Here is a 72,089-nt window from a genome sequence, read left to right as displayed (position 1 = left end):
TTACTTACTGAGTATTGTCCTGTTCTTTTACTATTTATTTATTATTAAATGTATTTAAACTTATCTTTGTGGCTGATATCTGTGAGACATATTTAAGCTCTTAGCGTACTTGCATATCTATTTTGTGACACTGTATAGGCCACACCTAAATAGCCTTGCCCTTGGTCAGACTACCATTTGGATTATTAGTAACATTACACAGTAGGATTGGGCACCCTTTGTTAAGGGCCTTAGAGTAGATGATAAAGAGTTGGCTGGTGGCAGCTGGTACTACTATATATGCTGGGCAGAATGGGGCATAACTAGTAAACCTGTGCCAGCCTTTCCCAGGTGTGTGTGTATTTGTGTGTGTGTGTGTGTGTGTGTGTGTGTGTGTGTGTGTGTGTGTGTGTGTGTGTGTGTGTGTGTGTGTGTGTCAGCTATTTGGCCAGGGACATGGTACACTTTTTGGACACAAAGGGTGCTGGAGGTTTTGACTTGGCTACTCAGCTGAGATCTCAACACTATAGCTGTGACAGTGGGGAGTCTTACTGTGGATCTGGAGAAAGAAGGGAGAAACTAGCCCCAGACTGGCCGTGACCTCTGTGTGCTCTTAAGGGAAATTGCAGTTTACTGTATGTGTACTTGTCATCCTCCCAGTGTGTACTTTCCCCTCTGTTGCCAGTGGTGAGAACTGAGGCTCCTTGATTACTGGGCCAGTGCAGGGGTATCACATATTAATTGGTTGGCAGTGGTGGGATATCCACATCACACATTAATTGGTTGGCAGTGGTGGTATAGTAGCATCACTTATTAATTGGCTTGTAGTGGTGTGGATATTGAAATCCTGTAGTCACTGAAGGTGTTTATACTCTCAATCATCCACACAGTGAACATCAAAGATTCATATCAGAATTGTTTATTTTTTATTTTTGCTAACTTAGTTAGTCAGGGAGAGCAGGCAAGCATGTCAGCAGAGGTGTATGACAAGCTGACAAGGAGCCAGTTGGCTGAGACGTGCAGGCTAAAGGACTGGTGCATGCCAACCTGACTAAGGTAGAAATGATTGTACCCTTGGGCACAGCTGCATTGCAGACCAGCAATTAGGAGGACAACCATGCTGGCCTTGGAGATGTACCAAGAGACTTGAACGGGAGGCCAAGTGTTAGGAAATAGAAGCAGCAGAGAAACTACGACATCTGGAAGATGAGGAGAATGATAGGTAGAGGCAACATGAAAAGGAGATGCTGACTCTTCACCAGGGTCATGGCGGTATTGGGGAACAGAGTAACTGAACCCCAGAAGCAATAAACTTCAGTAAATTTCTTCCACAATTTATAGAGGGGGATAATTTTCATAGTTTCATTCATATGTTTGAATTTGTATGTAAACAGTATAATACTGACCAAGGGCTCTGGGTATGGTTCCTGACCTCCTTACTCTATGTAAAAGCTGTAACTGCTATTTCTAAATAGTCTGATACTGATTGCTTAAATTATAATACTGTTTAGAATTGTCTTTTAGAATGTTTTAAGTTAACACCTGAAGCTTATAGGAAAAAGTTTCATCAGCATAGACGCAAGGCAGATGAAAGTGTGTGTGAATATGTTGCTGAACACAGCACTTATTTGCATAGGTGAATGAGTGGATGTTAGGTCACCACTTTTGAAGGACTGGCAGAACTTTTGGTGAGGGAACAAGCCCTTAGCAGTTTGCCTGAGGAGATGAGAATCTGGTAAGCTGATAGGCAATGGAGTACCGCAGATGAGTTGGAAAAGAAGGGAGATGTATACCTAGAAAATAGAGCATCACTACACAGGAAAGGGACACCCAGTGCTGCTCATGGGTCTAAGGGAACATATGGTGGGGAGCCCAGACTGCCCTAACAGAGTCCTCCAGTATCAGGTGAAGCAACTAGTCCAGGTATACATCCAGGATCAAGGGTTAAATGTTTTAAATGCAACCAGTGGGACCATGTAGCATAGAGATATCCACAGAGGCAAGGTGGGGAAAAAAGGGGACAGAGCCAGTAAGTGGGAATGACAGAATTACAATAGTAAGTTGTCTCGAGACAACAAGGGTACCAAACTATCACAAGGGGTTATATCTTATCTTAGTAAATGGGAAACAGGCCACTGGTAAGAGAGATGCAGCCTCTGACATAACCATTGGGGGGCCTGCAATGGTTAAAAAGGAGCACTACTTGCTTGGACAGTCTACTCCAGTCAGACCTTTAGGAGGGACCCCATTCGAAATACTTTTGGCTGGGGTTCACGTTGACTGGGAGGGTGGAAAAGGACGCAAGCAAGTAGGTGTGTTTCAGGATATCCCTGCAGATGTCCTGATAGGGAATGATTTTGATAATGCAGTACCCTGTGTGCATGCAGTTACACACAGTCAGGCTTGGAGACAAGCATGTGGATATGGTAGCCTGAGAGAGATTGAGACAGACCACACACTTGCAGCCAGGAGTTACTTTAGGGAAGGAGCTACCCTATAGCACTGAGCCTGAAGGTGGGTACTGATGTTCCTTTGGACAAAATGACTGCAAGGGCGGAGGTGTGTAGTAGTACCCAGGATGACAGTGAGGCAACACTGTCAGGGGATACCAGAATTTCAGTGGAAGGGTAGCCGGGAAGGGTTACCAAGAGAGAGTTGAGACAGCTGAGCTGTCAGACTGTACATTACAAGACCTGAGGGAGGTAGCTAGTGAGGCACCTGATTGTCAAGGAAAAAGGGGAATCTGTATACTAGGACAAAGGGTTACTGTATAGAGAGTGGATCCCTGAGGGAGAGGTAGAGGGTGAGAGAATACAGCAGTTGGTAGTTCCTAGAGCCTACTCAATGGCACTTCTAGCCATAGCCCATGATATTCCCTTTGCAGGTCATATCGGCATAAAATGTACAAAGAGATGTATTATGCAAAACTTTTATTGGCCTGGGATTTCCAGAGGTAACAGGGTACTGCAGAAACTGTGAGCAATGCCAAAAGATAGGCTAGGCAGGAGACAAGGTGAAAGCTCCATTAAGGCCTGTGATTGAGGAGCCATTTCAGAGGGTAGCTATGGATATTGTGGGGCCTCTGAGTACCCCAAGTTCCACATGGAAAAAGTATATCCTAGGGGTAGCAGATTATGTTACAAGATATCTTAAGACAATGGCTCTGTCCTCCACTGAGGCAGAAAATGTGGAAAATGCTTTGTTAGATATTTTCAGCAGCTTAGATTTTCCAGAAAAAATACTGACTGATAGAGGTGCCAATTCCATGTCAGGCCTGCTGTCTTGTATGTGGAAGCACTGTGGGGTGAAGCACCTAACGACCAGCCCCTACCATTCCCAGACTAATGGTCTTGTTGAGAGGTTAAACTCTACACTCAAGATGATGCTACAGGCATTTGAGGACCAGTTTAAGAGGGAGTGGGACAAATATTTGCCCCGTATGTTTGCTTGCAGAGAGGTTCCCCAAGGATGCACCGATTTTTCACCCATTGAGTTGCTGCATGTGCATAGTGTGAGGGGATCTCTAGATCTGATTTGTGATGAGTGTGAATCCCACAAGGAGTCTGATGTGGCATACATTCTAAACCTCAGGACAAGGCTTAGGAAAGTCATAGGCTTGGACCAGGAGAACCTGGAAGAAGCCCAACAGCAGAAAAAGGTTTGGTATGATAGGAATGCTCAAGCTAGATAGTATGCTTTAGGGCAGCAGGTTATGGTTCTCATTCCTGTCAGACACAACAAGCTGCAGGCAGCTTGGGAGGGACCCTTCAGGGTGGTAGCAAAGGTCAGTGATGTTAACTACATGGTAGAACTGCTAGGCAGGAGGCAGGGACATAAATTTAACCATGTTAACATGATGAAACCTTACCATGACAGGGAAGTATTTGCAGTGGATAGCAAGGGGATGCTGAGGGGGATCTGGTGACTGATCTCCTCAGTAATGCTTGGACTGACACCTCAGTGGAAGGGGTAGCAATGTCCCAGCAGCTATCCCCTACACAGGTTTGAGAAATCTGAGCAGTGTTACAGGAGTTTGGGGCAACTAGATTGCAGCCACCTGGTGTAACACCATCTGGATACAGGACCCCAAAGTACTATTAAGAAGACCCCTTATAGGGTGCCTGAGAGGGTCAAACAGGCTCTTAGGGAGGAGATACAGGAAATGTTGGAACTAGGGGTAATTCTGTAGTCCACCAGTTCCTGGGCCTCCCCAGGGGTGCTAATACTAGCATAATAATGGCAGCACCAGGTTCTGTGTGGACTACAGGAAATTAAATGGTCACACAGGGTCAGATGCCTACCTTTTGCCTTGGATGGATGAAGCCCTAGAGCAGCTGGGTGGGGCTAAGTATCTTACCACTATTGATCTTACCAAGGGTTACTGGCAGGTGCTCTTGACTCCCAGCACTAGAGAGAGGTCAACCTTTGTGACTCCTTTTGGCTTGTATGAGTTCACAAAGATGCCCTTTCAAATGAAAAATGCACCAGCAACTTTCCAGAGGCTGGTAGATCATATCCTAGCAGGAGCAGGAGATTTTGCCCTTGCTTACCTGGATGATATTGCCATCTACAGTCATTCCTGGCAAGAGTACCTTCAGCATGTCAGGGAGGTGCTGGGCAGACTACAGAGGGCAGAGTTGATCATTAAGCCCAGTATCATGTGGGTATGGCAGAGGTCTCCTACCTGGGACATAGAGTGTAGAGTGGTAAGATCATGCCAGAACCTGTCAAGGTGGAAGCCATTCAGGTATGGCCTGCCCCTGTTTCCAAAAAGCAGGTGATGGCATGCTAAGGGACAGCAGGGTACTACAGAAAGGTTGTCCACAATTATAGTACCATAGCTGCTTCCCTCATAGACCTGACAAAGGAAAACAAGCCAGATAAAGTAGTGTGAACACCAGTAGGTGAACATGCATTCCAGAAGCTTAAAGGAGCTTTGGGAGGACTCCCTGTGTTAGCTAGTCCAGATTACAGCAGAGAATTTGTTGTGCACTTGAATGCTTCAAACCATGGGGTGGGACCTATAGTCAGCCAGCTTTCCTCAGATGGAAAAGAGCACCCTGTGGTATATCACAGCCGTAGGCTCCAACCCAGTGAGGAATGCTATGCAGCCATAGGAAAGGAATGTATAGCCATAGTGTGGGCACTGCAGAAACATCAGCCTTATCTGTGTGGAAGGAAATTCAATCCCTTAACATGGCTACATTGAGCCAGCCAGCAAAATGTCAAGTTACTATGTTGGAGCCTAGGGTTGCAGGCATATGATATGTCAGTGCAGCACAGCAGTGGTGTTAGCAATGCCAATGCAGATGGGCTCTCAAGACAGGGAATGGGGTAAGGTATTCCCAGATAAGACCAACCCTCTCAAGCAACATTTCTAAAGGGTTACTTGAAAAACTAGCTTGAGTTTTCAGGGGGGGGGAGAAGTGTGACATAGGGCAATACTGCTTGCCCAGCTGTCTGGAATTTCATAAATAAGCATATGTCATTTGCGAATATCAACATGATTTATATGCTTATCTTACAAATGCATTAGAACTATAATTTATGTGTGTATTAACCTACAGGTACAGAGGTGTGTGTTGCACAGGGTTTGTACTGTACTGAGCTTCAAGGATGTGTCCACAGTGTACCCAGCTGAAAAAAAAAAACAGAAATGTATATAAACTATATACCTATGCAAATGTGTATGTTTTAACAGTAGAAACTAGAACATACAGAGTTAATTCACAAAACTTCAAGAAAATAGTTGAAATTAAATTATTTTACCATTGTGCTATAAGTGTAATCTCTCAGTTTCAGTGCACTAGCAGACACAATGTCTAGAGCTAGAAGATTTTTGTATTGCCTTGAAAGAGAAGTAATTACTAGGTTTGAGATGTAGAAGTGTTTTATTGTTTTATGACTTCCAGGATCTGCAAAACATCTGAGACATATATACTTTTCACAAGATGATGTAAAATGCTACACTGGGGGTTTAGTTTGGGAATTAAAGTCAGGTGACAAAAAGTGATGTCATCCAAGCTAATATTTGATATTAATTTAAGAACTCTCTCAGAGAGAGATTGTGCATTGTGTATCTTTTCTTTCACATAGAAACATCCACTCATCACCACCTTCTGCACCTGCCTTGCTGTAAATAAATTTTTAGGGCATAGCAACTCTTTTAAATTTAGATAGGAATATAGTAATGCATAGTTTAGATGTTTTCTTTATTTAGTTGAGACTGTCCTGCAATGTTTTAAATATTTCCTATAATTTTGAACTTTAACATAACTGATTTCTTATCTAGTATTGTGTTGTTCTTTTACCATTTGTTTATTATTAAATATATTTAAACTTATCTTTGTGGCTGATATCTGTGAGACATATTTAAGCTCATAGAGTACTTGCATATCTATTTGGTGACACTGTACACCCCACTCATAAATAGCGTTGCTCTTCTGCAGACTACTATTTGGCTTATCAGTAACATTACACAGTAAGATAGGACACCCTTTGTTAAGGGCCTTAGAGTAGCTCATAAAGAGTTGGCTGGTGGCAGCAGGAACTACTATATAGTCTAGTCAGAATGGGGGCATAGCTAGTAGACCTGTGCCAGCCTTACCCAGGTGTGTGTGTATGTGTGTGCATGTGTGTGTGTGTGTGTGTGTGTGTGTGTGTGTGTGTGTGTGTGTGTGTGTGTGTGTGTGTGTGTTTGTGTCTGTGTCAGCTACTTGGGCGGATAGGAACATGAAGCACTGGTTCAACAGAGAGGGTGCTGGAAGTTTTGGCTTGGCTACTCAGCTGAGATCTCAACCCTATAGTTGTGCGAGTGGGGATTCTTTTTGGGGATCTGGAGAAACAGAGAGAAAACAGCCCCAGACTGAATGTGTTCTCTGTGTGTTCTTAAGGGAAATTGCACTTTACTATGTGTGTACTTTTCATCCTTCCAGTGTGTACATTCACCACTCTTGCCTGTGATGGGGATTGAGGTTCCTTGATTACTGGGCCAATGCAGGGGTGTCACAGATGGTATCACTTACACTGATCCTGTTGACTTAGCCAACCTTCTAGCAGATACTTTCAGTGCAAACTTCACCCCCCTGTACCGCCCCAAAGGCCCATTTGATATCCCTGATATTTGTCCCACACCTTACATTTCCATAGATCAAATGTTAAAGGCCCTATCTAAGGCAAAGATCTCAGCTTCCATGGGACCTGATAGTATCCCAGGTTGTATTCTGCACCATCTCCAAGAAGAACTAGCTTCACCATTGAGCACCCTATTCAACCACAGCCTAAGTATAGGCGGCATTACAGCAGAGTGGAGAGCTGCCATTGTCATCCCTTTGCACAAAGGTGGTGCCACTACTGACCCTGGAAACTATCACCCCATTACCTTGACAAGTCTGATCTGTAAAGCCATGGGGTGTATTATTATGGACCTCATAAACAAGGACATAGGCAATATCCAAGCACTTAGCCCCACCCAGTTTGTATTCATCAAGGGCAGATCTTGTCTGTTGAACCTGGTTGACTTCTTTGAGACTGTCACCAAGGCCCTGGATGAGGGACAATCAGTAAATACAGCTTACCTTGACTTGGCCAAGGCTTTTGCCACAATTTCTCACTCGGGCATCATCGAAAAGCTAACACAACTTGGCACAAATCTCTATCTCATCAGGTGGGTGGCCAACTAGCTCATCAATAGGACCCACAAGGTCAAAATAGGTTCCTCCACCTCTGGCAGCAGACCTGTCACTAGTGGTGTTCCCTAGGGATTTGTCCTGGGACCCCTACTGTTTGACATCTACTTCTCAGACGTCTAGACAAAGACAAAAGGCCTGTGGCTGACCAAGTTTGTGGATGACTGTAACTTGGGTGCTGTCATTGACTCCTTAAATGATGTTAACATACTGCAAGAGGGTCTCACAGCAACAAATGACTGGTGACAAAATAATGGCCTTAAGTTATACACAAAAAATGTATTATCATGCCATTTGGCAAAAACATGGCCCCTACTGATTACCACATTAACAGCAATCCCCTAAGCACACAGCTTGTGGTGAGAGACCTGGGTACTTAGGTTGACAACAATCTCACATTCAACCATCACATAGCGACAGTGATCAGAAAAGCCTTTTACTTGGTTCATCTCATAAGTAAAGGCATTGCATCTAGAAAAAAGAGGCCAATACATCTCTGTACTTCTCCCTCATTAGGCCAATAACTGAGTATAACATCCCGTTTGGTATGTACCTCTCCAAACACCTCCACCAACTGGAAAGGCCACAGAAATACCTCACAAAGAGAATACATGGCCTCCAACACCTGTTCTATGTGGACAGGCTCAAGTCACTATCGCTCTGCTTGGTATTGTGCAGATTGCTCAGAGGTGATCTGTGTCTTGCCTACAAGGCAATTTCGGATTGTGCCTACTAGAGATGCTCCATATCTATAAGTCTAACTCCTCATGCATTACCTGCTCAAAAAGCCTAAATCTAATATGCAACATTGACAAAACCTGCTGGAGAGCCTGGTTTGTCTCCCAGAGGCTGCCCCGTCTCTGGAATAGACTTACCATACATGTCAAATCGAGTACCTTGCTGACCCTATTCAAGCACAACCTTGATGAGTGGATGGGAAACCACCAATTTGTCCCAGGGGTTCCACCTGTGTCTGTCACTGGCAGTGGCAAATGGTGTTGACTGTTGTTGTCTTTTGGCTTTTCCTGGTTAGGGGTTGCCACAGTGAAACTCCGGTCCGCTAATGATTGGCAGTAGATTTTGATGAACATCGAGGTGCCAGCTCAATGTACAACCTTCAATGAAGGCACGCCCATTTACGTATGTCTTTTGAATGCCCACCCAACCGCGGGGGGGGGGGGCATGCAGACTCCACACAGAAGGCATTCCCCGCACTCCAGTCGAGAATCGAACGGGAGAACCTTTTGCTGTGAGGCAACAACACTACCACTGCACCACCATGGATGTATGGCAAATGATGTTGACTGAGGTTTCTTTTTTTGGGGATAAACTCTTGGCTAGGCTTGTAAAGGCCTCAGGGCCATTAGCTTAGTAACCTCCTATGATCCAGTGATATTAGACATGTCAGACTGATGGGTCTGTAGTTCTGGGGTTGGTTGATGGCCCACCCTTTTGAAAATGGATGACTGTTATGGCCCTTCATTCACCTGGCACATAACCTGTTTTGAGGCTATGGTCCTGATAGGATATGTTTTAGACTATTTAAGTGACAACTGGGGATATTGTCGGGGCCCATTGCAGCAATGTTTTTGGCCTTATTGAGCACCACTAGGAACTGCTCGCTGTGGATAGTTGGGGGGGGTATGCTACAAGGATTTTCACAGGGGTAATGGGGGGACTGGGGGTGAAGTTAGAGCTAACTTTATCAGCCAGTAGATTTGGTATGTCACCCTGGTCAGTGAAGGTTGTGCTATTTACTACCAGTTTTGTACACTGCTGACTGCTAACATTTAAGGTTCAAGACACAATAGAAGAAGTACTTAATAAGAGATTCAAAAAGATTTATAGGCCCATATTAGGGAGTGATAATAATGTTAATGTGATAACATGTAATTATTGCTAGTGTGATTAGCCAAGAGAAACATATGGGAAGGAGTTTCATTTCCACTTTTAATACTGATTCCCACAATATAGCTGCTGTTATCAAGACAAACTGGGAAATTTTATGCACAGATAAGGAAGCGAAAAAATTGGTACGGGAAAAACTCAGTTTTGTATACAGAAGGCCAGTTTTCTATACAGAAGGGACAAGTCTTTCAAGAAAATTTTGGAATTTTGTTCATATAATTATGTTGAGGGACAAAAAATTCTGGAAATTTTAAATGTGGTATGTGTACACAAAATCCACGCATATTGATGACTGGAAATAAGTTTTGTCTTAATGGTAAGAATATTTCCATTAAGGGGGATTTTAATTGTAGAAGTAAGAACGTGGTTTATGTGGAAAAATGTTTAGAGTGTGCAGCATTTAGACAATTAAAAGATAGAATATATGAACATCTTGCTGACATTAAAAATATGAGGTTGACCAATGCCCTGTATAGACACATTAATAAGTCTGGGTTTCTTGTAGTGGAACAAATAGTTAAAGACATTTTCTTACTACGTTGTTTGCAGCAGTATCTGGGCTTGATGTCTCTGATTATCTTTTGGTGATGTTAGACATTCAAACATTATTTATAGTCATCCCCAACCAAGCTGATGTGGACTCTATTAGATTGTTTTAGATGCATAATAGTGTGTATTCGCACAATATGGCCAGTTTTGTGTAATTTACTGGATTTAATATTAGACAATGACATCTTCTTGTTTGAAAGTCTGCAATATTTGCAAAGGTTGGGGGTAGCCATGGGCACGCCTTGCGCTAAAAGTTATGCCAACTTGGTGTTAGCGCAATGGGAGAATAAAGGTGTCAATGCTAACAACCCATTTGGTAAACTTAATAAATATTATGCATGATTTGTGGATGACGTCTGTCCTGTGGGAAGGCAGCATTAGTGAGCTTTTTGATTTTGTGAATTATCTTGAAAGTACGTCTGACCTTTCAAGCTTTACAGTTTGTCATTCATTAACATCTATTGATTTTTTAGATGTTACAATTTTTAAAAATGGTCTTTGGTCATTGGAAACTAAAATGTACAGAAAACCCTGCTGGTGGAATGGCGTTTTGCACAGATCCACCCCCCTCCCCCATATTTTTTCTAATATACTCAAAGGTCAGTCTATGAGGGTTTCAATATTATCTACTAATGATGATGTTTTTGAGAGTGCTCTTGATATGTTAAATGTTTTTTTACGTAGAGGCTATAATCATCATTCCATAGCCAGTACACATATGGCAACCATTAGTAGTAGAAAGGATATAGCTGCCCCCTAATTTTCATCTAGATCCACTGTCCATCAGACTAAACAGCCCAGAGGCATACTGGATGGTTCTAGTTTGTTTTTACATATTTCAGCAATGTTCAGCAATATTGCAATGTTATAAGAAAGGCCTGGTCTATCTTGCTAGCTAACTGCAATATTGGGCAGATAGTTGGGGCACACCCTTCTTTTGTTTTTAGGAACAGTATGTCCATTAAGAGGCTTTTGTGGTATGGGCCTAGAATTATTGAAGTAGAGACCACCTTTAAGAAAGGAACATTTCCATGCTATAATTGCAATGCTTGTTCTTCCATTTCTTCTGATGTTTGTTTAATTCATCCAGTTACAGGACGTCTTTTTCCCTAGATTTACAGCCACTTGCAGAAGCAGCAATCTGGTATACTTGGCTACCTGCAGCTTCTGCTCTGTATTTTCTGTTGGTAAGACAACTAGACAGCTAAGGGAGCATATACTTGAACATTTGGGCCATATTCGTAGGAATATATCAACCAATGCATTAGCTAATCATGCTATGTCCCATCTAGGGCATAATGTTTTTAGGTTTAGGGTGTTACAGTTGCTTAGACCTAGTGTCAGAAGGGGTGACTTTAACACTTACATTGAAATGTGTGCGTTAAAATGGATTATTTCCTTATAAGCCCATAGGTTACCTGATCTTAACGCTGGGGTTTCACTTCAACCTGCTCTGATTAGGAGGCAGTGATTTTGATTGGCTGTTTATAATTGGTTTAATTGATGTAGATTGATGATTGGTTAGTAACTGTATTAAATCAAATGTTCTTTTTTGTTCTGTATGGTCTGATGAAATGGCAACCCCACGAAAGCGCCAACCTTTTATTTTAATAAAAGTTTTATTTTATATCACTGTTTCTTTCTTTGGCTTGCACCGTGGTGGTTGACTCACATTTTTTTTTTTCTTTTTACTAACAAATAGAAGAAGGCTGAGAGCCAGTCCCAAACAGAACACTAGCCTACTAGAGGGTGTGTGGGTGCACACACAAGTTCACAAACTTACAGACAGACAGACAGACACAAACTCACAGAAACACACACACACACACACACACACACACACACACACACACACACACACACACACACACACACACACACACACACACACACACATAATAGCAATAGCAAGTTCAATAATTGCCAATTCGCATAATTAATCATCATGGGATACGGTTGCAAACTGGATTATCTGTCAAAAACACACATGGAATGAAGAAGGATATACAGGCTTGGCAAAGAAGGCCCCCTGCCATGAATTGAACCAGTGAACTAATAGCTGTAAAATAGCAATGCTAACTGCTGCGCCATAATACTACAACACAAGTATGAACACTGGTGTTCTGGGCATTCTACTTCCTCTGAGTTTAATTTACATTTGTCTTCTTCAATGGCTGTGAGTTTTCTGTATAGCTTTTAAACTATGCTGCATTGCAGGACCTGCTGCTCCATTTGACTGGGCTGCTTTCTGCTGCTTTACCTTGTTACAAACTTCAACTTCTGTCTGTCCAAAATCTGCTTTAGCAAATTATCTTTTGCTTCCACACATTTGACTAAACTGTTGCAGTCTGTTCTCTTTGACCTTCTCTGTAACAATGGCTACTTAGACTATTGATCTGTGACTATCTTAAGAAGGATAGCCTTGCATTCATTCCCATGGTATTTATACTATTTTGCAATATGAATCTGCAAAGATGGGCTGCACAATTGTATGTTGGTTACATACCTGTTTCCCTTGTCCATATGGGCTGTTGGAGACAAACTAGGTATGAATTTGGGGTTTTCCATCCATTCGTCCAATTTACATTTGAGTAGTTTAAGAGAAGTATTCTGCTTTATTTGGAGATGAAGCCATTTACATAAAAATGGTATTCACTTTGATACATACCTATCCCTCCAAAATGTTTTCTTAATCTTGCAAAGGAGATTGAGCTCTCTTGCATTGGCATTTCTGATACCAATGGACTTCCTTATGTGTAATAGGTCTAATAAGACAGGGTCTGTTGAGGTCAGCTCTCAGTAGCCTGTATGATACTGATAAGAGAACCAAGGCTTTACTATGGTCTGTATAGTTTTTATGATTTAGACCCTTGATTTTGTTAGTCAGGAAGTGTTGTGGTCATTCCAGCTGTGCTACATATTTGGACAGGTACATACCAAAAGGAGTATTATACTCAATGATTGGCCTAATGAGTGCTAACTACAAAGGAAAAATTATATCCATGGATCTGGATTCAATTCTCTTCAATGTAAGAAGTGTCATGAAAAAGAACTTTCTTACAATAGTGGATATGTGGTGGTCAAAGGACAGTTCATTTTCAGAGTAGGTTCCCAGATCCCTAACTATGGGACTATTTCAAGGGAGGTTTTGTTAATATGGTAATTAGCATTCATCTTCAGTCCATGGTTTTGACAGTAACTTTTTATTTGAGTCAGGCCCTCTTGTAGTCTTATGGTGTCTTTTGGAGAGTTTATGATGACTCCAAATTTGCAGTCAACTGCAGACTTGGTCAGGAACAATCCCTTAACATTAGCTTTGGCCTCCAAAAAACTAAATCCATAAGAGTAGTGGCCTGAGGACTGAACTCTGGGGAAGTCCACTAGCGACTGTTCTTTTGGAAGAGGTAGAACCACTTACTCTTACACTCTGAGTTTTGTAAGGGGTTAACATTTAGCTGTGAGATTTCATTTTTGATTCCTGAGTAAGGGATAGTGCTAAATATCTTTGTAATGTACAGATAGACAATGTGCTCTGATTTGCCTTTTTCCATTGCCTCAGGGACATTGTTAAAGAAGTCATCCAGATTTATTACACAGGGCCTGCCGTTGGTGACTCTGAACAGTGTTGGGGTGAGAGTTTGAAGGCTACCTATATTCCTAATTATTAGTTCTATAATCATCCTTTTCATAGGCTTGTAAGTGAGGTTTGTCAGGCTTATGGGTTTGTAATTATCCAGTTCTGTTGCAGTCCCACATTTAAACAAGGAAATGACTGTTGCTGTCCTCCATTCATCTTGTACAAAGGCTGTTTTCTGGGTAATGTTGAATAAACTCTGCAGAGGGTCTGATAATTTATGTTTCAGGCTAGCAAGAAGGCAGCCTGGTATGCTATCTGGTCCAGTAAATGTAGTATTCTTGGCAATAGATAATGCCTTGAGAACTTCATCTTGGGAGATTTGCAGGGGGGGGGTAGATGTGGGTATTTGATCTGAGAATATTGGAGGGGAGGGAGTAAACTCAGATCTGAATTTGTTCACTAGTACGTCAGCAATGTCCTCTGGATCTCAGTGTGGTATAATTTACTGTTAGCTCTGCACAGTCCTAGGCATTATTTGTGAGATTTCCAACATAATTAAAGAAGGCTCTGTAGTCATCTTTCACATGATTGGTCATTTTACCTCAAATCTGGCTTTGGTTAATTTGACCAGGATTCAGGTTCCTTGTTTAGTTTAGAAGAGCATTTTGGCTTCATGAAAGTTAGATTTATTTTTGCATACATTTATTTTTTTCTTTTGCAATAGAGTTTGTATATATTAGGGACCCACCACAGAGGTTTACTTTTGAACTTTGCATTGTATTTATGCATGATCGGGACAGATGTATCTGCAATTATTTACATGTGCATTGCACTTGGCAGTAATTGATTTTGCATAAGGAGTGGAATCATTAAGGTGGAAGGGGCGTTTGCATTTAATCATATCATCACTCAGTTTTAGTAGATTAGCTTTTGTATAGTCTCTGAATACTGTGGTACTGGAAGATACTTCTGGCTTTAGTCTTGAAGTGAATGTGACTGACTTATGGTCTGATTTCAACAGGGGAGGTTACAATAGTTGGGGAAAAAAGCTGTCTCATACTGGTAAAGATGAAGTCCAGCATTTTATCTCCCTGGGTTTGGGTGTGGACTAATTGGTCCAGGGAGTTTATTTTTATGAAGTCCAGAAATCATTGTGCATGCATATTTGAGGATGTATAAGTCTTCCTGTTGGGGGGGGGGAGTAGTTGAAGTCTCCTTGGAGAATGGTCTTTGGCTTAATGCATACGGTCTCCATACTAGTTAGGCTGGAGGAGTGGGCCACAGGTGACATAGAGAGAGTCCTGAAGTTAGCTATGAAATGATAAACCATTTTGTTTATAGTGAGCTGGACATGAAGGAGTTCTAAGTTGTCATCTTGTATAACTAGTCTTGAGATAAGGTTTTTTAAGAATATAGAGACACCTTTTCTTTTAGTGCAATGGGCCTGAATGAGAGATAGACATTGAAGCTCTCCACTGAAGGAATGCTTTTATAGGCTGTTGAGTTTTTGTTAAGGCTCCTAGCATTGAACAGCAATATTTTAATGTTGGCCTGATTCTGTTTAGTTATGCTGTAAGCTTTAGAAGACTGATTTTGTCTAAAAAAGGCACAGTGGGGGTGGACAAGAATTTAGCCGATGTACAGAAGTTATGGTGGTAGATGTGCAGGCCATCCTTGACACAGCAGTTTGGACTGTCTACCATCTTATCCCAGGTGGATACATATTGTACCCCCTTAGAATGACACCAGAATCAAAACCAATTGTTGAAGTCAATTATCTTTTGATTGCATTGTGGCATCATTCTTGATGTGGGTAGAATACTGCTCAAGATTAGGTTTATACCAGCTCAGATACATATACCAAGATCTGTATTATGTCTCTTCATATAGTCCAGTGAAGTATATCTCAAGTCAAGTCATTTATGCCCACATGTACAGTTACTGCATCATATGTGTACTTGTTGTCCAGGGACTTGCGTGCTTCTTTGATGCGGCAAATCCGGGTCCCTGATAAGCGACTGACCATAACACTCTCTTTGTACAGCATGGTGAGTGGTGCATTGGTATGTCTCAAAATGGAGTTACTTAATATGAGGATATTGGTATGTTTTGTGGTTTGCCTTCTGGGCCTTTAAACCTTGTTTGTGTGACATGTAGATTTTTGTTTCATGGTGGGTGCTGCCTGTGATGCATGCTTGTGAGGTAGCTGAAGGCACTTGTTTCTTAATTTACATTTAAGAAGCCTCTGTGATTTAGGTAGGTTACTTCTAAGAGCTTCTGCATATATAGGTCTATGTGTTTGGTCTGAGGTGTTTAAGATAGACATAATATGGTGATGTGTGGTGCTGACAACATGTCAATTGTAGTTGGCTTCATGTGAGAGCTTTGCCTCCAATAACATTATACAAATACATCACTTGCACATCATTGCAGATTGTGGAGCAGGTAGATGTCAGTGAGCATGAGAGAACTGCTTCTTTGTCTTGGGATGCCCTTCAATCAAAGTGGCTACAGAGACAGTTGGAAAGTGCAGATCTGTACATTTAGTCAATTGGGCTGGTGAGGGACTAGTGCCTAAAAGATTAGGAATGGCTAAATTGGTCTGTTATCTATCCAAGATGAACAATACATGTCTACACCTGAAGAAGAATGAGCCACTTCTCTCAGCTACTGACTGCTAAATACACTCAGAATGTGTGGATTATGTTATATAGAGGAGGCTAAAAATCTAAGTGCCTGCATCTATACAGTGCATGATTAAACTGCTAATGGAGGAACAACATCTTGCAACACAGACAACTTGTGATAGGAGAGAAATATATAAAAAAAAATACAAACAACCACTGGCCAATAGCAAAACAGTACAATTCAAAGGTCAGAGGTCAAGAAACAACAGTATAGAGCCCTTCTAGTTTGATTTACTGGTTCCCAGAGGTATAAAGAGATGAGATGAGACTGACAGGAGATTCCAGAGACAATGTATAGTAAAGGAAATTAACTGGCTCACTGATAGAACCCACTCAGTCAAAAAAGGGAAGCCACCTCTAGTGGTAGACCCACAATGAGCTGTGTACCCCAAGGATCAGTATTGGGGCCTCTACTGTTTGTGATATACTTTTCTGAGGTGCAAGCCAAAACCAGAGGTTTGTAGCTGACCAAGTTTGCAGATGACTGCAAGCTGGGTGCTGTCTTAAATTCCCCTAGTGATGTGAACATCCTTCAAGAGGGCCTTACACAAACTAATGACTGGTGCCTGAAGCATGGCCTCAAACTGAATGCCAAGAAATCCATAATTATCTCCTTTGGGGAAAATGGTGTTCCCACTAATAATCACATTAATAACAATGTACTAAGCACGCAATCAATCATGAGGGACTTGGGCACGCAGGTTGATAGCAACCTGACTTTTGACCACAATGTTGCCTCCGCTTTATACATGGCACACTTCATAAATAAGGGTATTTCATCCAGGAACAAGGAGGTCATAACATCCCTGTACTCCTCCCTTATCAGACCCATTATCAAGTACAATGCCCTCTTCGACATGTACCTTGCTAAGCACATGCAGCAGCTGGAGAGAACGCAGAGGTTTCTGACCAGGAAAATCCAGGGTATCAAACATCTGTCCTATATAGATAGACTAAAATCCCTATCCCTCTACCCAGTCTTGTGCAGACTGCTCAGAGGTCACCTGTGTTTGGCATAGAAGGCCATCTCAGACCCAGCCTTCATGGAGTTGCTGCATATCCATAAGTCAAACTCCACTTATGCAAACCACATGCAAGGCCTTAACCTGGTCTGTGAAATTAATAGATGGGAAACACAAAAATACACCCCTGGGATCCCACCTATGTCCCTGCTGAATTCTTGGCTAGGCTTATAAGGACCTCCATGCCAATGGCCTAGTATCATCCAATGAACCTATGAACCTAAGAACAATACTGGTTGGCTGGAACAGCTTTAAAATTGCAACAGTTAAAGAGTAGGAGGGTTGTAGGAAAAATTCAGAATCACTGTAACAATTCAGAGATGGAATTAGACTCTAGATTCTGACAGAATATTAGAATAAATCAAGTACAATGTAGTTGCTTACTTATCCATTGCAGAGATACTTGGTAGCTTTCTTCATCTGTCCCACAGTTTGCATTTTACTACCCACTTCAATCACTTCACAGTTGGATATTTCCCTCTTCCTTCATTATTAACTTCTCTGTGTTAACTGCCGCGCAATGCTGCTTACCGTGTTTGCAAAATGGAAAGCAAAAAATACAACAGTGTATCCTTTTCTACATTTCGAATGTCTGTGTCCTGTCTGGAGGTGTTCTGCTTGCTTCCTGTGTAGACCAGTAGTCCAGGTTTGTGTGATGGTAAGTGTCACGCAAATGAGTGAAGCAAATATAAACCTGTTTTAGCCCTGTGATCAGTGTTAACATGACATTTATTGTGTTTCTCCTTTTATCTTGTTTGCATTAAGCTGTCCAGCATGCAAATACTGGCCATAAAAAAGGGAAATTAGGAGGAAGGAAGCAAAGAAGTCTATTTATTTATTTATTTAGTTAGTTAACATTTGTTGACTGGGATAGTCTGAGTAAGCTTGTGCCCTTTTTCAGTGGAAGCCCAAGGAGAAAAGCTCCATAATACAAATTATACAAGTAAAAGAAAATTCACAGTACAAATTATGGAAGTGCAAAATTTACAGTACATATTATGCAAGTAAACACAATAAAAATTTATACAAAAAGGTTAAACAGATGTTAAATTACAGTACAAATGAGAGGTATTAGAAAATGAGGCATTTCAAATAAGTAGTAATTACTGAGTAGGTTGATAAGAGCAAAGTGATAAAAATGTGAAAAAAATTTAATTGTGGTCCAGTATGGGAATCAAAGCAGTTAGACATGCTACAGTGTGATGGGAAATAAGACAGAATGGTAGAAGAAAGAGAAGAACATAGTATCAGATTACAGGGGGCAGGAATTGGAGGGGTATGTAGAGCAGTAGTTGATTATCATTGTAATGCACAGGACGTTAGAACAGATAGTATTAGAAAGTAAGAAGAAGGTGGGAGAAGAATAAAGAGGGAAAGAGGGAAAGGAGGATTTTAAGTGGGATGATTGCAATGACATCTCCAGGTGCTGTATAGGTAATCTCTAAGAGTAGTCTTAAATTCATGAGCATGGGTAATATTTCTGAGAGCCATGGGAAGCTTATTCCATGATAGAGCAGGAAGGTAGCTGTAGAGGTTTTGTCCAAATGATTTTTAGGTTTATGAGTCTGTAAAGGACATTGGTCTGAGCTTATGAGGGAGCATGGTGGGTTATACAGGGAGGGAAGAGAAGATATGCTAGGGCAGGTGGAGGGCTTTTTCCTTCTTGCTGTAGATGAGAAATTGACTAAATAAAAGAGTTGGTTAGGGAACTCTAGCCAGCTGAGTCTTTGGATAGCAAGACAGTGGTGTGATTTTGGTGGCCGATTAGCTGCAAATCTGACTACTTTCTTGTATGTAGTTTTGAGTTTGGATAGCAGGGAGAACTGTAAGTTAGTAAGAATTTAAGAGCTGAAGTAGAGGTTAGGGAGAAAATAAGCTTGGGCAAGTGAGATTCTGGAGTTGGGGGTAAGAAACCTTTTGTTTCTATATAGTAGGCTGAGCTTTTGGTGAGTTTTTTATACAGTGGTGAACATGGAGGTCGAATTAAGCTGGTTGTTGATGATTACTCCAAGGAGTTTTGTGTGGGCTTCAGCTGAGATAGTGGTGGTGTTAACAGGAAGGGATGGCAAATGAGGATTTAAGATGGTAGAGAGATTTGTGCAGGGATTGGAGGAGTTTTGTCTTTTTAGGGTTTAGCATGAGTTGGTTGTTAGTAAGCCAAGTTTCAGTGAGGTTAAAAGAGGTTTGAGTCAGGGTGAGCAGGTCAGAGGGGTTGTCAGCAATGGTCATAACAGTGGAGTGATCTGTATATTGTATGAGGGAAGAATGAGGACAGGATGTGTGAAGTTGATTAGTCAAGGTAGAAGGGGCCAAGAATTGAGCCTTGTGGTACACCCATTTCTATGGGGAGAAAGGGAGATAGAGCAGAGAGCCATTTGACAGATTGCTATTAAATAAACAGCAATACAACATTTATGTTGGTACACATGAAATATTTTTACACAGGTCTGGATTTGAACTTTCACTCCAATGAACCTTCAAAGCACAGTAAGGGTGTATTAACCCTCTTTGCCACGTGAACAGCTTTGCAGCAGAGAATGAAAATCATTGTGCATACAAGCAACTGCAACATCATCCACAGTATTAACCAAACATATGGCAGTTGCACACTTCTGAATTGTTTGTACATGTATTAATTTCAGATGTAGTGCAATGAGTGATCACACAACCATTTATGACTATTGCATGAAGAAATGCAGCTTCTGTCTTATCTCTGTATATTGTTCAATCATCTCTTATTTGAGCAGTAATCTGAGACATGCAGTCTGTAAGGCATTTTGCATCATTGTATTTAAAATGTCAGAGAATATTAAATGACAATAATAATAATACAGTTTTCCACCAATGCAGGGAAGGATAGATGTTACTGAACAGAAATTGTGAAATATGTACAGCTTATTTACTTTTAAAACATTAATACAATTACTTCTACACTTTATAATATAAGTCTAATGCCCACTAGGGGTAAGGGAGTTTGAATTGCTGTTGTGTTTTCCTTCTCCCTACCAGTGATCATCAACAGTTGCAATTCTTTAGCAGCAAACACTGAGTGAGTGCCTGCACTATATTTACATGTGCGACATGGAGCCAAAGATTGGGATTCATCAATTCTAACGGGTTTACACCTCATTTACATCTTCACTATGCTCACAACCCTGAATCTACACTACTAAAAGTAACCGTGTAGCTATGGAATCTGAAGGTGAGGAGACCTGTTTATGTGAATAACACAATTGAAGATTGCTATTACTTACTGGATATACTCACATGTCACTAAGAAAATTTTATATATATATATATATATATATATATATATATATATATATATATATATATAGATAGATAGATATTTTATCTGTATGCACTTCTTAGAATTGTGATTCTTTGTGATTATTTTTGTTTCTTGTCGAATTAAAGTGTTTGGTTTGCTCTAAGCCATCTTGCTTGAACAATCATTTTTCACATTTAACAGCAAATTACTTCAGCAGTTCAAATGGAACTTTGCAAGTTTTGTTAAGACGGTTCAGTTTTCTTGTTGGAGTTCTCAGGTTTTGGACCCGAAAGGTTTCTCGTTTTACTTGGTTTTTGGTTTTGGTCTTCTAGTACTTCTTAGAAGTGTGCTGATGTTATAGGCAGTTTTGTCAGGGCATTTTACTTTTAAAATGCACAGCCTTATTAACTTTCATCACAGGTGCTAATGGTACAACTGTTTTTTCTTTTTATACTCTTCTATTGTTATTTCAGTGTCATGTAAAAGTCCTATATTGTCAATGACACAGGGGTGCTTTCTAGGATGGGACATAGACACATCTAGGGGAGGGCTGGCCACAGATAGAGGTGACTGGCAATTGCATAAAATTGAATGTTCTGTGGTAAATGTGTACACATGTTTCGGGGACAGTTTATTTGATAGTACTTTTAGCAGTTCACTAATGTTTTATTCCTTTTGATTTGTTAGCAAAATGTGTCATTTGCCTGTTTGTTTTGGGGGTGGGGGAGCCAAGTTCCATTTTTGTGTTGGCACAAACAAAATTGTTTGCACAGAGTTTGATTTGCTATTGTTACTATCCTTATTCTGGATCCAGTCTTGCTTTGTTTGTGATTATAGTATGTTACAACCGGATTCCATACATTTGGTTGAATTACACTTAGTCGAAAATGATACCAGGCATTGCACTTCACTGAAAGCTCACTTGACTGAAAGCACACTTGGTCAAAGTTCATTTGGTTGAAAATGGAATATAGCCCCTGCTCCACTGCAGTGAAACAGTGGATTGAGAATATTAAATAAGGAGGGGTGGGGGTGGGGGGTGTAGCCCCTCACATAATTTTAATGTATGCACTATTATAAGAAGGTATATCCATTAGAAATTCATTTTTATATATATATATATATATATATATATATATATATATATATATATATATATATCTTTAGTAGAAACTATTGGTATAATGTAGGTGGCTACACACCCCTCCCTTATGTTTTTTGTTTCTCCAGTGGGTAATATTAAAAAACTACCTTTTATGTGTTATATCTAAGCAGGACTTTTATTTATGTGATACTTATGTGTATTATCCTTCTTGTGTTTTATGTCACCTAGGACTACTACATTCAGGTGTCCCATTCCCTGCAAACCCCCTTCAGTGAAAATAAAGTAATTGTCGAAGCATATAGGTGACATGGTGCCTTTCTGCTTGTGAGAGGATGTGGTGATATGTCTGGAAGAATGAAAATGTGGCAGCAGATAGTGAATTATGTAAATGATGTTGGTGGCTAGAGCAGGACATATGATCAGGTGCATCCTAGGGCCACTGATATGTTTTCATTGGTCCAGAGGAAAGCAGCTGCAGTGGCACATGGACAGATGGCTATGGGGGGGGGGGGGCTACTACAGAGCCAACACTGGCACCAAATGAAGACTTCCTGTCCACTGTCTGGGATCCATATATCTCAGTGGAAATTGCACAACGGCATGTGATTCATGTCAGTACTGCTGTTTTATAGAGGACAGGTATGTCCCAGGAGCAGCATCCAGGTAGGCTTTCCTATCTCAATTGTTAAATATTTCTTGTATGCTAAAATATTGACTGCAGTACTTAAGCTCTGTTTAATATAATGTTATTTTGGGGAATAGTTGTAAATTGATACAGTTAACAACACATGCTGGTTAATTACACATGTGCTTGGGGTGGATGTGTCATCCAAGATTAAGTTCAAAGTCTTAACCCCCTGTATTACTATCAATTGTCATTGTGATAATGGTGTCCTTACCTTTTGCTTAACTTCTTCCAGGACCATCCTCCATAAGAACTCTGGAATCATCTGCACTTGGTAAAGCAAATATTTTTATGTCAGTACTGATGAGCAGTTTGAAGAAATATTTATTTTATCCATATGTGTGATGTGGGTGTTACGACTGTTGTGTGTATTGCTGTACTATCTGTAATAGTGACACCACTGTTCATTTGTTTGGATATATTGAACTATAGTAGTTTAAGAATTAATTTATTTCCTATGTTTTCTACTTATTATTACAGTTGATCCTGACAGTGGAAGTGTATGACTCTTACCACCTGATGTCAGAGGATCAGCAGACTCTGATGATGATGGTGGCCAAACACAGGCACAATCAGGGGATGCAGAGGTTGAATCTGACACTGAGGTTAACATTCAAGCATCCCCTGAAATTCCATTAAACACAGCCAGTAGGCCTACGCCAACCCATTTCAGTAAGCCCCCAGATATTGGACAGGTGGAGGGTGAGACACTGAATCAGGTTTTTGTGGTTACTGCTGTTTCAATGCCTGTTGACTCTGGCCATAGCCAAAGTGTGGGCAAGGTGATATGCAGGAAGGTTGTTAGGGGTGCTCAGAGGAGGCCTGCTGTCCATCCTCCACTTGATTCAGTTGTGTCTTCCCGTGCCACTCAACATATGTTTAGGGCCATCATGGAGGTGCAGCCACATTCCAATAGGTCCTCCAGGGAAATTCTTAGTTGTAGATGTGGCACAGACTGACATGTTTGACTGTTTCCACCATGTTGTTGATTCTATGGATCAGAAGAGTGACCCATTAGAATGTGTGGTGTCTGTAATGGAGCATCTGCTGGGAGGGGGAAAGCATGTATATGGGCATAGGTCAGCCACATCTTCTGATGTTATTCAATGTGGCCATGCCTGATTGTGCTCCCATAGTGGCAGTAATTCCACTGCTCTGTCAGTATTTGAGATGTCCGCACCCAGATGTGGCAGGCCATGGGGACATGGTCATGGGCACGCTCTGAGTAGATGTCATACAGCAGACATCAGTCACATTCACATAGCAGCAGTGTATCTGACCGTGTGCGGGGATGTGCCAGTGCAACTCCTGATAGAGACAGTTCTTGTGGTTGGGTACAACAACAATGAACTGCCATCTCTACCATGCACGGCTCATACCTGTCCAACATACCAAGATGTAGAGCTAGCATAGAGCTTGGCCATGTAATTGCAGACAGTCACGCACCAGTTTCACCTGGTGGGCCCATACAGACACACACACACACACACACACACACACACACACACACACAACAGGTACATGGTTCATCCGTGAAGCTTAAAACTGATTCTATTTCAGTGGCCATTTGTTACTTTATCTAAATGTCTGCCCATTTCTCTTTCTTACTCAAATCAACTCACGTCTTAGTGTCATCCTAGACCCCCCCCCCAAACACACACAGCACCATGTGCAAGTGGTAATAACTGTGCTATATACTTGTTTTCTATCTTTTGGATTCAGGGATACATAAGCTTTGTGTCTGATGCTCAGGGTGCATAGCTGACTTAGTGTTTAGTATATCTCTACTTGTGATATTATTTTGCTAATTGTACTGCTTTCGTACTGTTTTTTGTAATGTGTACATGCCTTGCCCACTCTTACAGCAACAAAGCTGAACCAAGCCATAAATAAAAGTGACAATGGCTGAACAATAGGGAGACTTTTTACATATTTTGTTCTTACAAAGTTAGACAGTTGACAGAATCAAAAGAGCAAAACAGATTTTACAGTTTTTGCATCAGTACTTTTAAGAATCTTTTGAGGATTTTGAAGTCTGAAACTAAAATGTATCTCATTAATTTCTGACATCTCTCTTTAATGATTTGCCAGTACAAAAGTATGAGGCCAAACTGAGGACATTCAGTGACCATCAGTACTTTTGAGAGGTATGAAGGTGTGAATCTTTGATGTCTGAGTCCTATTACTTGATAGAGGACAGACATATTCATATAAGTCTCTGCTGTCACATGTTGAAGTCATTGTTGTACAAATCACCCACCCTTTACTTGCTTGCATTATGAAGTAGCAGCATGCAAGGATATGCCATTTATTTTCATTATTACACAACTTTGTTTTAATACTCCAGGTTCAACACTTCCCTTGTAAACCCAGCAGTTGCTACAGTTTTAGTTCAGGGTGGAGTCTGTCTGATGCTAAGAGTATACAGCCATTACATGGGTAGGTAAGGCTGTGAGCATTGCCTGGCATCAATTTTACTATTTTTGTATGTATACAAGATGAAGGTTTTAACCCTTGAGGTGGCAAGTGAGTGTGTTATGCATTGCCTGTTAGCCAATGCGAGGACATATTGAGCACACCTACATCTGCCTACAATCACAACAGGTGCAGGTTCCCCCTGTAAATACTCACCTGCATGTAGCTGTGGTCACCTTGCCATTGACAGTGGGGTGTGTGCTCCTTCCTTCTGAAGCTGTTTTCTCAGGATGATGTTGTGAAGCATGGCACAGATGGTGAAGATTTCAGTACATGTATGTGGATTGTACTGCAGGGCTCCCCTAGATTTATCAGGGCACTGGAGCCATGGCTTCAGCAGTCCAAACACACACTTTCTGATATTTCTGGTTTGAGCATGCACCTCATTATGACATTCTTCAGTGGGTGTGTGTGTATTTCTGATTGGCATCATTCCATGGTTCCAGTGCATAACCTGCATCCCCCAGTAAATGATCCTGTAGGATATCACCCCTAACGAACATCTGATACTGTTGGGAGGTGTGCCAGATATGTGAGTATTGGTAACTGCCTGAGTTGCCAACAGACACAGTCAAGATGATTCCCTTAGTGCTATACATAACTAGGCAGTTAATGGAGTGGAAGCCCTTTCTTTTTATGTAGGTCCTACCCTGTTCCCCGGGTGGTGCCTTGATTTCTATATGTGTACAATCTATGTTACCCAATACTTCAGGGTAGTGTGCTACAGGGTAGAACTCCTGCATATTTCTGGCCCTGCCCTCAGGAGTACAGGGGAAATGTGTGTGGTCACTGGCATGTTGGAGTATAGCATTCAGAAATTGATGGAGGATCCTGGATGCTGATGCCTGTGACACCCCCGGCATGTTCCCCTGTTGGTCTCTCAAAGGTTGCTGCAGCTAAGATTCTAAGAACTGCACATACCTTTGTCTCCAGTGATACTGGTTCCTCTTGGTTTGCCCTGGATCTGAGTTGAGAATGACAGAGGTTACAGAGTTCCTGTAGTGTGTCTCTATCCACCCTGTAGTGCTCTACAATTTCCACCTCATGCAAATTGTGATACGTTAAATGGGGTCTGAAAACTCTTGTCTTTCTTGGGTGTAGTCGATTAGCAGCAGCAGCAGCACATATACCTGAATTATAGCAGCAGCAGCTCCTAACATTCTTTCTGTGTAGACTCCTTGCCATGGCTGTATTCCAATTGGTTTTGGAATTTGCAGGGAAAACCAACACTGAATCTACACGGTTGGTTTATAGCATGTTAAATAGCTATTCCATCTTGGATTGGTTTATTAGCATATATTCAGCAGCCTATGCTATGTAATTAGTATGCCACCGTATTTTTGTATTTGCGTGGCTCTACACACCATGTATAGTCACTTACTGAATACAAAACAGTGCACAGAGCAAAGCACACATGGTGTTAATGGACCATGTAAGGTTTATTGAATCTGCCCTTAAGTCTAAAGTCACATTGAAATTGTATTACTCAGACTGCAGATGAAACATTCACTTGTTTTATCCAGCCAGCTATTAACTTGGGATATGTGAATAGGTAGCAAATGGGGAGGGGGGTAGTTATGACATTATTTGATTTGGCAGCATAAGGAGGGGTCTTCATAATGGTGCTGATACAAATGTAGGATTGTTTTGTCAAACTGCATGATTTCATAGTAAGCATACAATCTAGATGAGAAATGGTTAGACTAAGATGGGGGCTTAGTAATGGGTGTGATAGAAGTGTGCACTGGTTGCTTTAGCTGTAACATCTGTCAAATGACAGCTATTGCCTGGGATACAAAAGTAATACACTGATCAGTCAGGAAATCTTTGGATAGTCGGACAAGGCTAAGAAGTAAGATAAATTTTCTGGCAATGAGCCTTGCAATGACCAACTACAGTAGGCTTACTTATGTGTGTCAGCAGCATAACCAAGGATTACTATACATACTCATCACCTACCAACTTAGCTAAATGTACTTTCACTCAGATCTATAAGTAGGGTCCTATATTGCTGGACTACCAGAACCTGTTTTACTATTTCATTCTTTCTTTCAGTTAGTCTGTAAGATTAATTCTTGTCTGTATATATGAAAGTGGCAGCACTGTCTAGCTTCTTAACTGCTCCATTAAGGACCTACAGATTGTTTCAGGTTTTCCCAGGTTAGTGTCCTTTCCATGAGTTACCATTATGCTAAGCCACTTTATCCAGAGTTTGGTCATTGAGCATTCTTTATGCTTCTCTCTTTACAGTACTTGGATTATCGCCCTCACTAAGAAATATTATTCTATCATGGTAGATCTTCTCATTCATCATGGCTCCCTTCTGTAAGTAGGCGAAAGGAAATGATGCATCAGTTTATTCCTTGCCACCTTTTTGGTCATCTAGTTCTGGCATACCTTTGTACACATTCCCATAACGTAAAAGTAAACAGTTGGCTCTTATCACTTTTTTATGTCCATTAAAATTCTTATTAAGTTTAGTCATAGCAGTGAGGGGATGGACTAAAAAGTGAAAAAAATGAATACAATGGAAAAGACTTCCCAGCCAAGCAGCTCAGGCTGTCTGTAACAAAATGTTATTCTGATGACCATATTCAAGTAAGTTATACTGTAGAATATGAGTCAGGCAATAACTATTTACAAAAGCAGTCCACAAAGAGAGTTCATACTTACTAATCTATATTCAATAATTTAAATTTCTATATTTCCAGCTTTCTAATATTTGAAAATACATTCACGTTTTACTTTCTACATTTGGACAAGTATCTACACCAGTTTGTTTGCAGACTTTGTCTAATAAGGCAGCTTAATTGGTGCAATATTTATAAATTTCAAAGTGATGTCATATTAGAAGTATGAATGTTATCATTATATAGATCATCAGGCAGAGATAGCCATTCCTTCTTCACTTGTATGTTTGCAATTCCCCATGCGCTGGTAATATGTTTCTTTCTACTTCCTAGGAAGTACCAGTTGCTTAGATGCAGCCATGCTCTCTGCGAGGGCTGTAAACAACACTGAATTGGATCAGTAATTGATCAATGAGGAGAAACTGAAATCTGGCTACATATGGCTCCAAGTACCTTCTGTTTTATCTGAGCATCTTCAGCAAGTAACTTGAGTCATACGGAATGTGCACATTTGTTGTTCAAGTGCATACAATTTTCTATATAATGTCATCTACTAAAACAAGAAATCACCACAAATGAGAGGATGATTTTTTTTTCTTATCATAATTCTCAGTTAAGTTTTTATTTATGATTTTATAGTGTTTCCTTTTGTTCTTTTCCAGATCTAGTAAGAGGTTTTCCAAGATCCAACATTGCAGATGCAGAGTGTGCATCACTCCTGCACTGCTCGAGCACACAACTGTCATTTTTCTCATTTTCATGGCAGCTCTTTACTCAAAACTTCCAACGATTATGGAAGATGTAATTTCTGTAAGTTCATTACTGTTACCAAGTCATTTTTTCTTAATATTAGTAATTTCAAAATTAAGGAAAAGTTTAGTTGTGACACTTCTGGGGTGGTTTATGTTGTTAAATGTCAAGTATGCCCAGGATTTTATATAGGCAAAACAGAGAGACACTTTAAGCAAAGAGTGTATGAACATCAATATGCTATTACAAAATCTAATTCCAACAATGCCTTAGCGAAGCATGTGTTGGACAATCCTGGGCATCACTTCCAGTACTTTATTATTGATCAAGTAAAGAGAACATCTCGTGGTGGACCATGGCAGTTATTACTGGAAGAAAAATAACTTTTTTGGCAGTTTAGACTCAATGCCTTTGTTTATCCAGGGCTGTATTAAATGTGTTCTGAGAATGAAATCCCTTGAGAGATGATACTTAATTGTATTTAATTGTATTTATTAATTTAATGGAGTAATGCATTATATATATATTTTTTATATTTTTCATAAAGTATGTATATACTTGTATATATATATATATATATATATATATATATATATATATATATATATATATACATATATATGTGTGTGTTTTTATATGTATTTTACACACACACACACACACACATATATATATATATATATATATATATATATATATATATACCCATCTAGTATATATAAAAAGGGGATGGATTGGTTTATTTATATGTTTTTATGGTTGATATATAAATATTTTAAATGTTATGTACTTTAAAATGTTGAATGTACTTTTAAATGTTTAATGAGCTGATGATGTCACTGAGAGTTTTCTATATATTTCAGCACTTGTAATTTTTGTTTGTCTGAAGAAGTTCATGCATTGGCAGTGTTCGAAAGTGCTTACTTTTATTTGTATAAAGTTATTTGGAGTATACCCTTGGCTTTGGTGTTTTCTTGATTTACGGCAATAGCCTAACTCAGCATCTGCTAACTTTCTGGGGAAATTATAATATTGATGGAAGCATTAGAATTATGTAAACCATTCTATAGATAGCCAAGTCAATATTGGAGGTTTGTTGTTGTTGTTGTTGTTCGTCTTACTGGTGTAACCACTAATTACAAATACCACAACTGAAATACAACAAAAATTACTCCATGTAACTACTGACTACTAAGATCAAATTCTCATTTGCACTAAGACCAAATTTTCAGCTATTGTAACATGAGAAAAAGATACAAAAAAAAAAAAAAAAAGATGCAAAACTACGTTTCATTTCTGACCAAAAGTTTTATCTGATGGGCATAAATCATCCCTGCAAACTCTACAGTAAGCAAGAGAAATTTTCAGGAAATATTAAATTATATATTAATTTATCACAGAAATGAATAAAATAATGAACATATCAAAAACAGAATATTAAACATAGAAGACAAAACCTACAATATGGACAATTACATCATTATACACTCAGTGATTTATTTATCTATCTATTTATTTATTTATCATTGTTGACTGGGAAAGTCAGATTGGCAGAGCCCGTTTTCACCAGAGGTCTGGGAGGAAAATTTCCATCACAGTACATTTATATTAGCAAGCACATTTTCAGACATTTCTCAGAAAAACAATATACGCATTTTTCAGAAAAAAAACAACATAATTGCAGGATAGGTATATACAATAAATTATTTACATCAGTATCTATAAATCTTTACAGTTCTGGTAGCTCTAAAATTTTGCAGAAAGTAAATGGATTTATACTGAAGAATAGAAAACATTGTAAAGAAATGTATTGTTCATACATTTCATTGCAGAAATCTTTGTAATAGGTTCAAGAAATATAATGAAATAATTTATAACATTATGTATGAGGAGATATATTAGGATTGTATAGGTTTATAAAGAGATCAAGTTATAAAATGATGCAGGAGGGGAGATGTTAGTATTGTATAGGAGGATAGTGGTAATAGCATATGACTGAGAGAGTACTAACTAGTATAGGGTTAGTTCTGTCTAGGCTACCTGTTTCAAACTGGTGTATCTGGAAAGTTTATAACTTAGGTACACAGGGGGTATATGAGAGGGGTAGAATGCTGGATGGGGTTAGTTAGAAAAAGAAAAAAAGATTAGTAGTGGTGTTTAAGAGTGGGGTGAAGATGGGTGCATTGATTCAAGTGCAGGAGGGAACGTTGTTACTGGTGTAATGATTCAAGTTCAGGATGGCGAAATGTTAATTGAATTAATAAGACGTTTACTGTTTAACCAGAGGCCTTAACCTGGTGATGAACATGAGCATGACCAGGTTTGGGTAAGGCATTGTTTGAATTGGATTTTATAGCCTGAAAGTTTATTAATCATTTTTACTTGTGTAAGGATAGTGTTCTAGAGTTTGGAGATGTAACAGGTGTGTAGTGAGTCCCTTAATTAATTATTTGCTTTACTAGTGCTTAGTAGAAATTTATCACTAGAATGTAGGTCTCTTCTGATGGTGTAGGGCAATAGTATGTTTTTAATGCAGGGCATTTTTCAGGCTAATTTATCAGTTTGTATGCCATACCAGGCTGAGAGTATGTTAGGTAGTTGTTAAGCTCTAGCCAGTTTAGCTACTTTAAAACTTGGTGAAGTTAAGGAGGGCAGTGGTTGTGCTGTTGTGGGGTCTGAAACCATGCTGTGTTTCATCGACAAGATTGTTTGTATTTAGGTGAGGTAGAAGCTGAGGGGGAGAGGACTGCAATGACCATGTAGTTATTAAACTCTGTAGATGCACCACCATTGTGTAAAGGTATATTAAAGGATTTTTCCCCAGATAGAAGGAATGTATTTTTCAACTCTATATCTATTTATCACTATGGAGACCAGAAAAGCATTTCCCATCTGCAACCATTTTTGAGTAGTCTGGGGGGGAACTGATCAGCAACTAAAGTGGTTGCTTTTAGCTTATATACGAGTTTTTCTATTGGTGGAGGTAGGTACTGGGTGGATGATGATGAGGTACTGAAAAAGTAATGGAGGTATTAATGTTTGTGGTGGACAATAATGTTTGTATAATATAGCTGTTAAACTGTTTATGAATGTAATCAGTAGTATCGTTGGGTGTGGTAGTTTGCCTGCAAGTAAAAGTTTGATTATGTATGTCAAGAAGGGTTTTGGGCTATTTTGGTGTTTATTTTGGAGGATTTCAGGCACGTAGTCACTTCTAAGATCAAACCTTGTAGTGTTGAGGTCGACCATGCTAGTGAATTAGAACTAGTAAAGTATATACAAACACAGGATGTATGTGTCTGTAAACCTGACAAAGGTGGAGGGTTGGTAGTGTTCGATTACTCTAACCGTATGTATCTTTTGCTGAATAGTGACACCTATCAGCAAAGTTCTAGATCAGAGGCAAATAGAACATATAATTTAATTAAAAGTTGTTTGAATGATTTGTTTATAGAGGGATGTGTTGATTTAGCAGTGCTTAATTACATGACCACCTTATTCCCTAGGTACCCATCCCTGTTTGGAATCCCTAAAATACACAAAGATTTAAATAACCCACCTATGAGACCGTTAGTTGACAGTAGAGGTTCTCCTACATATGCATGTTCAAAAGTCATTGACACTATGTTACAAAAGTTTGTTGTGCTAGAAAAACAAATATGTAAGGACTCTTGGTCTTTTTTGTCTAGTATAAATGATATAGAATATAGATGTGACTCTAATTTTTTAACAATTGATGTCAGGGATTTATATACATGCATTCCTCATACTGTTAGTACTGAGTGGGTAGCAGCATTAATGCGCAAACATGGAGCACCAAATAGGGATATAGCCTTGATTACTGAACTGTTGGACCTCATTTTAATGAACAATTATTTCATGTTTGATAACAACTTTTTCTTACAGAAAGTAGGATTGGCAATGGGGTCCCCTTGTGGAGCTAGTGTGGCCAATTTAGTTATGGCCCACTGGGAAACCAATTTCATATTCAATGATGCGTCTTTATCAGAAAGTATTTTATATTACACTAGGTTTTTAGACAATGAGCCGGATTCAGGAAGGCTTACACGGAGTTCAAGAGTAGTGTAAGCCTCCGTGTAAGCCTCCCGATTCAGGAACAGCCCAAATCTCTGTGTAAGAGACAGCTAACACGTCTCTTACACGGACTGGGCGTGGAAATGCTCAATACCTCATTTGCAGCCTAAAGATATGCAAATGAGGTATTTGAGCGATCCACGAAGCCGAAACCAGTCCGTGTAACGGACGTGTTAGCTGCAGAAATGTACTCAGCTGACAACTGAGTAAATTTCTGCAAAATTAAAAATGGAGCTATGTCAGCTCCAAATAAAGGGTGCATATGTTTCATTAAGCATGCCAATGGCCAAATATGTGGCCATTGGCACGAAAAACTGTTGCAAAAATAAGTTATATAACTTTTTTTTTTTTCACGGGATTTCTGGGTTTAACTGCAGCGCACACCCGCGCAAACGGGGTGCGCTACCTAAAACTAAAAACCGAAGCTTATAAGCCCACAGTTGTGGGATTTATGTATTACATGGAATGTCAATGGAGGGACTTGCAGACCAAAAACAATATGGCCTCTGTTTAGTGGTTGTCAAGGGGGGGAAGCTCTGTGTAAGACATGTAACTAGTCATTACTAGGCAATCCTATGTAAATGAGGGTTACAATACTGAATCACACTGCCACATAGGTAATGAGCACTTTCTGAGTAGTGTAAGAGTTAGAGAAGGGGGAGGAACAGAGTAAGAGGTAGGTGACATCACGGGGGGGAAGGATAGTAATAAATGTACCAGATTGGAGGGCAATGTAAGGTAAGAGATGACAGACAGACAACAGGGAGGGAGGTGTGTCCCAACAGAACACTAGGAAAGTCAAGAAATTGAGGGTATACGCTATCCCTACACTCAAAGTTTCTTGAAATACGTGCATCTTGCGATGCAGCGTGTAAGGCAGGTTCAACATGTGGGGCGTGTTGCAAACCGTTTACAACAGTTCTTGGCGTCCACGTGTGTAAGGCAGTGTGCGCGCGTTTTAACATGAATCAGCCAAGCTCACACCGTGTAAGGATGTGTGCGTGCGTGTAGGGATGTGTGCGAGCATTTAAGTGACTGTGAGCGTGTTTAAGCTGGTGTGCACATTGCTCCTCCTCAGGAAACAGAGAGGAAACAGGAAACAACTAAAATACAGGGAAACTGCCAGAAGATACTGCTGGAGTTATTTGGTGGAAACAATTAGAAGCAGGCAATTACACAGGCAGACTAGAAGCCTAACCCAGCACTTAAAACACTGCAAAGAGCAGTGCAGGCTGTTTCTCACAAGAGATACTGCCAGAAACTAAGCTATCAGGATTGAAAACTGAAAAAAGCTGAACCAGAGCAGAAATGCTAGGGGCTGCCATAGCTATTATAATCAGGCATAGGCGAATTGCTGAGGGTGGTGACAATGCAGATGCTGACAGACAACCCAGAGTGAGGAGAAGGAGAAGAGTATACAGGCCCAGGGTCACCTACCATGGGTTACATGAGCTGGAGATAGTAGAGCGCTACAGAGTGGACAGAGACCTTCTGCAGCAGATTGTTGAGCTGTGCAGGCCACATCTCACACACAGAACCAACAGAGGGGAACCCATCCCAGTGGAAACCAAGGTATGTGTTGGCCTAAGAATACTAGCAACAGGTACCTTCCAGAGACCAACTGGTGATATGATGGGGATATCACAGGCATCAGCCTCCAGAGTACTGCACCAGTTTCTGGATGCCATGTCAGCACATGTCAGTGATCATATATATGTCCCTAATGACCGTGAGGTTGTGGCCAGCAATATGCGTCACTTCCAGCAAATAGCGGGATACCCTGAGGTGCTGGGTGCAATAGACTGCACGCACATATGCATCAAAGCACCAGCCGGTGAGCGGGGTAGAGTCTACATTAACCACAAGGGATACCCCTCCATCAACTGCCAGGTCGTGTGTGATGCCCAGGGCATAATAATGAATGTGTGTGCTGGCTGCCCTGGGAGCTACCACGATTCCCATATCTGGCATCTGACGCAGCTGTACCAATCATTTGCCAAAGGGGACTTCCCACACGGACACCTAGTGGGGGATGCAGGTTATGCACTTGAGCCGTGGCTGATGACACCCATCAGAAATGCACACACACCTGAACAGGAACGCCATAATGAGGCACACACACAAACACGTAATGTCATAGAGCGTGTGTTTGGGCTGCTCAAGTCACGGTTCTGATGTCTGGACACATCTGGTGGAGCCTTGCAGTACACACCAACTACATGTACCCAAATGATCATGATATGTGCTATGCTACATAATATGATCCTGCGGAAACAGCTGCAGCAGGACCAGCACAGGGCTGGGCCAAACATCCCCCCACCATTGCCAAGGCCACCACAGGCAGGGGGTGACTCGGAGGAGGAACAACCTGACCTTGTCCCAGTAGGCAGAAGGAGGCATGCCCAGTATGCCCTGGCCTTGGCAAAGAGGCAACGCATAGCACATACACTTGGTCAGTAGGAACACTGGGACTGATACCCGCTCTGACTCACTCATACAGTAACAGGGATGCCTAACATGACACAACCTGCTTCCAAACATGTACAGGAGTGTAGTATGTGCATCTGACAGAGGCGGCCCTGCAGCACCACCTGAGGCATGAATGCCATGTGTTAAGTAATGTAATATCATGTACCATATGCACACCTGAGGACCCCAACTAACATCCACCCTCAACAATCATAAACCACAAAACACAAACCCACCTCATGGGTACCACAAGGGATAGGAACCTAGATGTAATGCTACCCAATGCCAGACGTATAAACATCAAGATGCGTGCAGTGTAAACACACACAGTATAGAGAATGTAGATATCAGTGCTGTAATAGAAAACAGGGTCAAAGCCCACATCAGCACCCTGACACTACCAGGTCACACCTCATACAGTGATGTACATGTGCAAAAACATGGAACAAGATAAAAATGAGGGTGACTAGCAATAAATGGCATGGATAACCACACACCCATGTTTGTACCACAACAAGAAGCAACATGGAATAGCCATGGTCAAAAACCAATGGCTAAAACTGACTACTACTATATAGTTTGCTGCTGACCACTGTCCTAATAGCAGGAACTGCCCCAGGCCTATGTTCATAGGTTCATAGGTTCATACTAGGCTATCTGCCCTAGGGCATTTATAAGCCTAGCCCAGAGTTTTGTGGCTTCTGCCACCCCTTCAATTTGATGGATAATATGCCCATTATTTTGCTGTGCCTCTGTCAAGCAGTGATACTGAGGTTATCCCTGGGGTATACCTGCAATCTCCCATCCATTGGTCAAGATCTCATGTGAACAAAGCCAGTGAGGTGCCCAGCCTCACATGTACCAGGATGTTGTTCCACAGCATAGGGACTCTCTGGGTGATAAATCTGTCCCTCCAGCACATCCTATTAATATCTGTGTTGAGGTTTAAGTCTCCTGCCCTTGTAGTTCTGATGGATGTAGAGGTCTTGAGGTGAAGCATGTTCATTAATTCTGGGATGGACATAGCCTTGTATGTCAGGCACAGGTCACCTCTGAGCAGATGGTAAGCGACTGAATACAGCTGGAATTCCTTCAGTCGGGCAGCATAAGAAATATGTTTGAGACCCTTTCACCTCCTGTTGAGGAATTTGTGGGCCCATCCAATTGCCGCAGGTGTTGGGTCAGATACATTCTGAATGGGGCATTGTATGCAATCATTGGTCTGATGAGTGATGAGTACAGGGAACAATGACCTCCCTTGATCTAGATGTGAATCCCTGCATGATGAGGTGGCCAATGTAGAAGGTCTTCCAAACTACCCTGGCAATGTGAGTGTCAAACAAAGGTTACTGTCAACCTGGGTGCCCAGGTCCCTGATAACCTCCTCTGTGCTTAGAGGATTGCCACCTAGATGGGAGCAGTGGTAACCTTGTTCTTCCTGAAGGGTATGGCTATGCATTGTTTAGTGTTTAATGTAAGGCCATGGCTCTGGCACCAGTTATCCGTGTCTATGAGACCCTTCTGAAGGATGTCTGTGTCAGATGGGTTTCCAACTATGCTTCCCAGTTTGCAGTCATCTTCAAACTTTGTCAGCCATAATCCTCCTGTGTTTGCTCGTACTTCTGAAAAGTAGATGCTGAACAAATGTGGGCCCAGGACTGAGCCCTGTGGGACACCACTTGTGACAACTCCGGAGTGTGACATGGCACCAGCAACTTTGACCCTGTGTGTTCCGTCACTTAGCCAGTTTGCAACCCATGCTGTGATGTATGGGTTCACAATTAAGCTGGTGATGTTTTCAATGATACCTGAGTGGGGTATTGTGTCGAAAGCCTTTGCCAGGTCAAGGTAGGCTGTGTGGACTGCCTTGCCCATGTCAATGGCCTGGGTGACTGTCTGGAAAAAGTCAACCAAGTTTAAAAGGCATGATCTGCCCTTGACAAAGCCAAACTGGATTGGATCCAATGTCTGCAGGTCCCCTATGTCTTCATTTATAATTCCCATTATGATCCTCTCCATAGCTTAGCAGAACAGGCTTGTCAAGCTGATGGGATGGTAGTTTCCGGGGTTGGTGGAGGCACCTCCTTTGTGAAGTGGGTCCACCATTGCCGTATGCCACTCCTTGGGCACATATCCTGAGGTGAGGCTAAGATTAAACAGCTGCCCTAACTGCGGGTGTAATTACTCATTGAGTTCATGGAGCACACAACTGGGGACACCATCTGGTCCCATGGATAAAGTGTTTTCCGCCTTGGATAGAGCAGTTCCCACCCCAGCATTGGAGATGTTTGGGGGGCTACAATCCTCTGGTGTAGATACCCCTCCAGTTGGGGGGAGAAATCTGCACTGAACCTGTCAGCCAGTATGTTGGCAATGTCTGTAGGTGGAGTGATATCTACATCATTCCGAACTAATTCTGAGCATATTTGGAAGTTCCCTCCCATGTTTCAAACATAGGTAAAAAAGCCTCATGATTGTCCCTTGAGTCCTGAGTGGGTTTACTCTCAAAACTTGCCTCGGATGATTGTATGGGGGAACCCAGTGTTTTACTCCTACGGATTACGCTCTATCTCGTAGTAGCTCCTTCCTTGTGTTGTAGAGCTTGTTTATGGCTAGGGTCCACCAGACTGGATGCTTGCCTGTGGTACAAAGAGTCTTTGTTTTGTTTGGGATTGCCTGATCCATGCAGTCCTGGAGGTGCTGGTAGAAGGCATTTCTAAGTGATACAGTGGCTTGGGTAATGGTGTCCGCTGGCTTGGGGGCCTTGAAAGAGACCACACCAGTCCTTAGAAATGTGAAGTCGGCATTTGAGAAGGTCTTCACTGTTTGTCTTTCTATCTGGGGTGTGGGTGGGATGTGGACTCCCACTGAGAGTAGTCCATGATCTGATCTCACCAATGATGGGTATACTTCTGGTGTTGAACAGTGTGACTCCATGTTCGTGGTGATGAGTTCTAGTATGTTGCCTCCACTTGTGGGGATTGGGACCAGTTGTTCCATGGCATTTGAGTGTATGAACTCTTGGAACCTTTGTGTTAGAGTGTTGTGGCTTGATTAGTGATCCCAGTCCATATGTGGATAGTTGGAATCACCCAGTAGGATGGTGTTTGGAGATACATTTATCCCCTTCAGTGTTTGCAGGATAGCTGTGTGAGGTACCTGAGTCTGAGAGGGTGGCATGTAACATGCTACAAACTGCAGAGCAGTCTTGCCTACGGTCACTGGCACCTGGATGGTCTCCGATGCATCGTGTGTTGCCACCAACCATGGGGTGAGGGTGTCCTTGATGAAAATGGACACCCACCATCCTTCTTGGTGTTGTCCAGATTCTGGTGCTGGAATGCATGATATGAGGTAACACCCGATAGTGCCGGGGTGCTGTCAGAAGCTGTGAACCAGGTTTCAGGCACAGCACAGACATCAATGTGCTACATACTGAGAAGGGCATAGAGTGTGTGCAGCTTGAGGTTGAGACCTCTGGCATTGAGCAGCATTACCCTTAGTGTCTTTCCTTTACTGTGTTCTAGGGTGGTAGGTGTAGAATCTGAATCTTGCATAAAAAAGGCACAATGGGGGTGGCAAGAGCATCATCCGAAATCCGGAAGCCCAGGGGTGACAGGTGCAAGCAATCCCTTGCAAATCACCATGGCCTGTCCAGCATGTCATCCCAGGCAGACAGACATTGGACCCCCTTTGAATGACACCATAGTTTAAGCAAAATATTACAGCTGATCATCTTGTCTCTGTTTATGTGGCATCATACTTGGTGAAGGTAGGATACTGCTGAAGGTCAGGGTCACACCTGCCTGGCCTACATAATCAGAGAGATCCTCTATGTCTCTTTCCATGTAGTCCAGGGAGGTACATCTCAGGTCGTTCACACCAGCATGGATAATGACTGGGTCAGACTTGTACTTGCAGTTGAGTGACCTGAGTGCTTGCATTATGTGGTGGATTGCAGTGCCCGATAGGCAGCTTACTGTGACCTCCTCCGTACCTGATCTGGTGAGCGGGATGTCAGTGTGTCTGACTATGGAGTCACCTATGACAAGTGTGTCTGGCATTGTGTTTGGCCTTAAGGGCTGTGACTGTTTGACACACCGACTCTGTGGTCAATGTGTTGCATGTGCTGTGCCCTGTGGAGGCAGTTGTGTGAGTGTCTGCTGTGGTGGCCACTGCCGTTTTGGTAGAATTCTGATCAGAGCCTCCGAGTATGTCTCTGTGTGTCTATGTGTATGATCTTAAGTTGTGATAGTGCCATGTGAGACTGGATTTGTGATGTGTGTGGTTACCTTCACCTTCTCTCTGGTCTTGCTAGTCCTATGTTGAGAGAGCTCAGCCTCCACTTTGGCTATATAGTTGCATCTCTCACATGTATGTGTGTTGTATGGGAGAAGGAGAGGGTTGTCAGTGTACATGAGGCAAGTGTAACATTGCCTCAATATTCCCAGGTTCACCAGCTGAGCAGGAGAGGACACTAGCAACTGATCCCTAGACATGCTAGAAGGAATAGACAAAACAATGTTGGAATACAGGGAGATATCAAGCCCCCCAAACCACATCATAGTGTTTGATTGACAAATACCTACACATACACTGGTGTCTCATAGTGTCATAGTCTACTACTAGGCTATCTGCCCTAGTGCATGTATAAGCCTAGCCATAGTGATGTGGCTATTGCCACCCCTTATAGTGGTAATAAGTGTACAGAATAGATTCTGAATATTGTGCCTCTGACTTAGTAGTGACACATTATGACCCCCTTACGTAATTGAATAACATGACTGTGCCTCTGTCTAGTCTGTGCCTTAGTCTCATATGCAGTTGTCCAGATGTCTCCTGAAGAGAGTCAGTGAGGGACTCTGTCAAACATGAACTGGGATACTCTGCTAGAGTGTGAGATGCTTCTGAGTTATGACTCTGTCCCTCCAGCATGTCCTATACATGTATGTGCTGAGGTTCAAATCCTCAGCTCTCATGGCACTGGTGGATTTGGATTGCTTGCAGTGGAGCATGTCCACCAAATCCTGATTGGACATGGTCTTGTATGTCAGGCATAGGTCACCTGTAAGTATGCGGTATGACACTGAACAAAGCTGGATTTCCTCTATTCTGGAAGCATATGACATGTGTTGAAGAACCCTGATCGTCATGGTAGGTACTTTTGGGGTGTCTCCAGCTGTTGCAATTGCTGGGCAAGGTACATACCATATGGGGCTTTGTATTCAATCATGGGCCTGATAAGGGAGAAGGATAGTGGAACAATGACCCCCTATGATCTTGATGGAAAACCCTCCATGATAAGGTGGGCAAGATAGAAAGCCTTCCTAACCACTTTGGCAACAGGGGTGTCAAAAGAGATGTCACTATCTACATGTGTCCCCAGGTGTCTGATTTGTTGTCTGTGCTCAGTGGGTTGTATTGATCTGTGGGTACTTTGTTCCTCCCAAAGGGGATGAATACACATCAGTTGCGTTCAGTTTCAGGCCATGCGTCTGGCACCAGCTATCCACCTTCGTGACGGCATTCTGTAGTATGTGTGTGCTGGCTGATGTATTCACTATGGTGCCTAGGTTGCAGTCATCTGCAAACTTTGTCAGCCACAACCCCCCTATGTTTGCTTTCACATCTGAAAAGTAAATACCAATTAAGAGGGGACCCAGGACACATCCTTGTGGGACACCACCTGTGACTGGCTTCGAATCTGACAAGGCACCTGCAATGTTGACTTTATGGGTTCTGTTTCTTAGCCATTTTGCAACCTATCCTGTGACATATGCTGTTATATGTCAGCTGTTGAGCTTGGCTATGATGCCTGAGTGTGGTATTGTGTCACAGGCCTTAGCCAAGTGCAGGTAGGCTGTGTGGAATGCGTAGCCCTCATCGATGGCCCTACTGACAGTTTCATAGTAGTCAACTAGGTGCAAAAGGCAGGATCTGCCCTGTACAAAGCTGAACTAGGTGGGAACAAGGGTCCGTAGGTCAGTAATGTGTCTGTGTAAGAGCTCCATAATGACTCTTCCCATATCTTTGCAGACAAGGCTGGTTAAGCTTGTGTGGTGGTAGTTGCCATGGTCTGTGGAGGCATCTCCTTTGTGGAGTGGGACCACTGTTGCCGTATGCCAGTGTTCAGGTACATATCCTGTAGCAAGACTAAGTTAAATAGCAGTTGTATATACGGGTCCAGCCCCTTCTGGAGTTCACATAGCATGCAACCGGAGATACCAGCAGGTCCCATGGATGCTGTGTACTTGTCTTTGCTGAGTGCGGCTCTCACATGGACATCCAAGATGACAGTGAGGTTACATACAGCAGTGATGACTATCTTCTTTTGGGGGTGAGGGAGGGGGTAAATCGCACTGAAGCTGTCCGCCGGAATGTTGCCAATATCTGTCAGGTCACTGGAATATATGTTGTTGTGTACCAACTCTGAGCATATCTGAGGGTTCACAACCAGGTGTCTGACATAACTGAAGAAAGTGGTTACCTTCATTGTCTATGGTGATTTATGTCCCCAAGTTGACCTTGCATGTCTTTATGAGATAATGTAGCTTTCTACTAGTGCTGATCACAGCTGTCTTCCCTTTTGGAGATGTAGCTCTGTCTTGCATTAGTAACCCTCATCTGTCATACAGTTTGTTTATGGCTGGGGTCCACCAGACAGGACACTTTCCCTTTGTGGAGAGGGTCCTGTTTTTATTTGTGATTGCATGGTCCATGCTGTCTGACATCTAGCTAAGGGGAGGTTATTGTGGTTCTGCAGTTATCTTTCATCAGCATTAAAAATGACCACAATAGCCCCTGTGGGGTGTACCTCATGCAGACACATCCAGCACCTGTAAAGTCCACAACAGTACCTCACCAGGAGTATGACAGAGCTGGAGCACATGTAATGTGTAGCCTGATTAAACAGAGTGCAGCTCCACACACTGCCATGCTGTCCACCCAGATGCAAGCTGTGCCTGATGTAGAAAGCCATGTCCGAGCTGGAATCAATGCACATGCTGCACCTTGTACAATCTGAATGGCAGGGAGCTATGCACATGAGGGACCTGAACCCCAGCACTGACATATTTAGGACAGGCTGTATTGCATTATCCAAAACACAGAAACCACCCCCACACATGAGTAAACTACCAGTACAGGTTGTCCATAGAGACACTCGTTGAGTCCCCTCAACAGGAATCCTAATGAGTGGATGGGAGATGGGAGGTTTACCCTGGGTATCAATGTTATGTCATAGGTAGACAGAGGCACAGTATACTAAACAAGACATATGTCATGGCAAACTACACTTACAATGTGTTGATGGACAAACACACTCTCCGACTAGCATTAGAAATGGCCTAGGGCACATCGGTAGTGTTTGCCAATGTACACCCATGTTGTGGAATACACTACTGATGTTGGATGAGGCTGTTGTAAGTAGTTCACATCTGAACATAATGCAACATGGTCAGATAGGTTCATAGGTACATAGGTTTATACTAGGCTATCTTCCCTAAGGCAGGTATAAGCCTAGCACAGAGTTCATTGGCATACACCACCCCTTATATGGAAACAGTACTGTGCCCATTATTTTGTCATGCCTCTCTCCAGCAGCGACACAGTGATGATCCCCGGATAAACGTATGACCTTCCATCCACAGGTCAAGATACCTCTTGAACACAGCCAGCAAGGTGCTCTGCCTCACATGGACCGGGATTGTATTCCACAGCATAGGGAGTCTCCGGGTGATAACTCCATCCCTCCAACATGTCCAACGTACATCCCTGCTAAGGTGTAAGTCACCTGCACTAGTGGTTCAGGTGGATCTGCCGATTCTGAGGTGGAGCATGTCCATTAATCCCTGTTTGGACATGGCCTCGCATGTCAGGCACATGTCACCTCTAAGCAGACGGTATGTGAGTGAATAGAGTGGGAGTGTCTTCAATCTGGCAGCATATAGCAGCTGTTGGGGTTCCTTGATCCTTTAGGTGGGGGACATTCAGGGTGTCTCCAATTGCTGCAGATGTTGGGTGAGAGACAGCCAGAATAGGGCATTCTACCCGATCACCGGTCTGATAAGTGAAGAGTACAGGGGAACAATGACCCACTAGATCTGGATGTGAATCCCATCCTGATCAGGTGGGCAATGTAGAAGGTCTTTCTAGCCACTTTAGCAACGTGAGTCTCAGAAGAACGGCGACTGTCAACCTGGGTCCCCAGGTCCATGATAACCTCCTCTGTGCTTAGAGGATTGCCACCTATATGTTAGCTTGGGGTTACCTTGCTTTTCCTGAAGGGTATGTCTACACATGTTGTGCACTTTGACTTCAGGCCATGGCCCTGGCACCAGCTATCAGTTACTGTGAGTCCCTTCAGAAGGATATCCGTGTCTGATGCACTGTCCACTATGGCGCCCAGTGTGCAGTCATCTGCAAACATTGTCATCCAAAGTCCTCCCATGTTGGCCTGTACTTCTGGGAAGTACATGACAAACAATGGGGCCAAGGACTGAGCCCTGTGTGACACCACCTGTGACCAGCCTGGAGTCTAACATAGTGCCAGCAACTCTAACCCTGTGTGTCCCGTCCTTAAGCCAGTTTGCAACCCATCTTGTGACATATGGGTTTACATTTCAGTTGTTAGGGTTTTCCACAATACCTGAGTGGGGTATTGTGTTGAAAGTGTTTGCAAGGCCAAGGTAGGCTGTATGGACTGCCTTTCCCCAACAATGGCCTAAGTGACCGTTTGAAGATGTCAACCCAGTACAAAAGGCATGATCTGCCCTTGACCAAGCAAAATGGGATGGGTACAATGTCTGCATGTCCCCTATATCTTTGTTTATGAGCTCAATTATGATCCTCTCCATAGATTTGCAGACTACACTTGTTAAGCTTATGGGGCAGTAATTACCAGGGTCTGTAGAGGCACCGCCTTTGTGCAGATGTGCACAACTGGACCCTAACCAGGCTGTTGTGCACACTATGGAAATGTAAAGCGGTGATAGGACTAAAGCCCAGGATACTGACCACCACAGTGAAAGTACTGAAACACTACACTATACAGTGCTATAGTGTTAGGTCAGTATGAACGGATGTTGACAATTGTGTGCAAAGTATCCCATGCAAAACCTGCAGGCACAGTATACTCCCTGTTTTGTTCACACAAAAGCATTTGGACAGTAACTACACAACATGGCACAGAACACACAACCATAAACTGGAGGTATTTGTTGAAGGTCACACTCATCCACAAATGTGATGGGCTGCAGAGTTCAACATATGTAAAGCCCACACTGGGCATGCTCACACACTTAGATAAATGAGACATCTTTCACACAACATGCCATGGGAAGGCTGAACTGGGCATGCTCACACACTTGGTCCAAATGTTACTCCTAGCAACTGTGAAAACACACCAGGGGATGCTCATTCCCCTTTCTAGACACTGATCATGTAAGCACCCTATAAGTATATTGGAGAAAAAGAATCGCTCAGTAATCTGAATAGCGCGCTGTGCTAATACGTCCATCTCTAGTGTCATGACATAGTTAGGTAGGGGTTTGAATCCAGCAGGTGGCAAGTGTGTGTGTGTAAGTGTGTATGAAAAAACATCCCTTTTGGCAACTGGGAAAACACACCACAGGATGATCATTCCACTTTCTAAACTCTGATGATGTCAGCACCCTATAAGTATATCAGGGGAAATGCAATCTCCCAATAATGCAAATAGCGCGCTGCGCTAATGCGTCCGTCTTTAGTGTCATGACATAGTTAGGTAGGGATTTGAATCCAGCAGGTGGCAAGTGTGTGTGAAGGGGGGTAAGTGTGTATGAAAGAAACATCCCTTTTGGCAACTGGGAAAACACACCACAGGATGATCATTCCACTTTCTAAACTCTGATGATGTCAGCACCCTATAAGTATATCAGGGGAAAGGACATCTCCCAGTAATGCGAATAGCGCGCTGTGCTAATGCGTCTGTTTCTAATGTCATGACATAGTTAGGTAGGGGTTTGAATCCAGCAGGTGGCAAGTGTGTGTGAAGGGGGGTAAGTGTAAGTGTGTATGAAAGAAACATCCCTTTTGGCAACTGGGAAAACACACCACAGGATGATCATTCCACTTTCTAAACTCTGATGATGTCAGCACCCTATAAGTATATCAGGGGAAAGGAAATCTCCCAGTAATTCGAATAGCGCGCTGCGCTAATGCGTCTGTCTGTAGTGTCATAACATAGTTAGGTAGGGGTTTGAATCCAGCAAGTAGCATGTGTGTGCGAAGGGGGGGGTAAGTGTGTATGATTGATATATCCCTTTTGGCAACTGGGAAAACACACTACAGGATGCACATACCCCTTTCTAAACGATATCACAATTATGTATGGCTTTTGATTACAGACATGCCACGTGTGTTTTGCACACACAGAATGTCCATGTGTGTGGGTTGTCACTCACAATAATGCATGACATTGATTAAACCAGTTATGGCAATGCACACATGATGTATGTGTGTGCCAAATACACATATGTACCTGTGACCTTCAATAGTTACCATGTGTGATGCCTGCCACATGTGAATACATGGTATTTGCACAGGGTAACATTATGACTGTGGTCTTCTGTGCAGGTGCTGCATGTGGGATGTGTATATACAGTGTGAGATGTAGATGCTATCAGCCTAGTAGTGAGGGATGCACACCTGGTCTGGGGCATATAGTCTACATGTTGTTGATGTACAGGAGCTGCATGTTTTCACCTGTTGTGGGAGTGGTAAGACAGTATTCCATAGCAATGCAGTGACTGCATGCTAAGAACCATTCAGCTAGGGTGTTGTAGCTACACTAATTCATTAGCATTCAGTAATTTGTCAGAATCCCTGGTGAGGGTCTGATGCCAACCAAGGTCAGGGGTCTACCAGCATGTGTCACTTGCTCAGTGATCCCTTCCATGTTCCCTATCATGTATCCCAGTGAGGGACATCCCACATCAGCTGTGGTGGCATGGACAATGACTGAGTCATATGTGTCCATGCATCTGACTGACTTGTATGTTTGTGTTATGTGGTGAACCATAGTGCCCCATGAGCATATCACTGTGACCTACACCTTTTCCAGCCTGGTGAGCATTGTCTCACTGTACTGGACAATAAAAGTACCTAACACAACTGCGGTAGTAGTTTTGTATAGCTGTACAGACTGTGCTTGTTTGACACACAGGATTTGTGTGCTATGTGTTATGCGTGCTGTGTGCAGGCCTAATGTATGCCTGTGTGCCAGCTGCAGAGATGTCTGCCAGTCATGCAGGATGCTATCCTTAGGCTTCACAACTGACCTGTTGTGTTTCCATGCTTGTATTGCTGTCCGTGTAGGTCCACATCAGATTGGTATTGCTGTCACTGTAGTATGTCATGCCACCAGACAGGTTATGCCAGTACTGGGTTCAGAGTGCTTAGTCCACAGTTTGGCCATGTGTTTCCATCTCATACATGTGATGTACATCCATGGGTAGGGGATAGGGTTGACTGTGTACATGTGGCAGCTGTGACATTACTACATGACACACATATTCCACAACTGTACCATAGAGGTGACTGACAACTGACCTTTGCACATGCTACCATAGTATTGAGATTACATTGGTGATTAACAGCACATAGGGCCAATGGTGAAAAAGATACATAGGTCCAGAGGTTCGTACAGGGATGTCTGCCCAGGGCATGTATCCACCTAGCCAGAATGTGTGTGCCTTTCAACATGCATTGTGAATCTGTCTTGCTATGCCCTTTTCCAAGGTTAGTATACTGTGCCTCTGTCTCACAGTGACACATAAGTGATACCCAGGGTAACCCTACAATGTCACATCCAGTCATTAATATCACTCTTGAAGATAGTCACTGAGTCAGTCTGCCTAACCTCTATTGGGATAATATTCAGGAATGAAGGGAGCCTCTGAGTTGTGAATGTGCCCCTCCAGCATGTCCTATGTATATCACTCCTGAGGTTCATGTATTTCCAGTGTGTATCCTGGTGGGATCTGGATATTCTGAGATGCAGCATGGCCATTAAGTGAGGGTATGACCTGGCCTTCTATGTCAGGCACAGATTGCCTATAAAGAGGCAGTATGTCACTGAGTAGAGCTGCTGTTACTTTAACCAGTCAGTATGTGGCATCTGTTTGAGCCCTTTGATCCCCTTGTCGAGGTACATATGTGGTATCTCCAGTTGCTGCAGGTGTCTGGTAAGGTGCATGCCGACAGGTTCATCATAGTCAATTATGGGCATGATGAGGGATGAGTAAAGGGGCACAATGTCCTCCCTGATCTACATGTGGATCCCATGATGATGTGGCCCATATAACATGCTTACCTAACCACTTTGTCCATGTTGTTGTCAAATGGTAGAATGCTATCAACCTGTGTACCCCAAGGTCCATAATTCCTTCGTCTGCACTTAATGGATTAACACATATGCGGTACGTTGTGGTAACTTTGTGTTTGACAAAGGGGATGACTATACGCTTTCTGTCATTCACGTTGAGGCCATGGCTGTGGCACAAGTCGTGTGTTTGCAAGAGTCCCTTTTGGAGGATGCGTGTGTTAGCTGGTGAGTTGATTATGGTGTCCGGTTTGCAGTCACCTGCGACTTGCTGAGCCACAGTACTTCCATGTTGGCCTGTACCTATGATAAATATATAATGAACATGACAGCTCCCAGGGCTGTGTCTTGTGGGACACCACTTGTACCAGGTTGGAGGCTGACATGGCTCCAGCAATTCTACCATGTGTGTTCTGCCCTTGAGCCACTGTGCAATACCCATAGTGACATAGGGGTTAATATGTACACTGGTGAGCTTCCCTAGAAGGCACAAGTGGGGTATTGTATCCAAGGCTTATGCAAGGTCCAGGTAGGCTGTGTAGACCTCCTTCCCCTTGACAGTGGCCTTGGTGACTGTTTCAAAGAAATCAAACAGGTTTGAGAGGCAGGATTTGCCATTGACAAAGCCAAACTGTGTATGGTGACATGCCTGTAGGTCCACAATATCTAGATATGTGAGGTTCATGATGATCCTTGCCATAGCTTTGCAGACAAAGCTAGTCAGACATATGGGGCGAGTAGTGTCCAGGATCCGTGAAGGCACCACCTGAATGTTGAGGGACCACTGTTGCTGTATGCCACTCTCTGGCCACATATCGTGTATTAAGGCTGGGATTGAACAGTGGTGTTATGTCTGGGTGTAGCTCTTCTTGTGGTTCATGTAGGACACAGCCTGGGACACTGTCTGGTCCCATTGATGCAGTGTTTATTGCTTTGGGAAGGGCATCTCTTACCTGTGCATCTGTGATGTCAGGGGGGGCAGCAGTGTGCCGCGAGACATATTTGCCCTTTTGGTGTGGTGGGGGGAGAAGGCAGCATTGAACCTGTCCACTAGGATGATGGCAATGTCTGTGTGTTTTGTATTTTGTGTGACATCTTGGATTACCTCTGAGCATATCTGGGTAGTACCACCCAGGTTACTAACATAACTACAGGCAGCCTTGTGATTATCCTCAGTGGCTTGTGGAATCCTCTCTCAAAGATGGCCTTAGACAATCATATGGGTGCCTGTAGTTGTCTTCCAATACTCATCAGTGGTGCCTTCACATTTTGGGAGGTTGTTGTATCATGTAGTGGCGTCATCCTTCTATTGTATAGTGTGTTTATGGCTGGTGTCCGGCACCCAGGACATCTGCCTTTGGAGAATTGGGTCATGCTTTCATATGTGGCTTCATGATCCATGCATTCCTGAATGTGTCCATAGAATGCCTTTATACAGGTATCTGCAGTCTGGTCCATATTTTCAGCAGGCCTTGGGCCTTTGAAGGTTTCCACATCATTTATGAGGGGTGTGAACTTGCTTGACATGAGCTGTTGACAGATGTGCCGCCCTCCAGACAGAGCAAGGTGAGGGTCACAGTTAGCTACCTGTCGGGTGATAGAATGTGCCACATAACACAGGCACACAGGTCACTCCACAGCAAGTACAACTATGAGGCAGACATTGTCCATGCTGGTGCAAACAACCTGAGACGTACCTCCCTGGACCACATGGAAAGAGACACAGAGGAGCTCTTACAGCACCCTCTCAAACTCAGGACTCCCACACAGCCTTCATGCTGACACAGGAGAGTTTAGATTACTCTGCAAACACCATCATACTGGGTGACGTCAGCTACCCAAACATAGACTGTGAACATTACACAAGCCACAATACCCAAGCTCTAGGGTTCCCATAGATCAGACATTCTTTGGCTATGGAACAGGTAACCAACCTTCCCACAAGAGGGGCAGATATACTAGACCTGATCATCACAAACATGAGTACAAACTGCTCACCACTGGGAGTATATCCCTCATTGTTGCAATCAAACCATATACTAATCACACTGGAGTACTGGATCCCCCACATATGCAAACCTCAAACACATCGATGTGTGTGTGTGGGAAATGTCCCTATTAGCAACTGTGACAGTACAGTACAGGATGCAGATCCCCCTTTTGAAACACTGATGATGTCAGGACTGTATAACTATATTACCTGTAGCAAAGTCCTCCAGTGATTCGCATAGTGTGCTCTGCTAATGCGTCTTTCTCCAGTGTCATAACATAGTTAGGTAGGGGTTTGAATCCTGCGAAAGGAATGTATGTGTGTTAGTATGAGTGGGGTTTATGTGTGTGCACAATGCTGGGAGGCTTAACTGCCTTTTGCCAACTGGGAGAACACACTACAGGGTGCACATCCCTCCTCCTACACACAGATGATGTCAGCACCCTCTAAGTACAGCATTAGTAAGGATTTCTCCAACTAGTGCAAATAGCACACTCTGCTACTGTGTCTGCTTCTACTGTCATAACACAGTTAGGTATGGGTTTGAATCTTGCAATTGGAAAGTATGTGTTTTACTGTTGGTGGGGTTAGTGTGTGTGCACAATGATGGGGTGGGATGTGGCTTTTGCCACATGGGGCTATGCACTGCAGGGTGGTCATTACCCTTAACAGGCAGTGATGTTGATAGCACCCTATACAAACAAAACTACAAAAGAGAAGGTGGTGGTACCAATAACACATGTAAGGTAACACTTCTTCAAGTAATGTCCACAAAACGGAGTGGGATAATCAAACAATTCTTTTATTCTATACAGACAACATGACAACAGACAACTGCCAGTACTCAGTATAGTGTTACATGCTACTGTAACACGCACATGTACCCAAATATACCTAGATAGTGTTCTGAAGCCTGAATGTGGCAAGTGTGTGGATGTGGGATGTGTCTGTGCGTGCATTTCCGTATGGGAAACATGTTTGATGTGGCAATCAGGGTACTACAGTACCTGATGCACATTACATCTTTCAACTGATGAGGTTGCCTGCACCCTGTGAGTACAGGTAGAGAAGGGGACGCCAGTAGTAAACAACATACTGCACTTCTCAAATGTGTACCTGTCATGTATCAACAGCTACTCATGTAGGGTGATAAATAATGGGAAAGGCAGGTGAGCGTGTGCATGTGTGTGGGTAGCAGGGTGTGTATAAATGCATGTGTGACAGAACAGATACATATAGCTGAATCTACATAACAGCACAAGATGTGCATTGCCATAGTCAATGTTAGCATGTGATGGTGTGCAGCTGGTACACTTTGGTAAGTAGTATGGGTGCAGATAACAATTGAGGACATTCATACAGTTACTGCAGCAGGACTGCTGGGATATACACACAATTATACTGGAACAGTGAACAGTTACCAAGATGTTACTACTTATACACATCTATGTAGTCACCCTGTGCATCAGCAATGTGTTTACCTTTACCTGCACCGATGTTGTAGTATGCAGGAGGTGGCACAGTGTCATCATATGCACAGGGTGTGGGTTAGGTATGCCCAAGCCAGCCACTGGTAACACCAATTGACATGTGTGTGTATGTGTGTTTGTGAGGGGCAGCAGTACAGGGTGGACCGGTGTTGGTGCAGTGTGTGTGTGTATGTGTTTGCCCTAGGTGTTAGGTTTCTGCATGTGTGTAAGCACACACACAGTCCCACATAATGGCTGCCATGTACAGGGTTTTGTGGACAGCCACAGACTGCACCTGTCAGGTCATCCAGATCAGTGTCTGTGGGCACGGACACGGTACCTGTGCCTGGCAGGGGTGCTACGGGCTGTATCCGGTACTAACCCAGACTGGGTACTGTCATCGGAAGCAGGGGTGTGTTGACTGGACACAGTTCCCTGTTGGGACTGTCCAGAGCCACGTGCACGTGGTCTCCTTGGGCGTCTTGATGACAGCACAGACCCAGCATTGCTGGGGCTGGTGCTGGCACTTGAGGTGCGCAAGTGGGCCTGTTGTCGTCCGCGGCCACTGCCAGCTGGTGCTGTTGCTGGCATACGGCCACGTTGACATCGCAAACGCACACCATTGCCCTGGCCCATGGACATCTGGTTGTGGAGCAGCTGTTCTATGCCCCCACAACGTCTGTCAACGACATCTCTGAAGTTACGGATAGCATTCGCAACGTCACGCATACCGTCTGTCATGGCTGTGCGACATGCTCTCAGCTCCCTCAGACCCTGTCTGGTGTACCTTTCCATACGTGCCTGTGCCTGCATGACAGTTCAAAACATAGTGGAGGTTGACATACCTCCTTGGGCACGTCGGCCAGAGGCAGTACGGCCACGGATGCCGCCACGAGAACCCATGGGCGACTGTCTGCGTGGTACCATTGGAGGCCCCTGCTCATGGCTGCCTTGTGGGGATGCATGTACCACAGGTACCACATTACCCTGATCTATGCCCACTGCAGATTGTCCATCACCTAGGGACAATGGTAACAAAGGATGTAACGGCAGGATGACTGTGCGCATTGACGGGGTTGAAAGCTGTGTACTGTCAATTGGCTGACCAATGGTGGACCCAGACACACCTTCCTGCACCATTACAGACATTTCATCATCATCAGTACCTGGGGCACAAGATTCAGGTTCCCTGCTGCAGGTCACCAGAGCAGCATCAGAACCTACGGGAGGAAAACATGGAACACAGATTACAGTCTCAATACATATTTGACAGAGATGCACTTCAATACTAATGCACACATTCAGAAATGGACACATGCACTCATGGACACTAAAACACATGCACACTTGGGCACAGGCACACTTGCACACATGCACACCCCACAGTAAACACACACATCAGTACCGTGTCACACTACTCAATTTACTACAACTGTGTATTACAGGTATTGTGAACACAGTCACCAGCATGTCTACTACAGAGTTACACTACTCTTCCTAGTTTTATAAATTGTTTTACAGATAATGTTAAAAAGACTCACCAGCATGTATGGCCTGCCTCGTTGCTAGATGGGAGGGACCTGGAAGTGTGAAGAGAGTAATGTCAGTAGGCACATGAGTGCCATTTGTTTTGCACAAGATACAGTACAGTAGTACACTAGTTCCCTTATACACATCAGCTGCACATAATGTCTGTATATATATCATGATGACAGATACATACCACATGCACACCTTATGCGTGCATGAAGTAACAGTGTACAGAACAGTCATATGTACATACCAGGAGTTAACTCTAATCTCACCCTTACCTCTCTTCAAACGACAACTCAAACTGTACTTCCAAAACCACTGGCTTTGTTCTTCTTGGAGTCCAGGCTAACGTCCCTCTCCCTACCCTCTCTTTACCTTTAACCCCTCATTGTGCATAGAAACTAGCTTCTACCCTGTTTCTTTCACCTTGATGTCCTTCTATGCTCTGACCTACTTCTCCCATACCTCCCACCTCCTCTTGACTGTCTTCCTTCTTTTCCTCACTTCCCTTCTTGACTCCTGCCTCTTCCATATCATTGTATCTTTCATACTCCTTCTACTTCTCTACCCTTCTGAGCCCTAACTATTATGTATATGGCTTTTGCCTTATTGCATAACCGTTATGCTTTAGGTAGGATTGCTTTGAAACCAACGGTACATTGTGTATGACTCTAAACTGTTTGAGTTCCTTACATGTATGTTGATTTAATTAACAGGCTGGTGTACAATTCTATCATGTTGGCTGTCTGTATTAACAACTTGTCTGTCTGCCTTTATTACGTTATGTGTGGAGCTTTTTCCCACAGGCCTCTACTGAAAATGGACATATATCCAGCTAGACTATCTGGGTCAACAAATGTAAAAGTAATAACAATAAATGAATATGGCATCTTACCTGCATGCTCGATGTCTTGCTGCTGTGTGGATCCAACCTCCATCATGATGCATGAGTGTTGCTGTTGTTGTACTGGGGCTGGATCCACAACACTTAGCAGTAGCCCCTCCTGTCTGGTCAGGGGGGGTGTGGCCACCCCCCCACCTGTGGCAACCTGTTGCCTGCGGATATCTGCAGCACGCTGGCGGACATTTCTAATCAAATCACTGCAGTGATGTCTCACCTGCTCATATGTCCTATCATGCATGCCAACATCATTTATCCTGCTAACGAGGTTTTGCCACAGTGCAGACCTCTCCTGCTGATTCTGGGTGGTGCGTGAGAACAGGATGGCATAGTCACACACCAGGTTCTGGTGAATCACGTCATCCTCTGCAGCAGAATATGATGGGTTCCTTTTTGGAGCCATGTCAAGCTGGAAAGGTACACAAACAGGTTATCAGCATAGTATCTCAACAATACATGGTACACATTCTATACAGGGAGTATTAACTTCTACTTATTACTGCTTGGTTAAAACTTGATTACAGTGTAGCTATCATTCTATGTCATTTGTACTAAGCACTTGGCCTTCAGACCAGTTGTTTTACATTAGGGAGGTTGGTGGCAAGCACTGTGGTGGCAGGACACATATCTTTCATCCACTGAAGTTGGGAACTGCTGATTGAGGGCCCAGTGTACAAGTGTATTAGTTCTGGTATGGGCAGTTGGCCTTCAGGCCAGTTATTTAACATTAACAAGGTTTGTGGTCTGCACTCGTGTGTGACAATAGGCTGTACTCTGCCATTCATAGCTGGGGACATCTGGTTTCAGGTTTATAGTGCCTGCATATCTGAGCTGTATCTTACTGACATTGCTACACCTTGTTTGCTGTAGCAACCACTACATCCAGGCCTCCTGGATCTACCTGTGTTTATATGCTTGTTATTTGTTAGCTTGTTATTTCACTGGTATGCTACTTCCACATAGTACACAGCTTCTCAACACGTCTGTGACTCACTACTGATATCTGCATTGCTTACTGTACATATTTCCATGTTACACATGACAGCAAGTGACTGCTTCTCATTGTTGCATTTACTTAATTGTGACACATTGCACTTAGGTTACCTGGCACCTGCTCACTGACGCTTTTATATCAGTCAGCAGTTGTAGGTAATGTCAGTACACCCTCACTCCCCACTGGACCTTGTTTTCAATCATTAATTATTACAGAATTCACAATAGTATTCTAGCATGTCCAGAGGTCAGTTGTCAGTTCCCTCCCCAGTCCAGCTGGTGAGTGTGGTACTCCAGAGACAATGTTAGAACAGATGCATGTACACAGACAACCCCCTCCTCCTAACAACAAATTCAAACTCATGTGAGTGATGCAACCATATACCAAACTGGAGGCTAGGCTCTGTCTACTCAATACCGCCATAACCAGTCAGGTGGCGAAGGAGACCACTCACTACACTTCCAGTCTCACATAGACCTACCACAACAGCAGACCTAACACATGATCACACATGAACATACTTGTAGGCTCGGACCACAGCTCTGCCTATGCAGCAGAGACCTCCTAAGCAGACATCCAGGCAACCACTACCACGGAACGCACATGTGCAACACATATCACACAAAGCCAATGTGCTGAACACTCACAGCCATTAACAGTAAACAACACACCTCATACACCTGTACTAGGTGCCTCTATCATCAGGCACACTAACATCACGTTCACCAGGCTTAACGAGGTGAGGGTCACAGTGTGCAGCCTGTCGGGCACTATGACCTGCCACATAACACAAACACTCAGGTAACCCCAAGGCAAGTACAGGTATGACTCAGTCAATGTCCATGCTGGTGTGAATGGCCTGACACATTCCTCCCTGGACTACATGACATGAGACAGTACAGAGCTCTCTGAGCACGTAGCCCAAGACAGTTTGACCCTGACCTTGAGTAGCATCCTACCCTCACCTAGAACAATGCCACAATATCAAGGCACGATGATCCCTTCCAACAATTGACTGACATACTGGTGTCATTCACAGGTGTGCCAATGCCTGCCATCTTGGGGTGGTATGCTTTGCTAGGGACAGCTTGCACCTGTCACCCCTGTCCTATTGGAATTTGGCGGAGCCTTTTGCTACACCCATAGTGCCTGTATTAGGCAAGGCTCATAAGGCAAACCCACATCCATTTGTATCACAAAGGATGAGGAAGTAAGAGTGATGCTACTCAACACCGGAAGTCTAGACCTAAGGATGCACACACTCAAAACCCTACTTAACATTCTGGACATCGATATCTGTGCAGTAACATGAACCTGTTTCAGGTTTCACAGGAGCACACCAGTACTACCAAGTTATAGCTGTTACCATTCTTGTCGGCCCCAACACTTGAACAAGGGAGGGGGAGTATCAGTATTCAATGCAGATTCCCACGCCTCCACATTGGTGGCACAGTACAACATAGGTGTTAGGCCATTGAGTACAGAAGATGTAGTTGGGGACCTGGGGAAGAAACATGGTAGTGGTCTGTCATTTGTCAACCACATGGCCAACATGGATTGAAAGACATGTTATATAGCCCAGCTAATCATGAGGGATTCACATGTATGGCAGGGGAGGTCATTGTCCCTCTTTACTCATCCATCATCAGGCCTATAATTGCGTACAATGCACCTTTTGGGATGTACCTAACCAGACACCTACAGCAACTGGTACAGGACAACAGTACCTCATCAAGGGGATGCAATGGCTCACACAGATGTCATATGCTGCCCAGGTAAAGTAAATCCAGCTGGACTCAGTGGCATACTGCCTGTTCAGAGGCAATCTGTGCATGCCATATACAGCCATGTCCTACCCAGCAGTAATGAACATGCTGCACCTCAGGCAATCAGAGTCCCATACAGCCACATGCTCAGGAGAGCTGGACCTCAGCACTGACATACATGGACATGCTGGAGGACCATATTCCTAACCGAGAGGCTCCCTTCACTCTGTAATGAGCTCACACTACTGGTTAGGCAGAGTCCCTCATTGACTCTCTTCCATAGGAATCTGGATGAGTGGATGGAGATCATAGTTGTACCCCAGGTATCACTTCTATGTCACTGTTAGACAGAGGCACAGTATACTAACGTCGGACAAGGGCATAGCAGCATAACTTGTAATTGGGTGGCGAAAGACAAACACATTCTACTAGGCTTACCAATGCCCTAGGGCAAATAGCCTAGTATGAACCTATGGACATGTGTGTACTGCTATAGTACTTCTGCCATATGTTGCATGTGTGTGTGTTGTGGGGGATGCACAGGTAATGGCCAGATACTTCTGCACAGGCGACACGTCTGACACATTCTGGGTGTTCATCCCTACATACTGGATGTGTGTTGCCATCCAACCCTGTGATGTGGACACACATTACTCAGCCTGGATATACATATCCAAACAACACCACAAGCACAGTACACTACCTTGCTATGTATGCATGTAATTACACAGTTATTCACTAGTTATGACAGTGATGCTATCCATGCAGCCCATTGGGCCAGTGGAGGCCACAACACACACCGCCAGCACCTTTGCATATGCTTACCACAGACATCCCACATACTGCATGTACTGTGCACACACATATCTAACCCAGAACAACTGCACACCACTTATTAATCCTGTCCAGTGGACTACAGATACAGGCATATTGTATAACAATAGTAGGAGGCTACTGCAGCAGAGGGCAGATTCACATGACGGCAAGGCATCTGTGGTCAGCAGTGTTAAGATGCTTCACATTCACCAAATGCACAGATATTGGCAACATTGTTGCAGACAATTTAGGTGCAGGTACCCCCCCCATTCTCCTACACATGTGGTATTAGTTATCCCAGATGACTGTCACCTCCCTATCCTCTCACATGTCCAGGTGAGAGCCACCCTCATCATTGCAGAACACATAGCATCACTGTTACGAAATGGTATCCCTGGATGTGTGCTACATTCACCCCTGGAGGACATAGCACCACATGACAGACTGATATTAATCCCTGGCCATACTACAGGATATGTACCTGAACAGTGCCATACATACACAGTGGTCCCACACCAATGAGGAGGAACCTCTACTGACCCTGGGAACTACTGCATCATATGCACAACTGGCCTTGTGTTCTAAGCTATGGAAGTGTTAAGTATGGGCAACATGTACAGCAATATTACATATGTTTATATTTCAGGACTATGTACACACAACCTATCTCATGGACATACCTATAGATAGTGAACTATGATACATTTGGAGGTGTCACAGTATACACAGGATTAACCTGCTACTTTGCATTACCTGTGTTTGTGGCAGCTGTTGCTGTGCCAGTGGTGCTTGTTGCTGCTTGCTCCTTGCTGCTTGCTGCTTGCTGCTTGCTGCTTGCTGTTTGCTGCTTGCTGCTGCTTTTGCTGCTGGCTGTCCTTATATTTGTTTGATTTCTCTCTCTGTCTCTCTCTCTCTTTCTCTGTAGGTTTTGTGCAATGAATGTATTGCATGAGTGTAGTGTGGGTACTCGATGCTTTTGTAGGTATCTGCATAGGTCCATGTGATGGCCTCTGCACCAATTGTAAGGCAGCATTTGCTAATTGCATGCAGCCAGGTGTGTACTGATTGCATGTCTCACTGTGATTTCAGGACACTGCTATAAAAGGGTATGTGAGATAGGCGTTGCCCTTTCAGATTGTAGGGTGTGGACCATGCTGGTATGCTGTTGACAGTGTTCTGTGAGTGTGAAGGTTAGTACATCTCCCATGCTTCATGCTGTGTTGTAGATTCAGGTTGCTGCATTTCTCTTGCCTGTTCCCTGTAGTGAGTGTGTATACATACTGATACCTACAACTATATGTCATATGTATTGCTATATAAATATATATATATATCTGTGTACATATACATACTTTCATATATGTACATTAGCTGACATTATTGGGTACAAGCTAACAATTAGCAGGGCTGTTTCTGTTAACACTACACTAGTATGGGAATCCAGTAATTGGGACTATAGAAGTCTGCCTGACATGCTTTGGGTAGTAGACATACTATATTGCCTTTATCTTCATCCCTACTATTACATGTTCCACTTATGTAGCACTATATTCCTGTATGAGAGTCATGGCTTAGTGGTAGGTCATACAGACTAGTGTTACAATGGTCTTGTGGTAGGGCCTACTAGTATGCTTATATTCTGCTTTTGACTTGAGTATAGGGCCTATCAATCAAAGTGCTGGAGTCACCTTTAAGCAGTTAAAGGGGTTAGTAGGTCTCACAGGAGCCAGGCTGTGTTGCAGATTCTGGTTGCTGCATTTATCTTCACTGTTTCCTGTAGTGAGTGTGTATGGATACTGACACCTACAACTATATTTCATATGTATTAATATATATTTATATATATGTATGTGTAGATATACATAGCTTCATATATGTACATTGCCTTACTTTATTATGTACAAGCTAACAAGTAGCAGGGCTGTTTCTGTTAACACTGAACTAGTATGGGAATCCAGTAATTTGGCCATTGAAACTCTACCTGACATGCTTTGGATAGTACACCTCCTATATTGCCTTTATATTGATTCCTACTATTACATGTTATATTTATTCTAGCAGTGTGTTCTTGTAAGGTAGTCATGGCTTAGTGGTAGGTCATACAGACTAATGTTATGAAGAGACTGGTAGTGGGAATTTATTTTTCTTTGCAAACTTTCAAACTGAGTACAGGACCTGTCAATCAAAGTGCTGAGGCCACCTTTAAGCAGTTAGAAGGGTAAGTAGGTCACACAGGGGTCAGGCTGTGTTGCAGATTCAGGTTGCTGCATTTATGTTCACTGTTTCCTGTAGTGAGTGTGTATGGATACTGACACCTACAACTATATTTCATATGTATTTATATATATTTATATATATGTATGTGTAGATATACATAACTTCATATATGTACATTACCTTACAGTATTATGTACAAGCTAACAAGTAGCAGGGCTGTATCTGTTAACACTGAACTAGTATGAGAATCCAGTAATTTAGCCATTAAAACTCTGCCTGACATGCTTCGGATAGTACATCTCCTATATTGCCTTTATACTGATTCCTACTATTACATGTTATATTTATTTCAGCACTGTGTTCTTGTAAGGCAGGCATGGCTTAGTGGTAGGTCATACAGACTAATGTTACCAAGGTCCTGGGTTCGAGACTGACAGTGGGATTTTATTTTTGTTTGCAAACTTTCAAACTGAGTACAGGACCTGTCAATCAAAGTGCCATAAAGGCACTTTTAAGCACTTTAAACCAGGTCTGCGCTCGTTTGCGCGGAGCTCATGCATGCGCACTGGCGGTGAGCTCCGCTAACACAAGCGCACACCCGCGCTAATGAAAGAAAAGAAAAAGGGGTGACAGGAAAGTGGTGAAAAAGGGGTCACAAAGAGGGTAAGACAGTAGGGAAACAAGTGTGGGATTTGCAGGAGGGATGTAGGTAAGGCCCATAGATGCTCATGTCTTTGGCAGCAACAGCTGTGCATTTCCATGTATTTTAGTGAGACATTGGAAACCTTTCACCCCTGAGAGAGGTGTCAGGACAACATTAATATTTGTTGTAGAGCCAATTGTAATTAACTGTTTCAATGTCAAGCAGACATGTGTGCGACATGGACAGCTATGTATGGGGCATAATTTTTTTGTGGGTACAGAGTGCCCTTTTTTTTTTCAGGTGAGAGTGGTATGTCAGGTGAAGGAAGTCAGTATAGCTGGGGAGGTAGGTTGGGTAGGTTAACAGACAAGACAGACAAGACGCATACAGGGGTGGTGTATGACACACGTGGGGGGGTTACACAATTGACGGGGACGGAGGTTGGGATATCCAAGATGCATGAGCCCACAGATGGCAACAGTGGAACTGATATCCCCACCCATAGGCAGTTGCCACTGTTCCTTCACAGCCCAGGACGGGGCTGTGCTGGGGGCTGTGTAGGCAGGGCAACGGCCGGGGCCGTTAGCTGTGCCACACGAGCCTCGAGCTGGCGTAGGGGCCCAAGAACAGAGTCTTGGATCTCCCTTCGCACCACAGACCGGACACCTTGGAGGGTGAGTGGACGAACCCCTCCGGCCACACTTGCAGAGGGGGGATGGGCCCCATCCCCTGCAGCGCTTCCACCACAGGGGGGTCCGGCCTGGGCACTAGTGCCAGGTGCAGTCGCCAGCTGAGGTGGGAGAGGTGGGTCCGCTGGGACCTGCCTTCCCAAGCGTTCTAGGTTTGTGAGTAGTTATGTTAGTTTGGGTTAGTGGCATTTTATTCCATTCAGATTAGTTGTAACAGCATGCATTGGTATTCCCATCAAACAAACACCCAGATATTAACACCATTGAACAAGGGGCATATCAATATCACATGCATTATTTGAACAGAAATACACAGTCAAACAACATGCAGGGTTGATTAATGGCAACAGGCCATCAAATTTGCAGGTATGAACAGGGCACATGCACAAACAGACATGCATATATTTTTGAAACGGACAAATGTCCATGATTAATGAAATGTTCGCATACCATTATTTAGTGGGTGTTGTTATATGGAATTATAGGGTTGGGTGGAGATAGAAAGTGATGACACATTCATATGTTACACATTGATTTACATTTTTAATAGGTACACAATTAAGTTGAGGCTGATGTTTCAAAATAATTTTTATTTGACTGTCATGCTACACCTGTTACAATTACATCACTATCCTACTTATTTTGAATCTGATCAGATACATCATCCTGCTACACTTTGATGACAGGGCAGGGGACAACTATGGCTGTTTAGTCTGTCAGATAATCATTCATTCTATCTGCAAATTGTTTATTGTGATCACCATATACAGAATTTGGCCTAGACATTCCAGATTCTGACACACTGAAATCAGTTTGGGATATTAAGATGTACTTCCCACATGCATTTAGTTCTGTAGAAACACACTGGGGCTACTATATTCAGGGGTTATTACTACTTTATTTATTCATACATGACCCTTTCTGTCACTCTCACACATCCTGCAACTTCACAGTTCAGGTTGGTACTTCTAGGCTTTGTTCACATGTTAGACTGGTGGTGATTCAAACACTTTCCAACAGCCTCACTTCTGTCATGATTCAGCATTTCAACAGGGATATATCTCACATATGACTACCTCAGATTCTGAAGCTGTACTCTTGAGACTACTGCAGGTTACACTATATTTAATTAATGGTGGGACATCTGTATTACAGCACTGTTTAATTCTATCAATTATATTTCCAGTTACACTTGCATACTGATGAACTTGTTGCAGCCATACCTGCAGACTTTCAATTTTTGCTTGCACATTATATTACTTTTAATCAATACACTGCAGTGTTCTGATACATGCTACAGTATAATATTTATTTACAAGTAATGGGTGGGGTTACTAACCTGCATGGTGGCGCCGCACCAGCCTATGGGCATACATCTCGCGGTTCGCAGAGTGGACACCTGCAGCTGTAATACGAAAGAAGTAATATTGGACTACACATCTCCATGGTATCAGCCAGTTGAAATCCTTACATACATAAGCAAAATGTAACTTACTCAGTAGTGGGGCGTTGGGCATATCCCGGACCTCCTGGATCCATTCGGTCAACTGGTCTTGCTTGCGTCGCTTCAGGTCCGCATGGTGGTGACGGACCTGCTCACCAGTGCGTGGAATGCCAGTAGCACTGGTCAGATCACGAGCCAACTGGTCCCATGCCTCTGCCCTATACACTCCCCATGAGACCTGGCCCTGCATGAGTTGGGCCTCGTGATGATGGACAAGGAGCCAGACCATGTATCTGGACTCCTCAATGCCCCAACGCTGTGCTCGAAAGCAACGTCCCTCACCTACTTCACTCATTCTGACTGCAGGTCTGTTCTACAATCGTTTCTGCTGTGTATTCCCGCCTATGGGGCTTATATATGCCGCTTTTCCCGCACATTTCTCTGATTGGCCGTTTTGGAATTGTATCTACTTCACTGAAAATGCTTTATCATGCTCCATTCTGGATTTTATCCCATATATATGCTATTTCTGCATTTCTAGGTATTGTTGTCATGGCTTAGTGGTTTAGTACCTTGACTCAAGTGCATGGTATCCTGCGTTCGAATCTGGCAACTGATTTTTGATTTTCCTGACAGAAATGAGTTGAGGACCTGTCAATCAAACATGCCAAAAGCACTTTTAAGCACTTAAAAGCAGGTCTGCGCTCGTTTGCGCGGAGCAAACGCATGCGCACTGACAGTTAGCTTGTGGGAGCAACGTGCAAACGGTGTGCGCTGGGATAAACCTTAATTGGCTAGTGACACACATGTTCAGCTCAGCACAGCTAGTTGCAAACAGTTTCAGCCTGTTAAACCGGTGCTTAGCAACGGGCACGCAGTTTGCAGCTTTTTAAACACTACTCAGCTACGGGCAGTCTGTCTCACAGCAGCTTAGCTATCAGTACATTTCTGACTGTTTGTATTATTGTGTTACTTCTAAATATATGCTCCATTTCATTCCATTTTACAAAAGGGAATACTTTTACATTTGTACAATACTGTCAGGGGGCTTTTTAGTGCTTATTTACAAATAAAAAAAAGGTTGTTGTGGGGGCTCGAACCCTGCCTCCCTACTCTTAGGCCAGCAACTCTACCGCTAAGCTATTACTTCTTGGTTTACTTTGCATATTTAGTTCTTATATCCTTTTCCACTGACTGCTAACTGCAATTGCGCTAGTAGCACACCCGCGCACACGAGCGCAAACAGTAGCAAACATTTACGGGGTTTTGAAAAAAATAAAACAGGTTTTAATTTAATTTTATAACATCTCTGCACTTTATACACTGATGGTCTGTTGGGGCATGTGTTGTGTAGTGTGTTTATTCACATTTCCATGGCCTCTCTCGTGGCTGTTTACTTTCAGCCATTCTAGTCTTCCGGGGGCATGTCCGCTTGCAGGGCTTAGCCTACGGACACGCCCCCTACTCTCTTACACGGACTGTGTAAGAGTTACTAGTGTGATTCAGCATGCCTCACGCACCTCATGCATATGCATGACATGCTGACATCACACCGTTTAACTGCAGCCTCCGTGTAAGAGTTATAACTCTTACACGGAGGCTTCCTGAGTCCGGCCCAACATCTTTGTATTATTTAAGGGAGATGAAGTTAAAGCTATCAAATTAGTTCAAAGGTTAAATTCTTCAACAGCCTTTTTACAGTTCATGCATAGTTGTAATACTGATGTCATTTCTTACTTGGACATCTGGTTAGTTAAAAACAATGAGTTAAGATCTTATACAGCAAAAATTTTTCGAAAAGCAACCTACTCCAATTCCTTTTTGCATTTTTCAAGTTGCCACCCCTTCCATCAAAAGAGGTCCGTAGTCAAAAGATCAGTTGGTGAGAGCTTCCTGCATCTCAACTTTGAACACAAACGTCTTTGAGGAATGTGACTTTTTGAAAAGTATATTCATGCATCGAGGCTACCCAGAAGACCTATTAGAGTCTCTGATAGATGAGGTTACTCGTAAAAGAGAATTATCTTCACTGAAACCTATGTTATCAGTTAAATTACCATCTAAAACTAATGTAACTTCTTTGGAGATAGAACCAATAGATTCACTCACTGAGCACTTATCTCAGAGAGAACAGCATTTCAAATGTAGTTTCATAACACCTTTCAATGTCCAAAGTAGTTATATTGTTAGAATATTGCATAAGAACTGAGATCTATTTAGAATTAACCATGAATTGTTTGAACGGCTCGGCACTAGACCATCAATAGTATTTAAGAGAGGGAGTAATTTAAAAGCACTCCTGGAAAGACGCCAATTAAAGATGCCTAGAATTATGGGCACATTCAAGTGTGAAAGTTGTAATTATTGTAAATTCATAGACGTCACTAAATTTTTTGAACTTGATGGACATAAATACAAGGTGAAATTTAAATTTAATTGTAACACCAATTTTATTGTTTACTTAGCTATATGTGTAGTGTGCCCAGCATTTTATGTGGGTAAAATGGAACGTAGGTTCAGTGAGAGAATTTATGAGCATATTTATGCCATAAACCATAACAAAATTGACAATGCGTTGGCAAAACATGCTCATCTGAATCCTCAACATCAGTTCAAATTCATGGTTATAGAACAGTTTGTAAATGACATTAGAGGTGGCCTGGCTTCATTCAAACTTGAAGAACTGGAACTAATGTGGCAGCTAAAACTAAATGCATTTAGTTTTCCATGTCTGAATGAATCATGCTCAATCATGAGCATATTAAAGCTTAAAAGCTTGCAAAGATAGATGTTTATTTTAAAACATTATACACGAGTGCATTTATATTTTGTTTACTTCGAGAGTAATGTCATTTATTTTGGTTGTATTTTAATGTACTGTTTTAGGTTAGTGTATATATATAGTGCATGGTCTAAGTTAGAATATTGTACCTTTAAACAAAGATCAAGGTTCTAGTTTAAGTACATGTTGTTTAATTAATTGACTTTAGTTAATTTTCCCACACTTTCTCAGCTGTTGACTATTTAAATAAGGTTTGTTCAATGTTATTGTATCTTCTGAAGAAGTCTGTGTATGAAAAGACGAAAAGCGCTTTAAGAATTTTAACTCTTTTTATAATAAAACCATAGTTGCAGTCTTTACAGCCGCTTTGCCAGTTTTGTTTTTATTTTGGAGGATGTTATAATAGGTTTGCTTGTAATATTTTGTTTGGTATTTTGTCCTATTCCTTAATTGCCTGAAAAGTTGAAATGTATTTTGTGTTCTATTTTTGAGCCACTTCCAGAATTTGTCATGCTGTAGCATTAATCTCTTAGGTTCCCTGTTAGTCATGGTGCAGGATTAGATTACACCCTTTTGGTATGTACTAGAGCAAAGTTATGGAGGATTTTTGGGAGGTATGGTAGGATATTCATTATAAGATATTTTCCACAGTAGTAATGTTTTTATCTGGTGGGATGCATAGCTACTAAATAAAGTATTTTCCGATTATTGATTCTGAAGTATGAAACATACAGTTCTGAGTTATTAAATTATGCTATCTTCTGTGCGTATGTGGTTATGTTTAGGGAATTACTGTAGTCGAATAAATATCTGCTATAATTCCAAAGTGCAGAATCTAGTGGCTACAAACAGAAAAAATAGTATAGCTGTAATAGCTCTGCCAGAGAATTTACACTAAACCATCTTAACTCATTTACTCCAGTGGAGCTCAGGAAGTTTGCACTGCAACTTCCAATGGTCAGAGATTAAGCCTTTTGACAAAATTAAATTATGTTGTTACATTTCAGACAAATGTTCGTATCTCTGGAACCATAGTGGTTTAGAAAGTGTAAATGGCAAACCCTTCATCACAAAGTATTTTTGTAGTGGTAGTATTCTTTAGGTTCTAGGTCTTAAACTGAATTTTATAAGTCACAGTAAACACAGTAACTATTACATTTGTAATATTTTGTAAACAACTTACAATATCTCAGCAACCACTCAAGTTACATACATACTGCCAGGAACATTTTATTAATCTTGCTGAGAGCTTTCATATGAGGCCAAGGAGTTCTGTCTGTGTTACTTGGCTTGTGAGTTAAAAAATGTGAAAATTATATCTATGTAAATTAATATAATACAACAGTAGTTAATATTGTTAGGCCAGGGAATTGTTATGGCAAGGTTTGTATAGGCCCTAGGGCCAATAGCCTAGTACCAACCTATGAACCTATATCTATTTACTTGCACTAGACCGAGGTCAAATATTAATGCAGTCAAGTTTGCCATTGTGTAAGCTTTAAGATGAAATGTTTTAAATCATTGTACATAGCATGGCTTTGGAATTATTGATGCAAATATCAATAAGCAATATTTGATTACTAGATGCGTCAATAAGAGTTAACTGCAGCTTCTTTCCAGCCCCTGCTATCAAGCACGCTTTAACATGCTTTAGCGCGATTTAGCGCGGAGTTGCCACTAGAGCAGCATCGGGCAGCGCCGGTTAAACAAGGTTGAACTCTTTGAAAGTCTGTTCTTCAATTTTTCCCTTAGAACTGCTCTGTTAGGAACCTAAACAGTTTACACCTACACTAAAAAGTGCAGCACTTGTTCCAAATAGCTTTTTCTTCTCAAAAAGCTCAGCACTTGTCTTATAAGCATATCCCTTGTCTTATAAGCATTCTCTTTGCAGGTCAAGCACTCCTATATTATACAAATCTCTCACTAGCAAACCCCCCCCCCAGGAGTGCCCACTTCCCTGCTAAGCCCACTACTTTTCTGTCTCATACCAACTCATAATTCTTTCTAGCATGTCGAAGGGTCAGATGCTGGCGTCCTCTCCTGCCCAGTTGGTGAATCTGGGAATTCTGAGATAATGTTACAATTGCCTCATGTACACGGACAACCCTCTCCTCCTCCCACGTAACACTAACACTTGTGAGAGATGCAGCTATTTAGCCAGACTGGAGGCTGAGCTCTCTCAACTCAGGACTGGCAAGACCAGGCAGGAGGAGAAGGCAACTACACACACCACAATACCAGTCTCATAACTCAACCACACCACTGAATCAAACACATAAACACACTAAGACATGCTCGGAGGCTCTGAATAAAAATTTACCTAAACAGCAGAGGCCTCCAAAGCAGACACCCAAGCAACTGCAAACTCAATACACCACACAAACAACACATAAACAACAAAATCAGTGTGCAAAGCAGTCACTGCCCTTAAGGCCAAATACAGCACCAAACATACTTGTCATAGGTGACTCCATAGTCAGACACACTGACGTCCCGCTCACCAGACTGAGTAAGGAGAAGGTCACAGTAAGCTGCCTGTCGGGCGCTAGAATCCACCACATAACACAAGCACTCAGGTCTCTCAACAGCAGGTACAAGTGCGACTCAGTCATTGTCCATGCTGGTGTCAACGACCTGAGACACCTCCTTGGACTACATGAAAAGAGACATTGAGGAGCTCTCTGATTATGTAGCCCAGGCAGGTATGACCCTGACCTTGAGCAGTATCCTACCTTCACCTAGAATGATGCCACAATACAGTGATAAGATGATCAGCTTTAATAATTGGCTTAAATTCTGGTGTCATTCAAAGGGGATCCAATGTCTGTCTGCCTGGGATGACATGCTGGACAAGCCACGCTGCTTCGCAAGGGACGGCTTGCACCTGTCACCCTAGGCTTCGGATATTGGCAAAGGCTCTTGCCACCCCATAGTGCCTTTTTAGGCAAGGCTCAAATTCTAAACCTACCACCCTAGAACACAAAAAGTAAAAACTAAGGGTAATGCTGCTCAATGCCAGAAGTCTCAATCTCAAGATGCACGCACTCGAGGATCTTTTCAGTATGGAGAACATCGATGTCTGTGCTGTGACAGAAACCTGGTTCAAGGCTCCTGAGAGCACCCCAGCACTATTGGGTTTCACCTCATATCATGCGTTCCGGCCCCAAAATCCGGACAACACCAAGAAAGGAGGGGGGTGTCCATATTCATAAAGGACACCCACACCTCAAGGTTGGTGGCAACGCACGATGCATCGGAGACCATCCAGGTGCAATTAACCATAGGCAAGACTGCTCTGCAATTTGTAGCATGTTACAGACCACCCTCTCAAACTCAGGAACCTCACATGGCCTTCCTGAAAACAATGGAGGGGATAAATGTATCTCCAAACACCATCATACTAGGTGACTTCAACTACCCTAATATAGACTGGGAACACTACTCAAGCCCAAACACTCTAGTCCAAAGGTTCCTGGAGTTCATAAACTCAAATGCCATGGAACAACTAGTCACCATCCCCACAAGAGGAGAAAACATACTTGATCTCATCATCATGAACATGGGATCACAATGTTCAACACCGGAAGTATACCCCTCACTGGTGAGATCAGATCATAAACTAATCTCGCTGGAGGTCCTCATCCCGCCCCACCTGAAATAAAAAAGACCACAGTGAAAAACTTCTCAAAAGCCGACTTCACACTTCTAAAAACTAGTGTGGTCTCCTTTAAGGCCCCTGAGCCAGTGGTAAACATTACTCAAACCGCTGAATCACTTACAAATGCCTTCTACCAGCACCTACAGGACTGCATGGATCAGGCAATCCCAAACAAAACTAAGACTCTTTGTACCAAAGGCAAGCGTCCAGTCTGGTGGACCCCAGCCATAAACAAGCTCTACAACAAAAGGAGGAAGCTACTACAAGATAGAGCAAAATCCTTGAAAGGTAAGACACCGTTGATCATTATAAGTAAAAAACTAAGAGCTCTCATAAAATCATCCAAGGCAAATTTTGAGAGAAAAATTGCCAAGGACTCAAAAGACAATCATAAGGCCTTCTTTAGCTATGTTAGAAACCTAGGAGGAAACTCCCAGATATGCTCAGAATTAGTTCAAAATGATGTGAAGATTACTGAACCTACACACATTGCCAACATACTGACTGACAGGTTCAGTGCAAACTCCCCCTCCCCAAAAGGAGAGATATCTATACCAGAGGATTGTAGCCCCCCAAACATCTCCAACGCCCAGGTGAGAACTGCTCTCTCCAAAGCAAAAAACACAGCATCCATGGGACCGGATGGTGTCCCCGGCTGTGTGCTCCACGAACTTAATGAGGAATTAAACCCGCAGTTAGGACAGCTGTTTAATCTTAGCCTCACCTCAGGATACGTACCCAAGGAGTGGCGCACAGCGACTGTGGTCCCACTTCACAAGGGCAGTGCCTCCACCGACCCTGGAAATTACCATCCCATTAGCTTGACAAGCCTTATCTGCAAAGCCATGGAGAGGATCATAATGGAACTCATAAATAAAGACATAGGGAACTTGCAGACTTTGGATCCAACCCAGTTTGGCTTTGTCAAAGGCAGATCATGCCTTTTAAACTTGGTTGACTTTTTCGAGACAGTCACCAAGGCCATTGATGAGGGAAAGGCAGTCCATACAGCCTACCTTGACCTGGCAAAGGCCTTCGACACAATACCCCACTCAGGTATCATCGAAAAACTCGTCAGCTTGAATGTAAACCCATACATCACAAGATGGGTTGCAAACTGGCTAAGTGACAGAACCCACAGGGTCAGAGTTGCTGGAGCCATGTCAGACTCAAAGCCTGTCACAAGTGGTGTCCCACAGGGCTCAGTCCTGGGTCCACTCTTGTTCGGCATCTACTTTTCTGAAGTACAAGCAAACACAGGAGGGTTATGGCTGACAAAGTTTGCAGATGACTGCAAACTGGCGCCATAGTCGAAAACACATCTGACACAGATATCCTTCAGAAGGGCCTCACAGAAACGGATAACTGGTGCCAGAGCCATGGCCTAAAGTTAAATGCCAAGAAATGCATAGTCATACCCTTCGGGAAAAACAAGGTTACCCCTAGCTACCATATAGGTGGCAATCCACTGAGCACAGAAGAAGTCATCAGGGATCTGGGGACCCAGGTTGACAGTAGCCTTTCGTTTGACACTCATGTTGCTAAAGTAGTTAGGAAAACCTTCTACATTGCCCACCTGATCATGAAGGGATTCACATCTAGATCAAGGGAGGTCATCGTCCCCCTGTACTCATCACTCATTAGACCTATGATTGAGTACAATGCCCCATTCGGAATGTATCTGACCCGACACCTGCAGCAGCTGGAAAGGCCCCAAAGTTCCTCACCAAAAGGATAAAGGGTCTCAAAAATATGTCTTATGCTGCCCGACTGAAAGAACTCCAGCTCTATTCAGTCTCTTATCGCTTGCTCAGAGGTGACCTGTGCCTGACATATAAGGCCATGTCAAACCCTGATTTGATGAATATGCTTCACCTCAAAAAATCTAGATCCCTCAGAACCACAAGGGCGGGAGACTTAAACCTTGACACGGTTATTAATAGAACATGCTGGAGGGACAGATTCATCACCCAGAGACTCCCTATGCTGTGGAACAAAATCCCGGTACATGTGAGGCAGAGCACCTCGCTGGCCTTGTTCAAGAGGAATCTTGACCAATGGATGGGGGATCGCAGATATACCCCAGGGATTACTTCAGTGTCACTGCTTGACAGAGGCACAGCAAAATAATAAGCATAGTTTTATTCAAACTAAAGGGGTGGCGAAAGCCAAATAACTATGGGCTAGGCTTATAAATGCCCTTGGGCAGATAGCCTAGTATGAACCTATGACCCTATGAACCTATGCACCTGGAGGCATCACTCAGATATAATGCGTTAATGATCATCATCAAGCATGTTCTGTCAGAACTGTTTTTGCATTCTAATGCATCTTAAAAGGTAGAAATAGAAAGAGAACATAGAGCCCTGAGATATCCACAAAAACTAGACATCCTAAGATAAATTATATATTCAGGTAAGACATAAGATGTGGCCATTCTGAAATTTGTAAAATGTAAAAGAAAAGAAAATATTTGTTGTGGTCAGTCTTACTGTCCTAGGAGATATGTTCTTAGTATATAAACTGCAAAGATATAAACTAGTTAAGTTTTGTAGTTGTTCAATTTAAAATAACATTAAATTCCAGATAGCATTTCCTGCATGGCTACAATTTATTTGTAGAACACCCAAGTACTAATTGTCTACAAATCAAGAAACTCAATCTTTATTTGAGAAGCTATTCAACTTTAAACCAGTTTAAACAAAACTAGTGTCCATTTATTTTAAGCTGATATAAACTAAAGGATGCTCAGTATGTAGCTTATTGCTGCTCCCTTGTATACTAGTGAGGAAATGAGGTAGGCAAATGTGTCTACAATTTGATCTTTGGATGTTGCATATACTGTAATAAGATCCAAACCTAAAATCTAACTGCAAGGGAACAAGGCTATGAACTTATTATTGGATTACATACTGCAATAAGGAAAAAAAATGTCTAAAAAAGTAAGATTCCTTAATATTCTTTCCACCTATTTCTTACAAATGTCATAGAAAAAATGTAAAATATGTAATTTCAAAAGTTTAAAATATTTTCTTATATTAAATGTTTTAAGTTCAGGCACATCTCTCTGAAATTTGCTGCCATTTTATTGCAAATACCTAATATTTAACAATGATTTCTAACATATCTCATATATTAATCATTTATTATAGAGTATCATATATATATATATATATATATATATATATATATATATATATGTGTGTGTATATATATATATATATATATATATATATATATATATATATATATATATGGTTCTACCTCACTTAAACGACATGCCGGAACAACGACACGGAAATCGCGAGCCCCAGAAGATCGACAGCTCAGAAGACCGACGCGACGGGACCCAGAAGATCGACAGTGCAGAAGACCGACCCGACGGATGAAAGCACCGACGCCGAGGATGCCGACATGGGAAAAGGCTGTGTAAGTATGCGGTAGTGACGGACGTTAGGGTGCGAGTAAGGTAAGTGTGGATATTGACGGTCTGTGGGGATAGGGGTGGGTTAAGTGAGTTAGGGTTAGGGAGCGGGTCAGCTAAGTGTGCGGTAGTGATTGTGTTTGGGTTAGGGGCGGGATAAGTGAGTTAGGGTTAGGGAGCGGGCCAGGTAAGTGTGCGGTAGTGACGGACCTTAGGGTTAGGGTTTGGGTTAGGGTTGTAGGTAGTTGTGTATGTGAGGTTTAGTGTGGGTTTGTAGGGATTTTGGTGTGCTTGTGTTGTGTATGTGGTTTTGGACGGGAATGTGTTTTGTTTGTTGATTGTGGTGTGTGCAGTGTATGAGGTTTCGTGTTTGTGTACCGTCGGTTATTTCGTTGTCGGGCATGTGGGATTTCGTGTTTTTGTACTGTCGGTTATGTGGTTTCGGTGATTGCGTTGTCGGTGTTTTGGGGTTTCGTTTATGTGAGGTAGAACCATATATATATATATATATA

Source organism: Protopterus annectens, chromosome 5.part0 (assembly GCF_019279795.1).
Source record: "Protopterus annectens isolate FY-2018-M chromosome 5.part0, PAN1.0, whole genome shotgun sequence".
NCBI lineage: Eukaryota > Metazoa > Chordata > Ceratodontiformes > Protopteridae > Protopterus > Protopterus annectens.
Note: the sequence above shows the minus strand (reverse complement) of the source record.